The sequence below is a fragment of the Varanus komodoensis genome, unplaced genomic scaffold (genome assembly GCF_004798865.1).
Source record: "Varanus komodoensis strain SLA01 unplaced genomic scaffold, ASM479886v1 scaffold10, whole genome shotgun sequence".
Lineage (NCBI taxonomy): Eukaryota > Metazoa > Chordata > Lepidosauria > Squamata > Varanidae > Varanus > Varanus komodoensis.
In genome coordinates this window covers 16,152,690-16,224,424 of record NW_025335269.1, presented here as the reverse complement: position 1 = coordinate 16,224,424, position 71,735 = coordinate 16,152,690, and the positions used below count along the sequence as shown (strand labels likewise).

The 71,735-nt window shown below is 41.0% G+C and overlaps 3 protein-coding genes across 6 annotated transcripts in view; 1 reads left to right on the top strand and 2 right to left on the bottom strand.

Moving 5' to 3' along the window:
* Positions 1–14,011: 14,011 nt before the first annotated feature.
* Positions 14,012–23,556, bottom strand: LSM5 (LSM5 homolog, U6 small nuclear RNA and mRNA degradation associated). 2 transcript variants are annotated; one of them, XM_044454813.1, is made up of 5 exons: positions 23,531–23,556; positions 19,416–19,511; positions 18,917–18,944; positions 17,717–17,789; positions 14,012–16,708 (listed from the first exon to the last, which is right to left on the bottom strand). In XM_044454813.1, the coding sequence occupies exons 2-5, from the start codon at positions 19,468–19,470 to the stop codon at positions 16,676–16,678; spliced, it is 189 nt and encodes a 62-aa protein (XP_044310748.1). In that variant the 5' UTR covers positions 19,471–19,511; positions 23,531–23,556; the 3' UTR covers positions 14,012–16,675. The 2 variants fall into 2 exon arrangements, with proteins under 2 accessions (XP_044310748.1, XP_044310737.1); XM_044454802.1 differs by lacking the exon at positions 23,531–23,556 and adding an exon at positions 21,197–21,282.
* Positions 23,557–23,709: 153 nt separating this feature from the next.
* AVL9 (AVL9 cell migration associated) lies at positions 23,710–58,299 on the top strand. Its single transcript, XM_044454757.1, has 16 exons — positions 23,710–23,914; positions 32,593–32,713; positions 34,952–35,037; positions 36,068–36,139; positions 38,262–38,351; positions 39,405–39,471; positions 40,011–40,051; positions 42,661–42,699; positions 44,436–44,505; positions 45,951–46,498; positions 48,199–48,333; positions 49,054–49,273; positions 51,771–51,888; positions 53,332–53,385; positions 53,683–53,771; positions 54,635–58,299. Exons 1-16 carry the CDS (start codon positions 23,801–23,803, stop codon positions 54,727–54,729), a joined length of 1,959 nt encoding a protein of 652 aa, XP_044310692.1. The 5' UTR covers positions 23,710–23,800; the 3' UTR covers positions 54,730–58,299.
* Positions 58,300–62,513: 4,214 nt separating this feature from the next.
* The window catches only part of KBTBD2 (kelch repeat and BTB domain containing 2), a 12,989-nt gene continuing 3,767 nt past the window's right edge, over positions 62,514–71,735 (bottom strand). For all 3 annotated transcript variants that reach the window (XM_044454779.1, XM_044454771.1, XM_044454787.1), the window contains exons 2-4: positions 68,328–68,866; positions 66,047–66,212; positions 62,514–65,211 (exon numbers count right to left, since the gene is read on the bottom strand). In XM_044454779.1, coding sequence (XP_044310714.1) covers positions 63,676–65,211; positions 66,047–66,212; positions 68,328–68,497 — 1,872 coding nt within the window. In that variant the 5' untranslated portion in view covers positions 68,498–68,866 and the 3' untranslated portion in view covers positions 62,514–63,675. The remainder of the gene's footprint in view (positions 65,212–66,046; positions 66,213–68,327; positions 68,867–71,735) is intronic.

Below are 71,735 nucleotides of genomic sequence, written 5' to 3'. Positions count from 1 at the left end.
AATGTAGAGGAAAAGGGAATAAGGAGAGTAGTAAAACCCTGCAAAGGGAGACTTAGCCCAATGTCAGTATTAAAATGGTCCACTGCAAGAGTCTGAAGAATCCAACTGGTCTGAACTGGCTCTTTGGAATATTCCTGGTTATACAGCAGGTGATTATGTCACAACTCTGGACTAGGTGGCTCAGGTGGTTAATTCAATCACACCTAAACATTCTCCGTGGTCCTGCAAAACCAGTCATGCCACTTGGATTTCCTCAGAGCTCAGGCTAATGCACCTGGAAGGACAGGTAGAGCAACAATGGTGGGCAAGTCTGGCATAGAACAAGTAACTTGCCTGGGTACAAGACAAAGGTGAAGTATGACCCCAACTGTATTCAGCAGCACTTGACCTCTGCTTCATAGCAAACCTGGCTTCCTGGAAGAAAATGCATGAGAGGGGTTGGGCATTTGGCAGGCCCCAAGAAATGGAACAATGGACCCATCGATAGGTATGGGAATTACCAGCTGAGTAACATCAGACATTCCTGCTGATTGGCCTACGAACTGCATGAACCAGTATGAAGGTGGAGCCAACTCCTGTTGGTTGGGAAGGGAGGTGATGAATCCAGTTTAGAATCAACTTCTTATCGTTAAGCCCCATTTCCCTAACACCTAGGGGGATTTCACTGGTGTATTTTGTTAGTGACTACAGCAACTCTTCTTTTGTAACACAAAACCGGCATAGCTGGCCAATTTTAACATAATAAAGACTTTCCTCAAAACATGTTGCCCTCATCTGCTTGGAAGGAGAAGGGTGGGGATACCAGACCTGGAACTGAGATGTTCCATACCGGCCCTTCTCACTGCCATTCCTGACATTCAATGGACAATAGGACCTATTCAATGGTGGTCTTCCTTCCTTGGAACTCTCTGCCTCAGTAAAATTGAACAGCTCTTGAAGAGCTTGCTTTTAGAAGAGCAGTTATTTGTTTCCTTTTGAAACAGGCTTTTGAGTTCCCCTAGATAGTCTAACTGCTGTGAGCTTTGCTATTGCCTGGTGGTATTGTTTTAACATGCTCTGCTCTCCTTCACTGAAGTCATCGAGTCATGAAAAGGGGAGTATAAGCCATTCTATACTATTGGGCAATGCTCCTTTGACTAAAAGGTTCTGTTCTACCATTCTATGTTTTGCAGGCTTCTCACCTTGCTAACTACTAATGAATATATTTCATGAGCTCTGCATGTCCTCACCTATAAATAAATCCTCAAGAGCCCAATTTAGAAATATACTGCTCTTGGTGGCTTAAAATAAACTCACCCTTCTAATGTATTTCCTTTGTGATAAGCAGAATAGCCTTTGGCGTAGTACTAGTTAGTGAATCAGAAGTGTTTTTCTTTGCATTTAACATGTGCAGCTTTTGTAGTTCTCTATTCATTTACTTGTGCATATCTTTAAAAAATTATTGTTTTAAAAATGTACAAGTATCCTTCATTCAAAGGGGATCCTAGGGTAGTGTGTCAAAAGACAAATATCATATAATACAAAACATTATAAAATAAGAAGCATTAACATTTGTTTATCTATCAAACAAACCATTCACTTAAAATTAAAATACCTTGAGAAAATGGGATGCTTTAATTTGCCACTGCAAAGAACCAATTCCACCTCTCTTGGGAGGGGATTCCAAAGTTGGGCACCACCACAGAGAATACCTTTTCTTTTGTAATTATACATAATGTATTTCTCCTATTGATGGGAGGAGGACATCCTCAAAGGTCACAAATCATGAACAGGATGATATGGGAGGATCAACTATCACGAAGTTGAATTTTAATTATATTCTACAAAATAATGAAAACTGTTATTTGTCTAATAAATAGACATCATTAGCTCACTGTCATTACAGTATGCTAAGGTGATCCTCTTATGCATGAGGAAATCCTATTATTATTGTTATTGTTGTTATTATTATTATTATTGTTATTATATTAGCAAACTGAAGGGTACTAGAGGGCTTGACCTATCAATTAATATGCATCTGTTTAAACTGACAGGTATAATAGTGCTGATTCAACAGCTCTGACCATCAGAAGCCTTGGAGCATGTGTGCCTACCCCTAGCAATTGCCCGGTAGGACACAAGAGACTCATCGTCTGCTTCTGGACTACCTGTAGGCAACTGGTTGGCCACTGTGAGAACAGAATGCTGCAGTAGATAGTCCTTTGGCCCTGTCCAACAGGACTTTGGTTTTCTAACAAATGCATGTTTTTAGTGAAGCAGATTCTCAGTGCGATTCAAGTTCAAAGCCATACAAGTCCTTACAGTTTGGTTCATCAATATACAATTTGAACGCATGCTGCTCTTGCCAAAACCTTTGCTTCAAAACTGCTTAGAACAGGAATTCCCCCACTTTTTTTGACCCATACACATATTTGAGACCTTGAGAAATTGCTGTGGGCATCAGCATAAAATGGTTCTCCTGAAAGGTCTGCTAGTTAAAGTTGGGCTAAAGTGATGGGGAAGGGGGAGAAATGGTGAGGCTAGTAGCTGGGAGGAAGGGAGGGAGGAAAAACAAGGGGGAAATGGGAAGAGAAAGAAGATTACTCTAATGCTTTCCAAGGTCTTACTTTTTTTAAATTGTTTTTTTAATGGGTCAGGGAGCAAAGAGCTTCATTGAAAGTCCCTATGGGTGACATGGTACCCACAGTGGCTGCATTGGGGACCCTTGCTTTAGAGATACCTGAAAAGCAGTATATTAATGGCTTATACATATAAATAAGCTAATACAACCTCTCTTCTTCTTTTAACCCTATCCTCCTATTTCCATCTCAATTCTCTTAAACTGTTGGTAGATAACCTGTGGCCCTTCAGGGCTCTTGAGGGTCTGCTCCCATCATCCTTGACTACTGATCAACATCCGGAGGGTCATAGGTTCCCCATCCATGCTGCAAGACATTAATGGGCCTATAATACAAGCGAAGATCATTTCTACAGGACTTAACACTAGCAGGGACTCCTACCATCTGGTCTTCCTTACAAGAATTTGGTAAAATGAGTGCAATATCTTTAAATAGAAGAGAATGTCAACATGCAAAGGTCAGCAAATTTTTGAATTCTTTGACTGTGTGGGTGGAGGAACACACACTTGCATGGAAGCCACCTTGGAAACAGAAGGTATCTTGCTATATTTTACAAACTTTCTTTGTGCCAACCTTATCCTCCTTCAGATACCATGAAGTGTCTGATGGTCAGCATCAGTCTTCTCCAACTGGGCACTTTTCAGATGGCTTTGGTCTACAAGTCCCATCCCCACCCAACATCATGCCAGCCATATCAGCAGCAGCTCAGACATCATCCCTAGATATTCTCTCCCTCCCTATTCCTGCCTCACCTCCTTTTCCCTGTGTTAAATAAGGCTGTAGATTCGCTGGGCTGGGAGCAGCAAATGGTGAACAGATGCAGTCAAAAGGTGCTGGCCAAAAGTGCAGGAAAAGAAACTGCGGTACCAATCTCCACTAGGCAGTGAATAGGTCTCGAAAGCAGCTGTCCTTAGGCTCACTTAGTTCACAGGGAAGCAGCAAGTCTATAATGCCACTCTGAGCTCCTCAGGAACAGCACTAAGATAATAACATCTTAACAAACAGAGAAAGACTCCTCAACTTTGATACTCTGGGGATTTTGGCTGGTACAGCTTGCCATGTCAGAGCACTGAAAAGTGCAGATAAGCAGCTGCCTGAATGCTCTCTTTCCTCTTTTCCAACATAGTTAAAACAGGAATGGGCAACTTCCAGATGTCAGGGATCCACATGCCCAGGGACCTTCAAAAGTCACACAATGCTCCCCATCACTGTCACCGTATCGCAATAGCACCACTCCCAACACACATCCCCACTCTTGTTTTGAAACAAACTACTCAGAGAGGATCCCGTGAAAGATTCCCGTGGCAAATCCCAGGGAAAAGTCCATGGGCCACACGTCACTCTCCTATGCCTAAAAAGCACCAGCCCTGTCCTGTGCCCCTCTGGTCGCCACTCAGGTAAACTTCAAAGAAAGTTTTGCCTGTCTAAGGTTGGGTAGATCGCAAAGCCAGAACGGGGCGGGCAGGGGGTGGTCGCGAACTGACCTCAGAGGGAAGCACACCAGCAACGAGAGACGCTAAAACCCCCGCCCGCCCCATCACACTCACGGGCGCTGCGGCGGGCGGCCAGCGGCAAGGGCAGCCCCGGCTCGGCTTCCGGGAGCTTCAGCACCGCGGACAGTTCGTGGCGCGCCTCTCGCTCGGCGGGCTCCCGCCGGCCGCTCCCTTCCCAGGCGCCCGGGGCTGCGGGCGGCGGCTGGGCGGGAGCGGCGGCGCTTCCCGCAGCTTCTCTCGGCCCTTTGCTCCGGCTCGAGAGGGCGCGCGCCTTCCCGGCAACCGCCCGCGGGGCCGCAGCCGGCTCCGAGCCCAGCTGGACCACGGTGTTGCGCGAGCGGGCCAGCGCGGAGCTGACGGAGCCCATGGCCGCCGCGGCTGCAGGACTCGGCTCCGCCGGAGAAGTTCGCCCAAGGCAGGTGAGGCGCCGCGGCCCCGCCTCCCGCCCCGCGCCGCGCCGCGCCGCGCGCGGGAAAGGCAACTTTGCCGGCGACTTCGCGCTGCTCCGCCGGGCGCCGACACTCCCCCGTGCCGCCCGCGCCCGCGCCCGCGCGCCCGCCCGGAAGCCCGCAGCGACCGCGGGGCCCCTGCGGAAGGGCCCGCCCTCTCCTCGCCCGCAGCCAGCCCCGTGCTGGGCGGCCAGCAAGGCTCCGGGCTTGGGCTTTCTCAGCAGGAGCCGTTGCAGTTCCTCAGTAGCAAATGCCTCAGCAGCTGCAAATAAAATAAAACGAGTTCTACCCACAGGGGAGGCTGGTGATTCCTGTGTCCGTGGGACCCCTAATCCATTGTAGCGTTGATTTTGTTTTGTTTTGTCCTTGCTGCTGAACACCTCCCCACAAAGAGGTTCATCATCGTAGAGCGTCATGGATGGCTGCCAGCAAGATCAAACTAAAAGCTGGAATGGATAAAGCGCCCCACTGACATAGTCATCACCACCCGCCTGGCTATTCCAGTCCTAGCCTGGCTCTCTGACTGTAATTCAGGAATGTGGAAGGAGTAGCCCAACAAATTTTGTTTGACTGCAACACCCATCATCCCTCACTATTGGCTATGCTGGCTGATGAACGTTGTAGTCCAACAACATCTGGAAGACTTCTTGTTTCTCATCTCTTAGTCCAATCTGATGCGTTGATGAGACAGGAGGAGACTCGTTGGAGTGATTTGCTGATGAGGGGGAGGGAAAACACTCTGCATATGCGCAGAGGTTCTTGCTTGTTGCTGAGCCTCAGCCCTGAAAAATAGGTATTAGGACAGAGATGCAGATTTATGCCTCTTATGCTTACATGTTCCAAATTAATTTGAATGGCTATACAGCTCTGATTTATTCTTGCTTGCAATCATCATTAATTAACTGTTCATTTGAGAAAGCAGCAGCATTCCAAAAATATATATTCATTGACCTATAATCAGCTTCATCACTGTTCCATCTTATCCCTTCTGATTCACACATTCATGAAGTAAGAGCACCTGTTTATGCAAGCAGCCAATTTAGGATAACAACACCTTGAGTCATTTTAAACATCTGATTTGTTTGCACGCTTGAGGGAATGAATTGGAGTTTGAAGTAAACTGAAGGTAAACAAACTAAGAAAACTTAGAAGCTGTTGCCAGCCCAGAAAAACTGTGTGTAAACAGTAGCAAAGTTACTGTATCTTGATGTGGGCTAGATAATTGTGTCATATAGTGACACACAGGGTTGGATTTGTATGTCACAAGAAACCATGGTGATTTTTTACCTGTGTTGGTCTGTAACATAATCCAGCCCCAGTCGTAGCATTTCTGCATCGTACCTTTAGTTTCCTGAAATGGTGGTGAGGAAAAATAGTGGACAGTATACCTTTAGCTGATCTACATCTCACCTGGTGATACTTCATCTCTTTGTTGAGTTCACACATGCATGCACACCACTGATATGAACACATACAAAACAAAAACCCTTTTGGGAATCATGCACACTACCTCTTAACATAACCTCAGTACTCCTTGCTCATCCATTCAGCTGAAGACTGGAGTGCAGAATCTTTTTTCAGTCACAAATTGCATTTTCCTCAGTGTAATTTGTTGGGGACTGCATGTCAGTGGTGGTCTGGGCAAGAGCCAAAAATAGATGGGGGTCACCCCGTTTCTCTCTGCCATCCTTTCCCTCTCTGCCTTCTTGCACACCCATTGGGTTCCTGGGAGAGGGACAATTAGGTCCTACAAGATGTCTGCACTGATTGGTTGCAGAGAACATTCAGAATTAAGCAGGGGGCACATGGAATGAGGCTGGGAGCCATATGTGACCAAATAGGCCACAGGTTGCCCACTCAAGATCAAGTTGGGTGACTCAATTCTTTACTACTCCTTGGTTATATTGCCTAATGCAGTTTCAAGCTGAGATGGCATTCCTTTCCTTTTTCCATCTGCTTCTTCAGAATTTGGCCCTTTATAGCTTGTCCTCTTTCCTAATTGCTCTTCTGCAGTTATCATTATTCTTATCAAAGCATAGAGCTGGGAAGAGTCTAGGTTCTGCTATGGAGTTGGACTTTGATCTACCAGTCCTCCGCAAATCAACCATAAGCAAAGAAGCACTCATGTAACAGATAGCTCAGGATAATGCCCACAGATGAAATGTGTACTGTGCTAAAAAGGAAGGCAACACCATCAGTGGCTGATCTGGCCCTATTTGGGATCACCTGATAAGTTTATTAGTCAGATCTTGAATATGATCAAAGCCTGTCCATCAAATCAGCCCAACACACACTTTATTAGGTTGGTATTCCAGATCACCTCCCATCAGCTACCTAATTACAGCAGTTTCATCCTTGCGACTGAACCAAATTATTTATTACAGGTTCACATTATGGTCAACAGACCCAAATCAGAACACTAAGGAAGCTGTTACAGATGCTACACTGATAAAAGACATACTGTATGATATAAAATAATGTGACACCAGCAATTCACAAGAACCTCTGCAGGATCTTCTGTTATTACAGATACTATATTAAATGCAGAGTTGCTGTTGAAAACAGCAACTTTATATCTCCCCCAACTTTACTTCATAGCACGAGGTGGAAATTATTCATCACAGGGGTGCAAAACCTCTTTCAATCAAATACTTTTCCAGGGAAGCTCTGGCAGGCCACATTCCACTGGTGAGCAGAGCTGAAGAGAAAATGGCCGGAGCCAAAATACCAGCAAATTGTACATTAAAGTTCTTGCGTCCAGGAACTAAACCTTGGTAGATGCATACCAAAGTTTTAGAATGGGGTGGGAAACTGCACAAAATAGGGAAAAAGAGGTACGGCCAGAAGTGGCATGCCCATATGCAGAACTCCAGATTTGTCCCTGGGCCTGAGGTTCTCTATTGCTGGTGGATCAGATCATGTTTCCCACCCTGCTTCACATCAGCAGCTGCTAACAGTGGGGGGAAATGCAAAATGTTCTGATATCATGACATAAAGCAAAGGAGCAAAAGACACAGTTGCCATTTTCAAGGGCAGATAGCTGCATATTCAGTACAATATCTGGCTTGGACCCAGTTCTGAAAAAGAAGCATGAAAAATGAAGTGAATGACTCCATAATTTCTCTGCTGCATTCCACTTATTGTTCTTCCGTCACAAAGCTTTGGATAGGCAAAGGTAATATCAAAAGAAGATGTTGGTTAGGTGTTACTAAGAGAATACACCCACTCTCCTTTGGGTGGAGTGAGGTGCTGGACAAGCTGTTCATTTCCTCCTGAGCAGTAAGAGAATGTTCTCCCATTTCTCCAATTTCAGTCCTTCTGCATCTCTGCTCTCCCTTTAAAGCGGAACATTCAGGAGAATTTCAGTTGAGGGTGGCTGGGAACAGCCTTCCAAGCATTTCTGAGAACATTGAAAGATTTTTAGACATAATTACCTAGTTATAATTACAGTAATACACCACTCATCACTTCTAAGGAGCTGATCATAGACAAAGGGAAAATTGCTTGTACTAGTGATGTGCTTACACTTATCACCACACCTCTGTAATTTCCAAGAAGGGAAATATATGATTATGTAGTCTTGCTACAATAACCTACCAGCCTGTGGAAATGTACGAGGTTGGCTGCTTGATATGCAACATCTAGTTCTCCATTTTTTGCCATGACCCCAGTGCAATCCTAAAATAAGAGGGCAATCCTATGCAAGTTTAGACAGAAAAATGTCCTAAATCTTCCAGCATTTCCCAACCAGGATGTTTTCTCTATCTAATGATGTATAGTGTTGCACCTGTAGGCTGCTATTCTTCAGGCACTCCAACTGAATTTTGATGGCCTTTAATTTGTGTAAACATGTATAAAATCTAGCTGTAATAATCCTTCTAAGATGAATTCTTTTCCTGACTGCCCTTGCAAAGGGAAGGCAGCTTTATCCCTCTGTCATGTTATGAATATACTCAGATGGAGTCCCAAGCCAGCTCAGCAGCATTGATGTCATAGGGAGTTTCTACTGCTAACGGAGTTGTCCCTTATATGAACATGAACAATGAGACTACACTCAGGCTAAAATCTAAAGCACAAACAGAACTCAGACCTCCTGAGTTTCAGTTGTTGTTCTTTGTCTCCAGTGCCTGTCTTTGGAGCTGGTCTCTGTGGGAAGAAACACAGAGTAGCAGCAACACCAGCAACGCAAGAGGTGGCAAAAGCATCTCTCTATCCCAGGGGGCCTTCCTTTGCTGCACGACTACAGAATGCTGCATTATTATAAGCACATGGCAAAAGGGACAAAAACCAGCCACTGCGCAGTTTTGATGTATTTAGCTTTAGAGCTCTCTCCATCCAGAATGCTAGGCAGGTAGCAAGTCCCTTCCTGCATGAACATGCAAAACTACCTATACGAAGAAACCCATCTTATTCCCATTTTGCTAGGGCTGCCTTTTAGCCTTTGGATTGATCCTGAGTTTATCTGGAAGGCAGTCAGTGACCTGAGAATAGAGGAACAGCAGCTGCAGCCACAGTGGGGAGATTATCTGCTTCTTGGTTAGAGGCATTGCTAGGATGTAAACACTGATGGAGGGAAGCAAGAGCAAAGGGGCAGAGAGGGAGCAGGAGCAGCTTGGAGCAGCAAAGCCTGGAGGAGCAGCCCTTCTCAGACAGGGTTTAAACACGTCCTGCAGTGCCACAAAGTACTGGTTCTGAAGTAGGGGGCTTATTTAGAAGGTTACCACCAAACAACACAATATTGTTTGGGCATTGCTATTTTGAGGGGTGGGTAAGGGAAAGAACCAGAGGGAACTGTAGGACAGTAATACCTGAAAATCCAATGTGCAGGGTAAGTAGATTTTAGAGGGCTGAGTGAGAATCAAGAGTAAAAGAGGCAATCTTATTTTTTTTTATTTTTTATTTTTATTTTTATTTATATCCTGCCTTTTTCCTACAAAGGGTTCAAGGCAGCTTACATCATCCATCTTATCCCCACAACAACCCTGTGAGGTAGGTTGGGCTGAGAGTCTGTGACTGGCCCAAAGTCACCCAGTTGGCTCCATAGCTGAATTCAGGGTTTTTAAAATTAATGTTTTGTTTGGAAACTTTTACAACAGTGTAGACCTCAAGGGCACCTCATTAACCAGTGAGCAGACAATGGCGTCCATTCACTTACAAAGAAGGAAACAGTGACTTGTTTCTCTCCCCTCTGCCCTGCAGGATGCCCCCCCCCCCCCCCAGTGCCTATTCCAAGGACAGTTTTCCATCTTTGGGGCTGCAGCCAGTGAAGAAAATGCAGCAGTAGCTGCAAGGGCAGGGGAAGGGTCTTTCGAAAACAAAATCCCTGCGAGAACTTTGGAGGGCTTTGCCAAGGTCGCATTGGGGGCTCCTGCCTTTTTCTATGGCTGGTCAGATAGCATCTACTGGTAATAGGATTGCACCTTTCTTTATACATAGAATCACTAAAATCAAGTCTTGATTTTAATGGGTTTACTCTAAATCTGGAACCAGTACAATGGGCAAATACAATCCGTCACGTGGTTTAGTACGTATATTTATGCAATTATTTATTCCAAATATATGAAGATCATAAGAGAAGATCTAGATTTCTTTTTTAAAAGACACTATCTTGGTATCTTCTTCATGTTCTTAAAATGATCCATCTGTTGGGGCACCATTCAATGTGGTTGCCCGTAACACTCCCAACTCAAGAGGATTACAGGCATTCAATGGATGGTGGGAGGAACACAGGTTAGGGTCTACATTCCTCCTACCTTCCAAAATGTTTAGATGGCCAATGTTGGTCTCTTCTCATAAGGAGAGGCTGAGGCACCACTGGAATCAAACAATCAGCCCATTGGCCATGTACCAGTCAATTGCAAGGACATTTAAACTAGATAATAGTTTCTAGATTACTAGTACAGAATACCATGCTGCTGTTTATTTATTATTTATTTATTTAGAAAATTTCTAGGCCGCCCCATTCGCCAAAGCCTCGGGGCGGCTTACAAATAAATAAATAAATTAAAATACATAAATAACAATATAAAATACACATACTGTTGCATTTTATAAGAATCCTCTCCAGAGAAATGTCACCTCATTCTGTTAACATCAACTTTGTCATAGCAACATCGACCATATTTGTAAGCTATTTAGAATGAGAGGAAGAAATGGAAATGCAGTGAACTGGGAATGGAACTGAGAATGCAGTGAAATGTCACACAATACGTTAAACAGTATCCTACCAGAAAATGGAGCTTATAGGATTCACCATTAGTCAGTTAAGGCACAATCTTGTGCATATCTAGACAGAGGAAAGGGTCTTCTTAACATGCCCCAGCCATGGCTGGTTGGGGTGTGCTGGAAACTTTTATCTGTCTAAACATAGATAGGATTGCATCTTTAACTGATCTTTTGTTATCTTGTCACAAAAAGCATTGCTTCTCCCTCAAGCTATTTTTTTTGTAGGACTAATTCTTTCTGAATATTTTCTTTGCACCAGAGAAAAGAAAAAAGGAGGGAAACTCAATACAGTCATGTGAAGAATATATTTTCATCTAGCACCTTTGTAACTTTTATTAACTTCTGACTAGACAGTGTAAATGCCAAGGTGTCCTTTTATTTGCACTGATGGTAAACACCTGATTTTAAACAAGGTATTAAACACTGTCAATTACTCCTCCCATCAAACAATCTACGCTTAGGAAACCCAGACAGGGCACTTACTACCCTAATAAATGCTAAATAAATGCAAGAGAATAGTAAATTCTGCAGATTGTAAAGTACCATTGTGAGGCCATCTTGTTTTGTCAGCGCATAATTAAAAGCTTAATGTAGGACCATAGTTTTCAACTCTATTTTCATATAACCATTTCCCCCCATACAGCAGTTGCAGCTTAAATACCCAAGACAAGACATAAATAAATCTCACATTAGCATGATATGACCATTAGTTCCCTATCAGGAATGATGTCACCAAGTTCTGATTAACATTGCAGAGCCTTGGGCTGTAGGAATCTTTCACATGCTTTTTCTCTTAGGGGGTTAGTTTTTCCTTGTTCAAGCAGCTCAGATTTTAGAATCAATCTATTGTTTCTCCTAACCAGGTTACCATAGCTGTGTTCCTCAGTTCTAATTAATCTTATTGCCCAATAGCTTGTCATGAGGTTAGAACAGAAATACGTAACAGACTAGTATAGCAACCATTTCTCCTGCAGTGTCTTTGCATCATTCACACATGCATGCACAACCACCTGAGGATAGCCATCAACCAGACTCAGGAATAGTGTTTCTTCCTCTAAACTATATATAAATTGGGTACAATCTGCTGTCTTTTAGCCTAATATATAAGCTTGGCTTTCCAAAAATGTATTATTTCAATGAAATTTGGCATGACTGGTCAAACCATAAGCCAATAGTATATAGCTCAGTTGTCATGCGCTGTATCTGCTGCTTCCTTTCAGGTTACAATTGCATACACACTTACCTTGGCATAAATGCTCTACTGAATCAAATGAGTATTTTTGACCAGCCCAACAAACATTGGCTAAACCAACAAGCAGTAACAGCCAGCTCTGTCCTAATGCTACCATGCAAAACTGAATAGAAACACACCTTAATCTTAAAATATGCAGGTTTTCAAGCCCTAATAAAATGAAATGCTATTGCATTGTTACTGTACACAGAATCATTGAAGGGCAGGTGGTGGTATCAGCCACATAAGAATCAAGATCAGAAGCGAATCTGTACTTTTCCACTAGTTGAAAGCAAAGTGACCAGCTGCTTTGTAATTCCCTGGGCATCTGGTGTGTGTGGTTGCCTGGTAACTTGTCATGTGCTACTGCACATATATTACATATACGTGCAGCACTGTTCTGGCCAGATAATCTTCAGATACTAAGATAATTTGTCAAGTATTGTAATCAAAAGGTCTTGGGTTTTATGTGGAGATAAAGGATTATGGATTTGTATTTTTATAGATCATGACCCTCCCTTTAAGATGGAAGGGCCAGGAATAAAAACTTAAAATGATATAGTCTGAATCATTTAGACATGCTTAAATATTGCAGTGAAATGAATTCTTTATTTGAACATACCCCACACCCTCCAACCCAGAAGACATTTGGTAGAAATTAAATGCATATTGATGATCTGTAGTCAACAATTCTTTACATCTTGTAGTAGTATTCCTAACCATGATTAGTCAGAAGTAAATACAACTGAAATCAGTAGAATTTACTCCCACGTAAGTATAGGATTGCAGCCAGTGAAATTAATTCCATCATATCTACTCTTAGCTCTTATGTCATATCTTTTGACAAAAGATGTGGTACTACTGGTTACTCAATTGCCAGTTTTCATTCATTCTTTGTGTGCGTGCATATAAATTGCCTTGTTGGAAGGAAGGGGGGAGCACAAAAAGACAAAAGCAGGGAAAGGAAGCATCACGGGACATTCCTGTTGGACTGCCAAACACACTAGGACAGAATGGCGAACCTTTTAGAGACCGTGCGCCCAAACTGCAACCCAAAACCCACTTATTTATCACAAAGTGCCAACACTGCAATAAAACCTGTTATCCAATGCTCGGCCGCTGGGGCAGTGCTGGGGTGACTTGGCTCGCGTGCCGACAGAGAGGGCTCTGTGTGCCAGTTGCGGCACATGTGCCATAGGTTTGCCACCACTGCACTAGGAGATGAAAGGGCAAACACATTAAGCCCTGCTAAGTCTTACTTTCCTCTCCCTGCTCTCATTCCTTTTTCTATGTATGGTTCATCTTATTTAGATTGTAAGCCTGAGAAAGGGGATGAGTTGCTTAAGCCACTGTGGAATCCATTTTTCATTGAGGAGCATGATAAAAATATATTAGAAGTCCACAGTAGGACCCCCATATCCACCGGGGATAGCAAATACCTGCAAGTGCAGATAGCAGCAAACACCACAGGCCTATTCCATATTCACAAGGGCTGGAGCACAGAATTCCTGTGAAAATAGAAAAGTTGCATGTATCTCTAGCCCCCCTCCAAAAATTTTAACTCTTAGTACTGGGTCCCATCAGCTCCCACAGTGATTTCACCTACTAAACGACTGCTTCCTCACTCATATTCCATGTGTACATGGTTTCCTCCTTGTCTTAGCACTCTCAAAAAGCCAATTGCTCCCTTTCTCAGCCACTGCTGACCTCCCTCTATTGTATCCCTAATGGTTTGGCCCTGGAACTTTCTATTTAATTTTTTCAGACAACCACACTTAGTGGATATGGAAGTTTTACTGTATTGATAAGTTATCACCACTCCAGTACAATGTTTGAAATAGAGTACTACATTTCAGTGGTTTCAAGATAAGTGATGAAATACTATGTATCTGATATTCAGGTCAAACAGTGTCTTGTAATGAACTGTATATAGGAATTACTTTATGAAAAGATTTCATGAGCATCAAGAAACAGCAGATACATTTAGTAAAGAACTGATGTTGAGCAAGTGTTTAATAAAAGGTTGAACATTCAAAGCAAATACTTTACAGAAGAGATTATGTTAATATACATGGGAGATTACAGAAACACAAATAAATTAACAGAATATTCAAACTAGAATTGAGAGAAATTATTAGCATTTTCTTCCTTTTTTCTGCTAAACACTAGGTGGTTTACATATCTGCTTACAAGCCACAGTCAGTCAGTTAAAATTGTGTGAATTGAAAAACCACATAACTATTTTTTGTCATGAAAGGTTATTATGTAAACAAACTTGTATGTACAATAATTAAATTTAGAAAGCATGAAGTAAAAATTGGAATTGCTGACATTGCTTTCATGTTTTTGTGGTATTTCAATTTTTTTGATATTACTTTAATTTTACCACAAAAAGCACTAACTGCTAGTTCTCGCCGCATGCATTTTATACTCAAAATATAAACATTAGTCTGGATTCTGGCCTTACACTTATAGCTTTAATTTGGATGGTCGCCCTCTAGTGGACACACAGTGCCAATATTTTAGAAAGTGAGTAAAGTCCCCAGTGTGTGAAAGAGCAAGCATCCAGCAGTGCAGCTAAGCAATTTTAGAAGTAGGACCTAGTGCCCCTTCTGGTGCCCCCTTTAGGTAGCCATGAGAAGCAAACAATGTACACTTCTCTTCATCCCACCACCACATGCCATTCAATTCTTTAAAACTGCATCAACACTCCATGCCTGGTAGGCTAGTAGAATATGATTCACATTATGGGACAGAGAGCACATGTGAACAGGAGGGTTGTCTTAAAAAAAAAGAAGAAGAGGAGAGTGGGGTATTAGAGGTTGCAGGGATGCTAGCCCTGATCATGCCAGCTTTTAAGTGCCTACCCTTACTGTAAAAATATGTTCAAATATACTGAACAATGCTAAAGAATTAACCAGGGGAAAATACTTGTACTACTTCTGTGAATTATTTAAAAAGTCGTGTGTTATGAGCTTTCCCAAGATCTACTGGCAAGTTTATTTGGTTATCTTAAAGCAGGGATCTCAAACTCAACTTACCTGGGGGCCACTGAAAGTAGAGTCTGGGTAAGGCTGGGCCGCATCAAGTATTCCACCACCGCGGCGGTGGTGGGCCACTCATCCCGCGGCCGGCCCGGGCGCCGCCAGCACTTTGAAGGCTGCAGGGACCCTCCCCCGTGCCCTGCCCGTCCCAGCAATTGGCCCGCGAGTTTGAGACCCCTGTCTTAAAGGCACAACTGCATTAGAAGACCCCAAAAGAACCTCACATCAGATTGTGAGTTCTTTGTTATGACAGCAGCATGTTCTGCAACCTCTTATAGATGAAAGGAAGTTAGTCCACCAACAATTAATAAGTCCTCTGGGAGGATTTCCACATTTCACACCAAAGTTAGAGAATAAAGGTTAATGATAAATGGGACCTCTTTATTCAGTGTTGAAACAGTTTAAGATAGAGTTCACCACGCTTTTGTGGTGAACTCATTGCAGTTTAGTTATAATGCAACTTTTTCATCTCAGAGTTTATTGTATTGCACTTTTGTGTTGCTATTCGGTTCAGATATGTTATATTTTAAAAATTACACATAAGCAAAGGAGGCAAGACTCATTTGTACTCAAGAAGAGGGGTTTTTGGGGTGGGGGATGTGACACTCCATTTTCTGGGTAGTGGACTGGATGGAAGAATGGTTTCCTATCCCCTCTCCTACAGACACTGTCAGAGGGCTGAAAAACTCTCCTGAACAAAACAGAATAGAGCATGAAGGCACAGCTGGGTAGATGAAAAAGAAAACTTTATTTCAATGAGCTTAAGTTAGCACTCTCTTGGCTCCTGAAATAGCTTTACACTACAAAAACAATTTTGAATAGTTTTAAATTTTTAAGTTTTTGCAATGGTTTTCTGGAAAGGACATAATTCCTTCCAATGATTTCCATTATTCTCAAGTTCAACTTATCAACTTTGTTATTCAGGGATACACTACTTAAACTGCTCATGGAGGTGTTAAAGGCTACTTGGAATACTGTTTTAATTAAGTGAACAATATCAAGCATAAAGTATAATATTATAGTAGGGACTTGGTGAGAAACATACTCTCATAAACAGAAAACTATCTCCTTGTACATAACAGCAGGAACTTTGGGTTAATTAATTTACCATTATATGAGAATGAGCCCAGTGTTACTTTTCTCAAACAAATCACAAGGTATTTCAGCATATAATAATAGCCTAGATCTTGAACACAATAGAGGAGAAGGAGGAAATGTGTTCCTATACTCTTTGGGAAGCACAGATTAAATAGTCCGGATAGTTTTTTTTAACATGTAAAATTTATACCCACTCTAAGAAGGCTGAAAAAGAACCACAGAAGATTCATCATTCTATCTGACATCAAAATTTGCAGTAAGCACATTTCAGAGTTACAAAAACTGTATTCATCACTTAATTTTTCCCATTGCTCTTACCAGCAACTCAATTTTGCTTTTACAACAATCATTTAAACTTACAAAGTCATCTAAACAATGCATTTTCCCTGAAATGGAAATTGCATTTTGTATTCAAATATCAACTTGAAATGTACAAATAAAAAGCTCATTACATTTCACAAAGGTATTCATACAAAATATTTAACAGAAAGTCTTCAGTGATAGCAATTCAGATTATTTACACTTCCGGTCCTTCTCCTCCAGGAACCAGCTGTATGGGGTGTGGTGGGGGGAGGCAGTTATGATGTGAGAAGAAAAAGAACATAAGCATTACAATCTAGAAATGCTGTGCACCAACCCAATTCCATCCTGTCTATAGAAACATGCCCACTGAGGTTACTTGTATTGATTTATCTAAAATATCAGCTACCTGGTTTCTTCCTAGAGGAACTAATTTGAAGAATCATCAGTGAGATCCCTTCCATTACCTTGCCTACTTTGTATAAGCCACCCTGGATTATTTTGGTAGAAATACGTAGATCAACACAAAACCTAGAAATGTCAACGAATAAAATCCATCAGAAAAACCAACTAACCCTTGTATCACATTTGTGCAGAGGCTTACTGTTTTTGCTGAATGTTCATTAACTAAATCGGAAGCAATTTGTTTCAAAGAGTAATGCTCAAAACAAGCGCCTCTTTTCAAAATATGCTATCAAAGAAGAAATTCCACAGTGCAATTCTGTCACTCTAGAAAAAGATTTGTTTTCAGAATGAAGAAAAGTAGGTTCAACCTTGATCAAAATAAGAGTGTCACTACATTTACTAATTTACTTCACACAGCATGTAGTTAAATTATGGAATTTGCCACCACAGGTGCTAACCTTGATGGCTTTAAAAGGGAACTGGATAGACTCATGAGGGAGGAGGCTCTCAGTGGCAACTAGCCTTGCTGGTTATGTGCCACATCCTTTACCAGAGGTGGCATGCCTGCATATCCCAGTTGCTGAGAAGCTTGGCCAGAAGGGCTTGTACCCATCCTGTTTGAGGGATCCTTTGAGCAGCTGGTTTGCCACTGTGTATACAGAATGCTGCACCAGGTCGACCTTGGTCTGATTTGGCATAGTTTTTCTTAGGTTCTTATGTTCCCATTCTAATCCTAAATCAACCTAATGTCTATTCAAACATTGATTATCAATTAATTATTTTCCAGGTAATTGAATTTTACCATAATTTGTAGGCATTTAAGAGGAAATGATTCGTATTAAAAAATACTTACCATTGTTATGTTATTTCCATTCAGCAAAATCTGATCAAGCTTTGTGATTCTTCGTCCTTCAGGTGTGATTTCACTGTTGGACATTTAAAAAGACAACATTTACACAGCTAGAATTTTTTGGTGAAAAAAAATTCATTCAAGGCATAACCATCAGAGAGAAGCTGAAATCTCAAACACAATTCCATGAAAGTAAATCACAGTGAAGTTAATGGAAATTACTAATTAAAATGGGCTGAAAAACCCACATTGGTGCAATCCAAGCCTTTTGAACCAGTGCATCAGACCCCTTTCTTGTGCAAGGGGGGCAATGAAGTGTGGCTGCTTCCCAAAGTAGTCCATAAATTTAAGAACAAGTTCACATGGGAAGAGTTAATAATGTGTCTGCTTCCCATGCCAGGGTAAACCAACTTTCCAGGAAGGACAACATTGGTGTGGGAAATAACTGCTTACCTTGACTGTACAGAAACAATTGCACTGGGGTTGCTTCCCACACTGCTCTGGGGAAGTAATAATTGTAAGACTATGTGGGATTTAAAGGGGAATAAGTATAAGATCATTAGCATGGATTTAAGGGTGAACAATTGGTATACAAGAGCAATTTCTTATGTGAATTGTCTTGCCTCATAAAATATCAAAACACTGTTGAGTGTTATAACTATTAGTAGTCTTAAAGGGAAATAATTTGTACACAAGAAAATACTTTAAAAATACTGTTGGAAGCAACCATGCTGGAATTGTTTCCATATAGTTCAGATAATGCAAAAAGAATGGCCTCAAAAAAATTAGGCATACAGATTTCTCTTCTACAAATATTACCATATTAATCTGGGCAACTTTTATAGAGTACCACCCACTGTTCAATCCGGAAAGCATGGCTATTAGCTCTACAGGAAGCTGAACAAAGAACTACTTTGGGGTGGCAGCACTAAATGGAATTAAGATAATTTTTTTGCAGAGAGAAAGGAGTATTACATCCTACTTTTCTGGAAAACAAGTCAGCACTACAGAATTACAATATACTGCTCTAAAGAATCCCCCCCCCGAAGCACCTAGTATGTTAGCTTATGTACACATATGTGAAAACTTAAAAAGGCACATTTAGCAGAACAGGTACTAGAAAAGGTATGGACAACCATGGGTACATGAAACAATGAAGCACAGAATGTGCTTAGCTTGAAAGTCAGAAGCAGCCATACTTACAATTCTGTAACATCTTCTAATACCATGTCTGGAGACCATTGTCAAGGGAAATCAATTACTATGAATGCACAAATATTGTTCTTTCAGTCACAGCAGTGGTTAAAGTTGGCTAACATTCTTCATGCATTCTATGGCTTTACACAATTATTTCAGTGTGTACAATGGCCACCAGGCTAAAAGCCTGGAAGGGAAGACAAACATCTCCATTTGTATTCTGTCAGCATGTAAGGAACTGGGGCACAGAGTGAGATGTCTTAGTCTTGAGGAGGTACCAGGTCACATAAATGGGAGTTTCCACATCAGTGGAAAGTTCAGTGGCCACATCCACTTTCATACAGCCAGTTACAAGCACTGGGTGCACCAACTAATTGTAGACTTTCTTTTACTCCGACAAAACCTCAGGAAAAATCCTTTAAAAAGAATAGTATTTCTAAAGGGTTATTTATAAATATAAAAAACAAACAGGCAAAAGCGTCCACATATTTGTTTTAAAGGATACTGACAAAGTCATCAAATCCTAGCAGTGTACCAACAATTTCTTTATCACTTTTCATCACAATGTGAATGCGAGAGCCTATGCATTTATCCACCAGCTCTGTTAAACAGAAAAAACAATTTTTAAGCAGCAGATGTTAATGATTTTTAAACCTATCTCCAAAATAGTCTATTTTCAAAACATTTAGAGATTTGCTAAATCAAATTTTAATGTTACTGCATTCCAAGCCCCTGAACCACTGTTTAAATCAGCAGTAAGAAATCTGCAGCTCTCCAGCAGTAGCCAGACTACAATTCCTATCTTTCCTGACCACTGGCAATACTGTTTGGGGCTGATGAGTGCTGGAGTCCAACCATATCTAAAGAGCTACAGGTACCCTCAAAAAAGGGTACACAACATGGTGCATAGGCACGAATGTCACCTGGGACCAAGATGCTCAACCCTTTTAAAAATTAAAAATGCTATATCTGGCCACTGGGACCACTTCAAAGCGAAATGGAGGCATTCACCTGCTAACACCTTCATTTCCTATGAATGCCTCTGGGCCACAACTGGTCTCAGAGACATTAGGAAATGATTATGGCATATAGCTGCTGACCAGTGCTTTCTTCTGCAGTGTATTCAGACACCAAAAAAATAGGGAGGAGAAAAGGAAGTGACTCCTGTCACTTGTGTTTGGTAAGCCATGTCTCCCATGGCAGCTGTTTTCTGATGGTACCCAGGAAAGTTTGTCAACTTGCCAGATCTGTGAACAAACCCTAAAAGGTTGCATATCTCTGCTCTAGAGAATAAAGTGCTCTCTTTCAGATGCACTTCCATACCATCTCACATGATCTCAGACATTTCTCAACTGTGACACACTCCAGTTGAGCCTAAGTATGAAGGAGAATGAGGCTGTAGAACAGAATTCATTGCTTCAGCCATACAGTGGGGAATCACACTTTAAAGGAACTCTCAAGCACTAACTTCTTATTTGCAATTATATATTTCATGTGGGAGAAAGCTGGTATATGGCAACTTCTAACTTTAGTACTCTACCACATCATGCTGCTGCAGGCATTACTGTCTACATTAATTGCTAAAAAAAAAAAGTATGAGGTGCTGCACGTCCATATATATGACCATATTTAATTCCAATTTGTGTTCATAATACTGTAAACTGCAAACCAGCTTTAAGGCACCCTAAAGCATAGATTTAAAATCCCTTCGGGACATAATTCATGTTTAGATAATAGTCCTACAACTCCCAAAATTCTCAGATTAGCCATGCTGACTGAGAAGTGATGGGAGCTGCAGGATTGCCCCCCCCCCCCCAACTATCACGTTTAAGGCTGCACCCTAAATAAATAATTGTGTAAGCCGGGCTTCAAGTCTGTGAGAGTGGAAAAGTAGTGTAACTGGAAGAGGGCTAGATTTGAACCGCTCTCCTTAACGTACCAGACTTGAATCCTCTCCTACAATAAAAACCAAAGAGGGGACGGAAGAGGAAGAACAGTCTGATGGAGGCCAGCCTGCTGCATGCGCAGATACAAGCTCAGCTCCAGGCCATCCCGCGACTGAAGCGTGTATGAGCCCGTATGAATTCCCGCCCTTCCATTTCTCATTCAGCCCATATCACGCTCACGCTCACGCTCCTCGTTGTGTCTCAACAGCACACAAATCCCACAGTCGGAAAACCCAGCAAGGCTAAGCAGCTCCACTGCCGCTGGCTCCGCTTCTCGACCTAAGGGCCGAGACCCCCAACCCACTCAGTCTACTCCCAGGCGAGAGCCGGCGTTCGTTACCGAGCGGTAAAAGCTGAGACGGGTTAGTAGTCGCGGTGGCCGCCATTTTGCAGTAAGGCCTGACCAATCGATCCCCTCTCTTTAATTGGAGCCTCCTGCAGGGCTCCTAGTTGAAAGGCGACGCGTTCGTACCCCCGACAGGAGTAACCGCTCCAGTCCGAACAGACTCAAGAAATCGATAAGAGAGCAATCGAACCTAACTAATGGGGCGGAGGAAGACAGCGCGCGAGATCAAGCAGCACTTTGCAGGTGTATTGCTCTCTGTTTGTAACAGCACTACTCTAAAGTCCCACTGAATTCAGTGGAGTTTATTCTCCAGGTAGGAAATTTTAAAGCTGAATAGAATATACATCCCTGGAACTTCTTATTGCAGATACTGGAAGCTTGGCGGGGGATAAAAAAGAATTTGCTCTGCATACACGCACAACACCCTCCTATCCACTGGACTGAATGCTGAGATAAAAAAATGAATTCAGGGTCGATTCGAAGGGCTGATCTGCATGGTCTGAAGAAGAAAAAAAAAGCGTGTGATACCGTTCTCTAATAGCTGTACCACTTTAACATGCAAGTTGACTGGTCCGCCCCAGCAAAAGCACCATTTTAGGACAGCTACCATTGCAAAAAGATGAATTCTATCCATCCTGTTATCTGATATCTGAGTGCTACTTGAGGATATCTGCCAGATAGAACCATCTGGTTTGCAAAATTTCTTCTTTTGTTCTTTAACACCAAAGCTGTCCATATTGTGAGCAATATAAGGATTGTATCTTAAGTTACAGAAAATGTATAGTGTGAGTGAGAGAGGCTGTTTCTTACGAAAACTAGTTACTGCTCAGAGACTTTTTGACTGAAAAATTAGGAACTGGAGTAAAATGCTTTAAAATTAAAGTGCCACAAAACATAATTTGTGGTATTTCAGAAAAATGCATTGCTTTCTAAGCAATACAAAGTAGCCATTCTAAGCAAAAGCAATATGATCAGACTTGTTCATGGCTCTCTCTCTCTGCTCCACTTGTGAAATGCTGTTTTCCAGATGTCATTATAGTTGCAGTCTAGCTCATCTGGAGAGCACCAGGTTGGGGAAGGCTGGGAAGCCCATTCATAAAATGAGACAAGTCTGCTTATTCCCATCTGACAACTGCAGCATGTTTCAGACATCTGTCTTGATCCACAGAGCCATAAATTCAGTGTTTATTCCATTTTTCTAAGACAGAGGCAAGAACTAGCAGCTGGACCAAAGAAGGCTGACTGATGGACCTCTTCAGGAAAGTACCTATACTTAAGATCAACCCCTTCTCCCATCACAGCAACTTCTTGCCCATGAGATTTGCACATGAGGCATAAAACCACCTATACAAAGGATCCTAATTGATAGAAACCCATAGATTTAAGCAAAATTTGCATCTTTCAAAGGTCCTAATCTTAGTGCACTTTCCCAGGGAAGGAGTGGATAGGGCTCTCTCTGCAGTCCTGCTCTTTTGCAAGTCATGTGAGCTACTCTTGCCCGTCTTAACAATGCAAAAGGGTGAGTTCACAACAATTTGCTAATTGTCAAAACTGGATATAGAAAACTGTACTGGGAGAGAACAAGCACGAGCTGATGTTAGGAGCAGTGACAAATTTAAATTAGACTCTAAAACAACCTTTGGTAAGGTAAGAGGATGGAGAAGGGGCACTAACCCTTTATAAAAGGACAATGCTTCAACCCCTATCATATATTTCCTTATTTATTTAAAGCTTTTCTATACTGTCCTCTTAGCAAGAGTCTCAGGATGGTCTTATTATGGATGGGTTTTCTTTAAACAAAGCTTCAGATAAATTACATCAAGAATTATGCTTTTCATTGTAGCAGCCATGTACGATTGTTATCTTATGGCCGGCGGAATGTCTTTTTGCTTGCTTGTGTGTGTGTACTGACAGAGCAATCTCCCAGGAAAGTCAACCGCAAACCTGGCAATCGCTGTAAGGGCTACAGACAGGCGATCTCTTTCTTGAACAGTGCAGCATGCGCTCGCCTCTGAGCTGCACAGGAAGTCGCCAAAGCAGGGATCGCCACAAGGGGGAAGCCCTTGCTTCGCGGTGCGGCGTACTGCCCCTTTAAGAACCGAGCATTGGCACCTGGTTGCCAGGAGGAACCAGCCTGAGGTAATAGGGTGAGGAAGCTCCATCTGTACTCTGGTTTTGCTAATACCGCCAGTAGCTTGGCTGAACTGACCGCACACCGGCCCCGCTGGCTTTCCTCGGCCCCTAAAAAGCCTGCCAAGAGTTCCGCGCTCTCATTTTGCTCCCGTCTTCGCTCGTCATCCTCAGGACCGTTAAGGTTTTCCAACATACCGCTTGCCGCCACTGTCTTCCGGTCCTCTACCGACAAGCCGAGCCGCAGAGAGCAGGGCTTGGAGTGAGGGCCGGCGCGGCTTCAGCGGGCGCTACTGAGCGTGCGCGGTACCTGGAGCATGCGCAGTGACGGCCAATCAGCACATTCTGACGGGCGTCAGGCTTTCGTCTCGGCTGCGGAAGGAAGCGCTCGTGGCCGGTCTGTAAACAACCGCCTGCTGTCGGGGCGGGCGGCGCTGGTGGTGCCGCCGCCGAAGCCGCGGCTCCTTCATGGAGCGAAGGGGCAGAGCGCAAGGCGACCCCCACCCTCGGACCGCGGGCGGCTGCAGGGGGCCAGTGCTGCACATCGTGGTGGTCGGCTTCCACCATAAGAAGGGCTGCCAGGTGAGGAGCTGCCGGCTCTGCTTCGTTGGCGTCCCACTGCCACCCTAGCAGTATCGCCTGCTGATCTTCCTTTCTTCTGCCCCTCTTGCCTCTCGTCCTCTTTCCCAGCTCCCACATCGGATTCCTTCCTCTTCCCATCACCCTTCTCCTAAGTGCGTTGCCTTTCCATTTGGTTCTTCTTTCCTATGATGGCTTTAATCTCGCTCCCTCCTTTCTTTTTCCGTGCTTCTATGTGCACATCATCGTGATTTCCTAAAATATCTTGCGTGTGTGTGTGTGTGTGTGTGTGTGAGGAGGGTCATCCATCCATCCATCCATGCCGATATAGTTCCCCGCCCCAACACGGCCTAACATGAATCATGCCAAAAATCCATATTTATTAGATCGATTAAACGATCCTAAAATTTTGCAAGTTTTTGAAATTTCCAGGTTTTTTCATCAGGCAAGATGTTAGAACGCAGAGATTGGGAGGAGGGGGTGGGAAAAATCTGGTTTGATGATGAAAATTAGTATGCATGCATATTCAGAGTCCCAAGTCTGGAGTGGTGAGGGTACTCTGTAATGTTAACGTTGTTTTGCTCTGGTTGTCAACTTTTGTGTGTAACCCTATGTTTTGTTTTGAACATGGATAACATGCAGCTTGCTTATCCATGCTTATTTGTATGCAAGTTCCATAGTTCCTAGTGAAGTGTACATAAGGCTATTATCTTAATTAATTTAAACTGTGATCATTCTTTTATACTTCATAACAGTTGGTGGAATGACTAAGGTAGTAGATTACTTCCAGCTTTTTAATTTTTACTTATACTTGAGGATTATGGTTTCTAGTCTACATGATCAATTGTGAGTATGGAACTGGAGTGTGATACTTGTTCCAGCATTAAGGTTGCATTCCTAAACACACTTAATGGGGGTAAACCCCACTCAACACAGTAGGACTTTCTTCCATCCATAAGACTGTGCTGTAAGCAACTCAGCATACAAAGGCATAGCCTTGTGGGCAATGCTTATCTATTGTCAAATACACATGTATGTCAGAGGTTAAATTTGCATAGCTATTCTTATGCTTGCTCATGGTGTTTCTCTTAGGCCATAGCTAAAACAGTTTTAATGAGGAAGGGATTTAAATAAGGGAGAGAGACTGCAGTGACAGGAACTTCAAAGGGTTGCCATTTGACTTTAATCACCAAGAGCACGATTCTGCCCTGGAGTATTCCCTGCTAACAAGACCAGTTCTACTGGGTCCATCTAATCCAGCACCAGCATAACAGCAGCCAGTGTTATGTTTCCTGGAAGCCTGCAAGCAAGGCAAGGTCTGTTAAGTGCCTGTGTGAAGTACATAAATTATTATTATTACACTTTTATATGACCCCATAGCCTACTGGGCTCTCTGGTTGGCTTACAGATTAAAAAATATGCACAGGAACAGCAAAACAATCATATTTAGAAAGCAATAAACAAGAAATACAGCAACAAATCAGCAACCCGTGGCCAAGAGACCCAGCCCTGAACAGTGCCGAAAGGGCACCAAGCAAACACCAGACAGGCAGTGCCCTTTGGCATTGTCCTTCAGTGCCAGCCCAAGGGTGCCACCCACTGCACCAAGCCCCTCAAATCATGCTCTGTAGGTCAGGATGGCAGTAGGACGGACTATCATATCAAGGCATACGATGCCTCTTCAAGGCATATGATGCTCAAAACAATAAGCTTTAGCTAGCTTATTGTTTTGAGCTACAGAATATTTGCCTGCTGTTGAAGTAGATTTCATAATCTGCAACGAGCTCAGTATGTAAGACAGTACTTGAAGGTGTCCTTTATAAAGAAAATCTGTGCTTCTGATGTTGGACTACTATTTCCATTATCCCTGACCTCTAGCCGTACTGGCTGGGTTTGATAGGATTGGAAATCAGCTACATATGCAAGGGTATGCATTTCCCACCCCTATTTTATGTTTAAAATGATATTGTTTAAGCTTGTAGATTTGTACCCAATGGTCTACATATTACCCCCAGTGTGTGTGTTTGGGGAGGTGGGGAATATGCATCTGCACATCACTTGCCAGGGAAGGAACATGAGCTGCAAGGTGCTATTGCACTTGTGTTGTTTTTGTGCACCTCCCATGGCTGCTGTGTGACCAGCATGCTGGATTAGAGGGAACCTTGGTTTCATCCAGCATAGCTTTTCTGTTGATATGACTTGCTTCTGAGAAGACACATGAAAAATTGCACTGTAAATCTCTGCTGTGCATAAAGCACAATGTTTTACAAGCTTTGTATATAGGCAGTGTCATTTTGGAGGCTGACTTTCTGTTTAAACAATACAAATATTGACAATCCTTCCTTGTTTCTGTGGGTAAGTCTTCAATTATTCCATCTGGCAGTAGCAGCACTTAGACCCTGGAGAAGGAATGACTCAATTTGTCATATTGCACTTATACATGGAGATATTTATCTTGTTAAAACAATTTTCTCAGCTTTCAGACTCAAAAGCTGGAACTTGGCAAAATGTGCACATTTTCAGCTAAGCTTAAAGAGAGTTGGCAGAACAAGTTGCAAGTATTCACTGATAAACAGCACCTGTTAGTTTAAAGGTAGAATACAGATTATGAATGAACAAAGAGAGAAGAACTGAGTTTTGTAAAGAAATGTCACAAACAAATATAAGGCTGCAGCTCTGAGTGCAGTTATTTTAGAATGAAACCCACAGAACAAAGTGGGGCTTATGCCTGGGGTCAAGCTGAAAAGTTACTTTTTACATATTTGGTCACAGGCTAGCCTTTTCTTCACATAAGCAGACACATTGTATTGTTACACCTCTCCTCTGCCCCATAATTCGTATGTTAAGCTCAGTCTGACAGTATAATTTCTGGTGAACCATTAATGCGCTTATGTAAGTTATCAACTGTCATATGTTAAGAATGGTAATTTCTTCCTTGAGCTTTGGCTGTGGGGAAAAATGGCAAGGAAGTCAAAGTGGATAGCAATTTCCATTTTAGAGTTGTTTCCAGGATGGCAATTCAGTAATTGTCATAACTGACCATAATATGTTACTATTTGACATAGGAAGTCCAAGTAAAGTTGCCTTTCAGCTTAACAATTTGTAACTTAGACTTGGTGATTACATTTTATCATCTCCTATCTAACACACAGATGGTTACTTTTTTGTTGGTTTCCTCTTTCTGAAGGTTTCTTTGTAGGTAAACTCACTTGAATCCTGAGAACTACAGAGCTATATCTGTGGTACAAAAGATGCTTTAGAGTTGTATTTCTTGGATATCAGCCCCTCTGACAGAAGGCTACCTTGTTGTGAAACCAAAAGCAGTTTGTGATATAGTATAAATTGTTTCAGAACAAAAATCCCACTGGGTGTTCCCAATTGCTTAGGCCTAGCTAAAGTAACTCTTTGGATTCCAGCTAATTTTACAATAGTTAATTACCTTTGATTCCTCAGAAATGTAAGACTAATTATATTGTTTTTCTATAACTGGTTTATAGAAAAGCAGTTGTGCTAGGAACGTTGAAGCTCACTTTGCTTAATGTTCTCTGTGTTTTCCCCTTTCAGGTTAACCACATAACCTCTCTACCTCCCAGAATATACACATTAAAAGTTATATTTAGCATCTTTTGAGATAATAAAATATAAAGTGCACTTTTTGTTAAAGTCCACTGTGAACGCAAGTGTAACTTCAAGGCTGATTCTGTAATTGGCTGAGCAGCTTTTTGGCTTCTGGGTGCAATTTGTCATATGTGATGTTAATGTCAGCTGGAGCTAAGTGGGCATTGCAAATACCTTCCTGAAAGAGTGAGGATGATTCCCAACTGTCCTATAGTGTTCATAAGTACAGTAGGTGAAATTACATGATTTTGTTATTCTTATTACTATCCCATGATAATCCCATGATAATTATAAGCACGATTTGCAAGAAAGTAAATAACTTAACATATTATTTATGCCTTAGTGCATATGTGTGTGTGTGTGTGTTTTCTGTCTGGGTGGTTTAAGTAAGATAAATATAAGTCAGACTAAAAATAAACTCATGACCAAAAGCAATGGCACTTACAAGACCAACTTTAAACAGCAGCAGTATACACAACAAAATCAAGATTATAAAAAGACCACTTAAATAAAGCCTTCTTTAGATTGGTGGTAGGGGAATGGAATCCAGAGGTACCTCTCCTGGTAGGTTAGAGCTGCCAGGCTGCTGACGGGGACGGGGCGTTATGCTCACATGACTCCAGTCCTCCGTGAGCTTCACTGGCTTCCCATTGAAGTCCGGGCCCAATTCAAGGTGTTGGTGATCACTTATAAAGCCCTAAACAGCTTGGGTCCTGGCTACCTGAGGGAGCGCTTACGTCCATATATGCCCGCCCGCCCCCTGAAATCAGCGGGAGAGGCCCTTCTCCGGGAACCTTCCGTGAAGGAAATTAGGAGGATAGGTACTCGGAGGAGGGCTTTCTCTGCGGTGGCGCCCAATCTATGGAATGTGCTCCCCAGAGAGGTCCGCCTGGTGCCGTCGTTATTTGTTTTTCGGCACCAGGCAAAGACCTTTTTATTCAAGCATCATGTTAATTGTTAATGTTATTTTTATTTTTAAGTTTTTTGGCCAGGGCAACGTATTTTATACAGTTACGTGTATTTTATATTGCTATTTATGTATTTTAATTTATTTATTTGTAAGCCGCCCTGAGGCTTTGGCAAATGGGGAAGCCTAGAAATTTTCTAAATAAATAAATAGGTTACTGTACATCCTAGGTGTTACAACCAAGAAGCCTTTCTTCTGGGTACCTGTTTACCTAATGTTGGCAAGTGGTGGGATTTGAAAGAGAGCTTCCAAAATGAGATGAAGGTCTTACAATGAGGGGAAGGAAATACAGCTCTTAAGAGATTCTAATACCAAACACTTTAGGGCTTTAAAGGTAAATGTGAGCTTTTTGAATAGAGCTGGGCAGCATAGTGGACACCATTGTAGTTGAGTAATTGTATCACTAGAAAATAGGTGTTACAGGGGAGAGTTGATCTGTGTGACTCAGATTTGTGTGAATAAATCTGACACACTTCTAATTGCTGTCTTCCTGACATAGTGCATTTTTATGCTTGTGGAAAATATTTTTTTGAATAACAGTTTTCAAAATCAGTTCCTTTTCTGTCTCAGTAATTTGATTGTGTTTTCAATTTTGAAATGTTATCAGACCCAATATGCTAGCTGTGAAAGATGGGTTTTAAGTAGGTCCCAGTGAGAAAGCTAGTCCACCTTGCTTCTAAATTATTCTGAGATAATATAATTTAGACATGGCTAAGCTGTAGTTCTCTGTCATCTTTGGGTTGTTCGTTTTTCTTTCCTATGTACTATCTCTCTGTAATAATCTCACTATGTTGAAAATGTCACGTCTAAGTTCCACTTTGATTCTGTCTTCACAGGGAAACCACTATAATAGCAATGTATGGGATTTGAAATAGTATCTCAGTGGTCACTTGTGCTTTAAGATCTAGATAGAATTCAGGTGCTTCTTGCTCATGCTCCATTGTACTCAACAGACAAGGTGGGGCAAGGGGAAGTGGACGGGCTGGAAGTGGGTCGGGTTCTTCAAGTCCCATTGCTTCCAGAGAAGTTTTTAGGCAGATGAGTTCCCTGCAGACTTGCCTTTCTCATGTTTTCGCATTGTGGCCGCAGCTGCATTCTGTTTGTTGTAACACATCTCCAGGGGAAGAATGGACAGCCTCCCTCACTCCCTGCAGTGGCATTCCTTAGTTAGAATTGCCTTGGATGCAGACAGACTTCTTTGTGTCCACAGTTTAACCCCAAGTTGGCAACATGGCACCCATCGGACATCTTTTTTTGATGCCTGCCAAGGTGCCCTGTCCTTCCCATTTTTGGCTTTTTTATATGTAGCAAACAAAAAAAAAAAAAAAAGAGGGGAGGGGACTGCAAATTAGAGAAAAAGAAGACCAAAAGAAAGAACATATAAAACATATATCCATTTATGTTTTAGATCCAGTAAGCATACACAGCACTCTTAATATAAAAGAAAGAGAGAGGGGAATGAAAGATTTAACTCTTGTGTTTTAAATATACCCATAAATGTAAGTAGTCCATAAGATGCATAAATAAGCATCCATACAAGACTGATGGCAATATGCCAAGCTCTAACAGGAGCAGCAAAATCTTCAGTCTATCGAAGGATAGATGGTAGGCCATTTTGGGCAAGTTACTTGTCCTTTGTGACCATCTATGCCTCCGTGGAAGCCATTTTGTGGTAAAGGCTTGGTCTTACTGAACGATCTCTGCTATAGTTTATGAAGTGAAGCAGACTGTGAAGAGTCAGCCTGATTCCCTTGTCTTGGGCACAGCACAGACTTCTGCGTGTGATGAGCAGGCCTCTGCTATGCTAGACCTGGGTACCATGAAGTTGTCCAAGGGAAGGGGACATTGCCTTCTTTGCCATTTGGGCTCTCTGCAGTCCCACAAGCTATTTCTCACCTTTTCACAGTGGTAGACACCTGCCATTTGCTGATAAGTTTTAATATTTATGCATTGTGGAAGTCCATACAGGGCTTGTAGATTAGTTTTGCATGTGTATTTAGAGGCTTTGATTAAAAAGAAAGAGCATTTTTGGCAAATACTTTAGTGGCTTCTAGTATACTTTTGACAGGAATATTTTGGGTAAACAATGTAATGACAACATAGAAAATATTCTTTGTTATATGGGTGAAACTAATGCGGAGACAAATGTTTGTGTTACAAATACTCCGTCTTTATCCTGAACTATATTTATAGATAATAGATTTATGCATGCAATGCAAGCTGAAGCATGTTTATTTAGAATTGTTTATATACATCCTTCATGCTCCATGCCCCTTTTACAGACCTATTTTAAATAGTCTCTCAACGTAGGGGAGTTATTCCAGTTCCTTGATGCATCTGATTGTAGACCTGGCCATCTTGCTATTCACCCCTAATTCCAGATAGTTTATGAGCAAATTGAAAAGTACAGAGACTTGTGGGTCCCTACTATTCACCTCCCTTTGCAACAAAAAGTTATCATTTATTTGAACTCTTGACTTTTTGTTTTTTAATGAGTTACCAGTACGCTAGATGATTCTCCTCTATTCATTATTAACTTTGCTTAAGTGTCTTTGGTGAAGGAATTTGCAAAACCTTCTAAAAATCTTAGAGCCTTTATCATAAAACAGTTGATCCACAGGAAAACTGGAGGTCTTCATTTTGTAAACTTAACTGTAAAGCTCAGTTTAGTTTCCTGAATATGTACTTCTAGAGTATTGCGGGTTTATAAGTTACTCCTTCCCTACCATTTTGTTTTGTACTACACTTTTAAATAGTGTTCCATATTGCATAACAATATACAGCAAAACTAGTTGCCTCCAGCCAAGCAGCTTGATGGTTATTTCAAATGGATAGATAAAATTTAGCTCCACTCTTACCTTCTCATTGCTCTTTTCACTTCCTCAGATGTGCATTGTAACAATTCTGCAGGGACAAGTAAGAACCCTGACTGACAAATTCTTCAGTATCATCTTCTTTGCAACTCTTGAAGTTACAGTCCTGACCTTGGCAGCCCTGTTGAAATCTAGAACCCTGGCCCAGCAATCCTACAGCCCTTGACTGCACTTTGGCAATCTGTTTTGTCCCCTAAATCTTGCCTGGCCATTTCAGCATCTCTCCCTTCTCCCATCATGCCTAATTTCCTTGCCTCTTCTGTCTTTTTCATCATTCTTCTATCTGTATCACTTGCACTTGGAGTCCGGATTCTTAGCCCCTTGCTTACATGGGAGCCGCCTTTAGAAAATATTTCCTCTGCAATCCCTTTTCTACTTCCCAGGTGCTGGTGCTAGCACTTAGCCTGCCCCACAAGCCAGGTTCCAGTGAACAGGCTCTGCTATTATTTATTTATTTATTAAATTTTTAGCCTGCCCCATTAGCCACATGGCTCCCTGGGCAGGTCACAGACTTAGATAGGCCACCTCATTATTTCAGTCTAATGTTAATTTGTGTGTGTGCGTGCACATGTGTGTTCATGTGTTTTTGAATAAGAGCCTCATAGAACTTTGGTTTTGGCAAATCCTTATCTGAAATAATCTTATTTAATTATATTCAACTATTTGTTCCCCGTTTGGATGTTTTTTTAAGGTAAAGAAGAAGGGAATGGTCAATGGATTTTAATTTTAAATCCAGAAGGGAAGCATCGTAGGGATGCTTCTTCATTTGTTATTTTTATAAATTAACTGCATTCACACAGTATTTGCAAACCAATCCATTGTATTATGTGAGGACACACTCTTTTGCATGGATAGACAGGAAAATGTCCTATAACTGCCAGTATTCCCCAGTCTGCCATGCCATGCAGGGAGTAGTAGGTCGTTTTTCCTGTCTAAATGCACAAAGGAGTGCATCTTGTATTTGATCTATTCAGCAAATCCTGCTTGTCATTTGTGCTCCTACTGAAAATAATTTTGTGTGTTTTGTAGGTGTGTCTGTGTTCCCATTAGTCCATTTGCAACTACAAACACTGTTCTTTGACTTACTTGGCAGTCTCCTGAGAGGGGTATGGAAAATAAATAAGCATCATGGAGGGTGGCATACAGAGCGGTTTGTTTTACATCTCCTTACAGAAGGCACTTCTCATGGAGCAGTCCACATAACATAAGCTTGCTGTTTGCAGGTTGAGTTCTCCTACCCTCCCCTAATCCCAGGAGAAGGCCATGACAGCAACGTTCTGCCAGAGGAATGGAAATACTTGCCTTTCCTTGCCTTGCCAGATGGTGCTCACAATTATCAAGAAGGTAAGAAGTCATTTGCGATTAACTCCCCAGGGTGCACATAGTCATTGATGGTGAACAGCAAGTGTGAAATTGAGTATTGAGCGAAGAACTTAGCTTTTGCTTTAATTCTAAGACTTTTCTGTTATTGGGGAGAAGAGCAAGGTATTTTGAAAGCAATAACACCGGACCACTCATTTGAAGTAATGCTTAGTTTGGCTTTCAGTTTTCTTTAGGTTTGTTTGTTTGCTGTAAAAAAGTGAAATTTCTGGCCCTGTGGCCACAAAGATTCTGTGCAGCAGAATAAATTATACGGTATGCTGGATTTGGGCAAATTAGGTAGAAACCCATCCCTAGAACTAACGCCCTGTTAACATGTACCTGATTAAGTTGCAGAGTGTGAAATGTTCCCAGATATCACAGTCAAATGCACCAGTCAAAGCAGGGCTGCTGGCCATTCTGTTACTATGGCGACCAGCATTCATGCCTAGCATTGGTAAAAGCAAGGGCACTTGTTCCAAAGCGATCTTAGTAACAACAAAGCGATCAGACATATTCCACTGAAAGCATTCCCCTGAGTATTGCTGCCTTTTTTTTGTTGGTTGGAGGTTCACAGGTGCTTTGAAGATGTGTAAGATGCTCTTTATGGGGAGCAAGTACTTTTTCCTATAAGGGTGCCTTTCAAGCATTCAGTAATACTAGAAATTTTGTTAACATTTCAGTTTCATTTCCTTTATTACATTTCTATACAGTCCAAAAGCCAAAGGTTTCTGGGTGATTGACAGAGTTCAAAATCTTTTGAGTTCAGAGCTCAAAAACTTCTGTACTGTACATATAAACAGACCATATGCATGCCCAGAGACATCTAAACAATTTTAACAGTTGATCATAAGATTCTCATTAAAAGATCTATAGGTTTTATACCTGATAAACTTCGGTGAGCAACTTGTTTCTTAAGAACCAGTATGAGTTGGGAACAGGGAATGCTGGGTGAGAACCATATCCCAGGCAGCAGTCAAAGTGGCAGACAGCAAGTTTTGTACAGTTACCATTTTTCTCCGCATTCTGTTTGTCTCAGTTCAGGTCCAGGCAGTGCGTCTTAAGGTGTGAGGCTTGGCTTGGTGATTTCTTTTCTGTTGCACTTACTAGCTGAGCTAGTATCATGGGCTAGAGTATTCAGCTACTCAAGAAACTAAATCAACTAAATAGCTTGCTGCTGAGCATCTCTGAGGGAAGCAAACCATGTCGGTTTGGCTAGGATGAGGACCTCACATAGGCCTCATGAGGTGCATCCTAAGAACTGGCTGAGCAAAGCTTTAGGGCAGCCTTTCCCAGCCAGGTGCCCTCCAGATGTGGTGGGCTGGAACTCCCATCATCCCCAGCCAGCATTGCCAGGTAGTGGAAAGCTGCACCGGGGAGCCTAGAGGCAAAGCAGCTGCAGGAAGGTGCAGAGCAGGCAATAGACAGAGAAATGGAAATAGGCAAAGGTGGCAGGGAGTGAGGCAGGAAACCAAGAAGAGACTCTGAACAAACACGGCAGTATTTGTGATGAAAGTCTCCTGTATAGGTTGGGAGGCTGGACAACAGACAGAGCAGCTAAAGGAGCAGAATGAAAAGCAGGCTACAGTGAATGGTGGAGATAGGATGAGAAGGAAGCAGGGTGAGGCCAAAGTACAGTTCGAATCCAGAGGAGCCATACATTACTGGCAAGAAGGAAGTGAGGGAGCCAAAGGTGCACAGGATAATCATGTCTAAAATGTAGTCTGCAGGCTGATGTATAGGTGTGGGGGAAGTGTTCTTCCAGTCAGGGCTTCCGCTGTCACCATAGCATAGCGAAATGATAAGCATAAAGGGTTCAAGGGTCAAGAAGCAGTGGTGGTGCTGAATTTCCGATACTGAGTCAAACTAACCAGCCAGTTCTCTGGCAGCAGACATGTAGTTCTCTTGAATGAAACAGAACCAAATGGCTGCAAGTGGGGAAACTCTTAAGGGGAAGAACAAGATTCCTTGCCTCTGTTGTCTGAGGGGCTTCACCACCACCCCATAAGGTCTATTGGTAGGTGAATGAAATTTTTCCCCTAGGGCAGCCAAACAGATTGAGTACTCCCTGCATGCTGCAGCAAAATATCCATGTATGCCCATCTCGCTTGGTATCTCATACCATGAGATGGCCATTTTTCCTGGATAACTTAACATTCATTTGCATGTTGGCCCTGTGGGGGATACGGAGAAGGGTGATAAGCATCTCCTCTTCTATTTCAGACACTGTGTTTTTCCACCTGCCGCCAAGGAATGGAGAACGAAACACAGTATATGGTGTCTCATGCTATAGGCAGATTGAAGCTAAGGTAATTATATTGTGGTTGTGTGAAATTCAACATTTAACATCCATGGCTTAAAATGCTCTTTTTTATTGAAAGGCATGAAAATCTGAAAACAATGTATACACATATGTATGTAACAAGGTGGATCAGGAGGAAAAAAACCATATCTGGCTGCTATCCTATGTCTGTTCAGGGAATAATCCTATGGCCCCAGGAGATGTTGGAGTCCTACCACCAACCCCAGAAATGTGTTCCAAAGTCAGAGCTGAGACCTTGGAGCACCCTCTTTCCATCCTCTCAGCAAGCATGGTTCTTTCTGCACCAGCTGCGGCTTTTAGGTTCTGTGACCCTGTGCTGAACTGGTGCTGGGTGGGCATTCTAGTGAGCCAGGGAGGGGAAGAGTGAGCCTCTGCTGAAATGGAAAGTATTCCAGTAGTGCCTTAGTCTGTCCTTCTTGGAGTAGGTGCAAAAGACTTCATCAACGTCTTATACAGGGCAGAAGAAGCACAGGGTGAACTTTATTTGCCTGTTCTTCCATTCCTGATAGGATGTCTGTAACCCACTATGTCTGGAGAGAGATAGGCAGCTGCCCTGGATGTGGTCCTATATAACCGAAAGACGTACTACAGCTGTCAGCATCGTTCAGCCAGCATGGCCATGTCATGAATGAGAGCATGCAGGCTGATCCTTGTCATTACTATAAAGTTGATAGAATTTCCAAGCATTTGGCTTTGGAAATTCATTTTTCAAAATACTACAGATTTTTCCTGTATCCCAATAATAATTAAATCAAAGGAACCTGTCCATTGACCTTGGATTTTTTTTCTGACTGTACCCCCCCTTTACTTTCTTTTTCCTTCCCATATAATATGTCTTGTGTTTGTTAAGACATAAGCCTGTGGGCAGAGCCTGTTCTATATTTAATTTCTGTACAGTGTCAAGTTTATAAACAAAGGAGCCCTTTTAGTGGAAGATCCCTACATTAAAATGTTGTTGTTAACTGCAGATAAATAAATGTATAGTAAAAGCTTGCTTTTTTTTTCCTTTTTCCAAGGCACTGAAAGTAAGGCAAGCAGATGTTACTCGAGAAACAGTCCAGAAAAGTGTCTGTGTACTAAGCCAGCTGGTAAGAGATAGAGACATGCCTAGAAACAGCTTGTTTGGGGGATATTTTCATATTTAAAAAAGCTGTTTGAGTATTGAACTCTGAGCCAGCCATCTTTCAAAATGCTATGTTTGATGATTTTTAAAACTGTTATTTGTAAACTCTTAAAAAGAGAGCAATTGTAATTTAATACCTCACATATTATGATTGCATTTTAACCTTTGTGTAGTCTGAGAAATAGGACATGTAATTTCTGTTGTTCAAAGCATTTTTCAGTCTATATTATCCTTAAAATCTATCATTGGATACAAATGAAACAGAGTCTAGAGCAGTGGCAAGAAACATGGTCCCCAATGGGTATTTGTACTTCTGTATGTGCTTTTTTTGGCAGACCCCACTGCTCTGACACCACAAAAGCTGCAGCAACAGCAAAGAGGCAGCTTTTGTCTTTAAAACAAAGCATGTAAACAGTGTGATTTTGCTTTAAAGCAAGGTGTGCATGCTCCTTGCATGCTTTGTTTCAAAGCAAAATAACTGCTTCTCCCCACCACACTACTGCCCACCAACTACATTTCATTGGCAGGTGTCAGGAATGTAGGCTACAGTGGGATCTGAGAAGCACCGTGGCCCTCAAGTTGCCCTTCCCTGGCCTAGAGAGTAATATACCCAGTTCTCAGTCCCCTTATAGTTCTAGTCTGTTGAGCCATATTAATTCACAGAAAAGGCCCTTTCCCAACATATTTCTTCAAATCACATCTGACTTAACATCCAGATGATGTGAAATCCCAATTATCATCACTTATATGATCTTTGAAGTTAGATTCTAAAGTTAAATTCTATAACGTTAGATATTTTTCGTGAAGAAATTGATGTAAAACATGGAACCCAGGGCAGTGTCCATGGATCTCCCTGCCTCTAGTCCCCGTTTGATCACCCTGTGAGATGGAGAGTCAGTTACCCTCCCAAAGTCACCCAGTGAGCATCATGGCTGAGTGGGGATCTGAAGCTGGGGCTACCTAGTCAAAACATTGCAACTATACCATTCTCAAAAGGAGCAGGTATTTATCTATCTATCTATCTATCTATCTATCTATCTATCTATCTACCTATTTATTTATTTATTTATTTATTTATTTATTTATTTATTTAGGAAGCTTCTATGCCGCCCCATTCGCCGAAGCCTCGGGGCGGCTCACAACAATAAATAAATCACAATATAAAAACAATATAATTTGAGTCAACCTGGCCAAAGAATAAAATAAATAAATAAAATTAACAATTAAAATAACACTTAAATAAAAAGGTCTTCACCTGGCACCAAAAAACAAATAACGACGGCACCAGGCGGACCTCTCTGGGGAGCGCATTCCATAGATTGGGCGCCACCACAGAGAAAGCCCTCCTCTGAGTACTTACCCTCCTAATATCCTTCACGAAGGGTTCCCGGGGAAGGGCCTCTCCCGCTGATCTCAAGGGGCAGGCGGGCATATATGGACGTAAGCGCTCCTTCAGGTAACCAGGACCCAAGCCATTAAGGGCTTTATAGGTCATCGCCAACACCCTGAATTGGGCCCAGACTTCAATGGGAAGCCAGTGAAGCTGACGGAGAACTGGAGTCATGTGAACATAACGCCCAGTCCCCGTCAGCAGCCTGGCAGCTCTATTTTGAACCAATTGAAGTATCCGGACCGTCTTCAAGGGCAGCCCCATGTAGAGCGCATTACAGATGTCAAGTCGTGAAGTCACCAATGCGTGTGTCACTGTTGCCAGGCAGTCGTTCTCCAGGTAGGGACGCAGCTGATGGATCAGCCGAAGCTGAAAGAAAGCGCTCCTCGCCTTTATCCCTGTTTTGTCTGTATTTGAGCATCCTGTTTGAGCATCCTGTTACCTAAGACTTTGATCTACACTAAGGAAGCACAAGACTGTGATGAGATAGGAACTGGTGCTTTCTTCAGTGCTGCTGGACTGAATGACTGACACAAAATCTTTACAAATTAACTCTTGCCTAATGTGGTTATATGTTTGAGAGAATGTGCTTGACAATAATCTGAGATAATCACATTCATCCTTACTGAAAGGATGTGTGTTGCTGTTCTTTGCTGCCTGGCTGTTTTGATGTAACATCATGTGTTTCTCTTGCAAGCCTCTGTATGGACTACTCCAAGCTAAGCTGCAGCTAATTACACATGCCTATTTTGAAGAAAAAGACTTTTCCCAAATATCAATTCTTAAGGTAAGTTTTCCGTATAAAATTCTAAGACTTCATAAAAAATATAAATGTTTGGACTATAGTTAAATGTAAAAGTAGTACAATTGAAATTTGACTTTCAGGGGCTTAACTTTTACAGATTTGATTTCTGCTTTCATAGCCAGGATACAGAGGAAGGGCTGTAGTTCAGTGGTAGATCATATGGAGGCAAAAGTTCCCACATTTACTCCTGGATGTCTCCAAGTCAGATTGTCTGGAACCCTGGAAAGGTGCTGCTGATCAGTGAATTGTGTCCAGAGTTAAGCACGTTGGAACCCTGTGAGCTAGCAGCTGCTGCTGGAGGAAGGATAGGGAGTGATGGCTTTGCTGATTCCCCAAAAAGTCAGCTCTGGAGGGTTGGAGAGCCTTCCAAAACTTTGTGTGAGGTAGCACTGAGAGTGCAGAGGGAAGAAGGAATAGGCTTAAAAATCAGAGCACATTCCCCTTCCTGCAGCATCTGCCAGATCTCGTTTCCTCCGTTGGAACCCAGTTCCCACAGCCAACAGAAGGAGCCTTTCAGTTCACAGGGGCAACTCTGGATCCAACCTAGTGTGAACAGTATTGAGCTAGATGGACAAATGGTCAGAGCTGTAATAAAGCAGCTTTGTCTCTTCCTAGAAAGAACCCTGTGGCAAGTGCTGCTTCCCTAAGGGAGTTTTGTGCTTTAATCTCCCAAGCAGTGCTCTTCACAGGGCTCCCTTGCTAGGTGCTCTTTGATGTGCAACGATATTCCAGAGTTTGTGGCATGGCACAAATACACATATGCATGTACATATACATGAACTGAAAAATCCCTTTGGAAACGTGAAAACCCTGCATTACACCTAAAGAAGTCCTTTGTATCCTAGCCCAGGCCTATAAGAGTCCACTGGACTGATGCTCATGTATTTAGGAATGCTTTAAAAGTAACATCAAAGCTCTTAGTAGTAGCCTTTTGGCAGGTCCTTATTGCATGAAGTAGACTAGCCTTTTCATTTACTTTCTGGTAGCCGACTTTAAAAAAGTAATGTTAATGCTTTGATTTTTTTTTTTTTTAAGGAGCTTTATGAGCATATGAATAGCTCACTTGGAGGAAGCTCACTGGAAGGGTCACAAGTTTATCTTGGTAAGCAGTGTTTCTTAAATGACACATAATTGCCCAATTTTCACTTAATAAAGTACTTCACTACATATAAAGTCTAATGCCAAACCTGTGTGCCTGAATAATCACCTAATTATTATGATTACTGTTCCCTTCAGTCATGGGCCTGTATAATTGCAATGCTTCATAAATGCTGAGATTTTCTCCTTTTACATAGATTTTTTGGCATGCCAATTGTTCAGTGGAGTAAATTGCTTAGCTGTCTCCTCCAAATGGTGTTTGTTCAGAAACAATGGATTGGATTAAAGGTGTATTAGTAGGAGCAGGGCATGCAACTTTCCTTCCTCCTATTCCTTCTCTGCTAGATTTGATGGGAAAAGGCAGTTATTCTTGCTAGTTAAAATCCAATTCACATTTGTGGTCAGTGAACCAAGCCGTTTGCCAGTTCCTGGTATACATATAATAAACGGGCACATATCTGACATTATGAGTTCTACGAACAGGGATGTAAGTCATTTGCTCTTACTGAGGTGTGACAACTGTCTTGCTCATTTTATTTTTAGGTCTGTCTCCACGAGATCTTGTCCTTCACTTTAGACATAAGGTATGTTTCTTCATTACATGAATGTGGTGCATAATGTATGCAGCTTCTAAGCTTCTTTTGCATTTTATCATAATTTTTAAATAGCTTAAAACTTCTGTATGTTGTTATAATATGCACATTCCTTCCTGGGGTTAACTGTTAGCCCAGCCTTCCCATACCTGATGCCCACCAGGAATGTTTGGACAACAACACACATAATTCCCAGCCAGCAAGGCAACCAGCCCTGCTAAACAGGGGTTGATGGGAGTCCTATTCAACCTATTTAGAAGGCCCCAGGTTGATGGAGGCTGGGCTAGATCCTGCGCTGTGTCAAAGCCAGAGTTACCCTGCAAATTTTAATGAATAAACTGGATGATAGAAAATGAAACAAAAATAGAGGAAATAAGACGGAGACACTTGTTAAAGAGGAATGGGATGAAACAAATACAGTGGGTTGACAAAAAATAGATAGGATGTGATGGTGTGTTAAGTGGTTAAAATGGGGAGGGATGGCACAAAATGAGGAGCATAAACTAAAAATATGTATTGTAGAATAGATGGGATAGTTTGGTTATTAAACGATAGTTGTGTTTCACTGCCAGATTTATTAGCCGCAGGGATGGAAGTTAAAAACCCCCTTTCTTGCACAACCTTTGACCCAATAAAGACTGTACATATGTGACATAAAGAGAAATGAACTTATACATATTCATGCTATGGATTCCTAATATTTGAAAGACCTGTTATCCATTTAGGATGAACAAGAATTTTAGATATCCCTGATAAATTTTGTGATAGCAAAAGTTCAAATTAATAACTGTACAATCCTAATTATGTTTCCCATGTGTGCAGTGGAAAAATGGTCTTAAAAAGTATGCACAATTTTAATTTATACAAATGCCAAACCATGAAGCTCATACTGCTTTTACCAGCTTCAGTTAGTGTATCACCACTGATCTTTCCTGTACCTGGCCACTGTCATTCATGGCCTTTTCACATCTGCTTTAATATGTTCCACATAATTCAGGAATTCTAGCTGGCTAAAAATGTTGCTGTAAAACATACAGGTCTGAAGATGTTATTCGGATATTATGCCATCTTTGCTGGTTGTCAGTGTCTTTCCAAGCTCAGCTCAAAGTGCTAGTAGCATTTCTTATGTATACCTTAATTTTTTAATGCAAGTGATCATTATGAATTTGCTAGCAAAGTAGCTGGGAAAAATGTTGGGAGAATATGCTAGTAAACTCTCTCCCAAGATCAATGGTGTTCATACTGTTGGTGCTGCCTTACTGTGGACTGAGCTGAATCCAGGGGAAATACCTGGATTTCAGGGACTGAATTTTAAAGCTTTAAAGGGCCTTGGAGTGAGATAAGCTCCTGTGGGCTGCTGTTCTTCAGCTATCTGAATGCAAGATCAGCATCAGACATCTTGCTCCATTTTTTTCAGCCTCCAGAAATGTGTCAGAAAGGACACAGCCTTTCTCTAGAGTGATGCCAAATTGTGAAACACTTTTGCTCTCCTTCTGATGACCAGTGAAAATGCAACTTTTCCAATGAGGTTTTGGCGATACATTTTAAGTTCAGTAAAAGTGATTGCTCTAAGGGTGATTGGTTGCTTAGACTGGATATGAGTTTAATTCCAGCAATACAGAGGTGCCCATGGTTGGTAGGATGGGTGATCCAAGGATAGAGATCCAGCCTGCTTTTGATGGGTTTCCTTAAAAACAAACAAACAAAAAAACGGGTTTGCTGTTTGAGAGGCTCCTGGACCTGGATTTATTCCTGAATATGCAGGTGATTGATAGGACCAGGAATGTTTTTGATTAATTTATGGCCATGCATCAGCTGTGCCCATTTTTTGGAGAAAGTGGACCAGGCTGATGTCACACAGCCTTAGCTATCTTGAGATAGACTACCGCAATATTGCTGTATGTGGGCACTGCCTTTGAATAGCTTTGGCAGCAAAACTTTGGTTTTTTAAATTTCAGCATCACTGGTCTGTTGCCAGGTTCAACTCTAAATGCTGGTTATTGTCTTTAAAGCACTCAATGACTTGAGGCTAAGATGCTTAAAGAAGCGTCTTCTATATGTTCCTGTTCCACTGACCTTCCACTGACTGGAAGGTTCTCAGTTACAATTGAGCTGTGGTTTTTCTCTGTTGCAGTGCCTAGATTATGGAAAGCCCCGCCCTGGTCTTTCCTTTGATATTCTGCTAAACTTTTAAACTTTTCCGAATTTGATTATGCTTGCCTTGCTCATGTCTGGTGCTAGTTTACCTGTTTAGCTTGTTTTTGTCAGTTTTTTAATGTACGTAAAATTGTTGTTGGTTTGCATCAAGAATGTTTGCTCTGTTTGATGTTTTTGTTAAAACAGAAAGGCCGCATGTAAGTGTTAATGTTTTTAGGGGAGATTGCTGTTACTATGAGCTCTTTTATTCCATCTGTATTTTTAGCTGCTTTGAGCATTTTAGCAGAAAAGTCAGTTACACATATAAGTAAACATGATCATGTTTATAATTGCTAGGACTTTTATTATACATTTATGAAGTATCAAATGGAAATCTGAATAAAAGTACAATGAATTTATTAATTGCTGGTGTTTTTTAAGCTCTGTGTCCTTTTGTTTTGAAGGTCTTAATTCTTTTTAAGCTGATTCTTCTAGAGAAAAAGGTAAGTTCTTTCCTCTGTCTCTTTAAAGTGACAGGAAAAAATTGAAATGGACTTGTTAAGCCATGTACCTAATATGGATGAACACACATCATACCGTTGACTGCAAAGTGTATCCATGACCTCTATGGATCAATGAGGTGCACAATCCCACACATACCTAGTATGGTGAGGCTTCTATTGCTTTTCTGTTGCTGTTTTTAAATGTTTTCAGCAGCAGTAGCTGCCAGAGCAAAGGTAAGCAGACTTTGCTAAAAGTGTGGTGTGGCTGTATCTCTACCGATATGTAACTATTCAGAGATGGCTGTTGAGCTTCTGTATAAGTTGCTTGGCCAGAAAATAGTAATATCTCTAGAATAAAGAGGGAGGGCTTGGAGCAGAAAATGTGAATATAGGAAGGAGAGAGAGGGACATCCAAAATAAGATATCTGAATCTGAGTAAAGCAGAAGTTTATATTTCATAAAAGTGTACTGCAGCAGTTTAAGCTCTGTAAAGTCTTCTAATTTATGTTCCTGCAATTATTGCACTTACTAAGAAACTAATGATAGATGGTTCAAGCGCTGCATGCTATTATTGCTACAGAAATATGGAGAAGATGATTCATCTGAACTTTTGATGAGTCCCAATATGCAAATTGAGAGCATTCCAAGAAAGTAATACTCCCACTGCTCCATTGTTGCTTATCCAGTTCTAAAGCTCTGGAAATCTAGGGAGTGTTTCCTTGATCCTTGCAGAGGAAGATATCAAATGAGGAGCACTGCTTTACTTCTATTTCAGCAGCCTGTGGAAGGGGTGGTTATATCCTTGGCTCATAGCTTCAGCCCTTGCTGGGGGCAGAGAGGTTACTTAGGGGGGAATCCTATTGCAATGGTCGTAAGCCCCTGAATTCAGAGGCTGTGCAAGGTAGAAGGAGCAGTGGAGGTGAGCTTTCCCTTTCTCTCTTCCTGCCCCAAATTTTCACTAGATGGGATTTTTTTGCACAGCTAATGACAGCGTTTCAGGTTGAGAGGGAAGAAAGCTGGGGAGGTCTCAGGATAACACAAATCCTAGTCGCCTGCGCTCCTAGCCCATCTCCCCCCCCCCTTTCAAACCTTGAACTTGGAGAGCAGCGAGTATGGTTCTTTCCACATTGGTGGGGAGCAGAAAGAGGGCCTGTGCTCCAATTCACAGTTCTGAGTTTAGCATGCTATCTCCAGACGCAGATATAGGAATCTGAAGCCTCTTCTCGCCCATCAGATGCTGCATAGGATCATGGGACTGCAGTTTTATAACCAGTACTTGTTTAGTTTTCAGATATTGCAGAAGAGGAGAGAGTAAATATCTCTCATGAGGCAAAGGAGGGCTTGCACTTCAGAGAAGATGACGGTTTCTCTATTAATGGTCATGCTGGCTCAGACCTAGACCAAGCGTGGACAACCTTTCTCCCTTCAGCTGTTTTGGCTTGCAACTCTTATCAGTCCTAGCTAGCAGAGCCAGTGGTGAGGACCCATGGGAGTTGTAGGCCAAAAGCTCTGGAGGACCACATTTTGCAAGGCTGTGTGACCTGGGACCAAACTCTTTCAGGAAGTATTACCTGCACAGACTATAAAAAAAGCCCCAGAGGCTTATGTCATAGTAGTGTTTTCCATGAGCCATTGTCATTTTGAGCCTTAGAGATCAGTACTGGGAACAAGGTTTCTTTTCTTCCTCTTGCTTCTCCTCCTCCAGGAGTTATTGTTGTCATTTTTTTCTCATTCAGGTTCTATTCTACATCTCTCCAGTGAATAGGTTGGTGGGAGCCCTCATGACTGTCTTATCCCTCTTTCCTGGTGAGAGTGTTTTTAATGTTCAAGTTTTTATGGACATATTCAAAAGTGTTAAAGATAGCATATTACAACACATAATGACCAACACTAAACAAATTAAGATGAATTGCATACATGAATAAATGCAAATAGCAAAAATAGGAGGTTCTTATACTGAATATGAGCACCAGTTTCGATCACTTTTAAAGGGCATTAGACCAGTACATGAGAACTCACAGTACTGAGGCTTGCCCTGAGCAGCAGCTGTTGGGGAAGTACAGCAGAGGGTGTTCTTCATGTCCTGCCTATAGACTTAGGCACATAGAAAGCTGCCTTATCTGGCAGATATTGTTTCATCTCGCCAAATATTGTCCACACTGACTAGCAGAGGCCTTTCAGACATTTTTTTCATGGAGATTGCTGGAATGGTACCTGGGACCTCTTGCATGCAAAGCTTGTGTTCTTCTGCTGAGACACAGCCGCTCCCCACATCCAAGTAGCATTTGGGCTGGTCACAGTGATGAAATTAGACAAAATGCTAGACAAGATAGACCTTGGCTCTCTTCCGTAACATTTGTTAAGCCAGACAAAAGATCTTCAAATACAAAAGATCTTCAAATACAGTTGTATGGTTGTTTCCTTTATTAAACACATGTGCATGCCTTTACAACAACAACCCAGTGGTTATAGCTGTTGACAATGCACAGAGAAATAAATTGCAGAACAAGTGGAATATAGTATGGATTGGCTTTTTATAGCAATTAATATTGTGCTCTAGGAAGCAATTTTATAGCAATTAATATTGTATGTAGGAAGCAACTTACACAGCAGGATTTCTTGTGTGTCATCATCTGACCCAACCCATCCCTTATGCAATGGAAGAGGTGGAGGTACACTTTTTATGAGGATCAGAACTTTAGGTGGAGAGCTAAGAGAGTGCAAGTCCATAACTTCTTGGGGAAAATAAGAAAAGCGGGTGGCTCTTTCCATCCTTGGTGTTCAAAATAGTGACGCTAGCCTCTACAGGCACTAGCTTAAATCCCTCAGAATGATAAATCACACAAACCAATGCAGATATAGGTTCTTCATGCAACTGGCATACAGATGAGTTGTAAGAGTTTTGCTTCCTAGCCTCATAATAGCAATTTCTGGGGTACTTAAAACAGCTGTCACTGCTGGGAATAATTGATTTAGAAGCAATGGTCATACTTGCAGAGATATGCAAACTGAGGGTGTTGCAAAAGCCACTCAGTTGTTTCTCTCCATTGAGGAATAACGTGGTGTCTGAAAAAGTCCAAAGATATTACTAGTATGATATATTTAGGTATGTGTGGAAAACTATAGTGTGAAGCTTTAAATATATTTAGAGAGAAGGGACCCTTCCAATATGGAGTTGAAGTGTACACAACACAGTATGCAATGTACTAAACTTGCTTTCCATGGTGCTATTGACATTCTATAATTTCTAGGTATGATCGAGCATGGTCTTACTGACTGTTCACAGTACAGGCCAAGAAAGAGCCTATCGGAGGGTGTTGACCAGAAGGAAGTCCCACCTCCTTCGGATTATGTTTCTCTATCTGCTGTGACATTTTCAAACCCAAACCTGGGAATGGTTGAGGAAGGCCAAACGTTATCAAGAGAGCAAGAAGGGGATTCTCAGAAGGTGGATGTGCCTGTGTTGCAGACCAAGGACAATTTCAGTGAAAGGCAGGCCGCCAGGGACACTGGGCAGCACTTGAAGCCTCCTTCACGTACTTCTCCAGAGTCCTCTGAAAGTGACTGGGAAACCTTAGATCCTAGTGTTCTAGAGGATGCTAATTTGAAAGAAAGAGAACACGAAATTACTGCAGTAGCAGGAGAGAATGAAGTCCTTCTAAAGGAAGCTGCAGTCTCTGAAAGCATTCCCATTACTGTGCAGCCGCAGCCTAACTCAGGGCACACGGTGCTTGTTCCTGGACTTATATCTGGCTTGGAAGAGGACCAGTATGGCATGCCATTAGCTGTCTTCACCAAGGTAATTCCTCTCTTAAATAGTAAATAAATCCTCAAAAAAATTAAGCCCTTTCAAAAGGTGAGGAGCCATTTCCTAGTCAGTCTCATTTTTGGATAGTGACTGCCAAAATCTAAATCATGAAAAGCTTGGAATGAATTAAAATACTTACCACAGTTATAGAGGGATGAATTAGGCAGAGTCCAAGCACCAGAGTTTGAAGGAGAATGGGAGTTGTTTCTTGTGGTCTAAATGCACCACCCATATGTGCTCTGAACCTACTAAGGCAAGCAAACAACCACTGTCTGAGAAAACAACCCATGGTTTATTTGGTTGCCTACCAGCTAAACCCTTGGTAAATAAAGAAACTATAGGTAAAAAACATGTAGTGTTGTTATGTGGGAACCAGGCCAATCAGGGTTATGTACCGAGAAATAAAGAGGCCTGTGGAACATCTGGGTAAAATCATTAACTGCTATGTCTTATAGCCCCAATAAGTCTTATCATGAATAACTTTAATCCCTTTAACATCTTCTATGTTAGTGGCTTTTGCAAATCAGGCAGGAAGTTGATACTGTGATAGTGAATAGACTGGAGGACTAATGAATACTACAAGCACTTCTCTGTAGTCCTCAAATGTTATGTTTTAGGAATTCTTGTATCTTTCTCCAGATTAAATGACACAATGCCCAAATGCTGGTTTTTTGGGGGTTTTTTTGTTTTGTTTTTGGCCTTATGTGCCTGTACTGTTCCAAGTAAACAGCATAGCTTTTATAACAACAGCTGGAAGTGGGGTAGAGTTACTGATTCCATTTATAATTGTAAACTATTATGTGTTCAATAGCATCCTTTAAAATTAGGGTGTAATCTACATAAAAGCATTTAGTTCAAAGACTTCTTAAAATAGTAAACTTTCCTGGAAATAACTGGTATAATTGATGGCATAAGAACACAAACTCTGTAAAGTACAGGAAGCATAGCTGATTGCTCTGTAATCTGAATTTTGTGCAACTCTCTAACTGGAAAACCCGATAGCAGCTTCTCTTAAAAATCCACTCAATTTTTATAGGGTAACACTGTATCATAAGGATTGTTCCCTGTAATTCTTCTATGGTTACTCACTTTTATAAACATTTCCCTTCCATTACCACCATGATGACTTCCAGGGAGATCTGCAGAGAAGAATGTTTCATGTTTAAATCTGTGTTGTCATGTGCTTGGGAGTATTTTACATCCACTCTTTGCTTTCATTGCTAAGGCTCTAAAGGTCACAGTAACTGGGCTTGCAGGCAGAGCAATCTGTTCTCACGGTCACATTTTGTCCTCTTCCGTTATAACTAAGCTCTGTTGTTAAATAGGGAGGGAGAAATGGGGCAGATCGGCACATGGCTGGAAAAACGGAAGGAGTGTGCAAGCACAGGTTCCATCCATGTAGTGCCAGGCCATGGTTTGGCATTAAATCTGCACCAACACCATGATTCTATAGCCTGCTTAGGTTTCATGCTGTTCTGCTGAGAGTAAAACTGTTGGAGCATTATTCCACTGTCACTATTGTACATATGAACCCATAGCATGGAAGTGGCAGTTAATGTAGCAGTTAAAGCCCCTATACATTTTGCTGCTCACTAGAACTTCTAAGTTCATTAAAATAACACCCTTCACCCCACCAGCCTTCGCCTTCTGTGTTTGTGATCACAATTCGTGTCTTCCCTTCTCTGCTTCAGGGATACCTTTGTTTGCCATACATGGCACTGCAACAGCACCATCTTCTCTCTGATGTGACTATTCGTGGTTTTGTTGCGGGAGCCACCAACGTCCTCTTCCGCCAGCAGAAGCATTTAAGCGATGCCATTGTAGAGGTATGGATCCTTCCCCATTACAGCTTCTTAAAATAGCAACAACTGCACTGTAAATGCACTTGGAACAAAGAAACAAGGTACGTACTAAGTGCAGTAGAAGCTAACCTAAGAAGGCTTGTTTTCTAATATAATTTCAGCTTTTTAAAAAAAGATTGAGATTTTTGTAAAATATGCCTTTTGTGGTTATAAAGATGGCAACAGCCTCCTAACACATGCAATTGCTTAACTATCTAATATATCTGACCCAACTGGAAGATTCTTTGTGTAACCACATCCTACTTTGTCCCTTAATGGCTGGCAGCAAACAGCTTTTTTGAATTATTTGCAAGGCTTTCTTAGGCATTGCTCCAATACCAGAGTAAAACTAATGAAACGTTGCACTCAAACACATGTCCCAGAAAAGACTGTTTTGAATGCCATCTGCATGTTACAGCTTCTACTTTGTGATGTTTCCTTTATAGTTGATCACAAGGAGAAAGAACTCGAAATAGTTGATCAGTGTTGGTGAGTTGCAGTGCACACGTGGTTAATAGATAGGCCATCTTAGCCACTTGAATCAAAATCATTGTGCAGACATCTCTAGAATACATGGAACAGCCCTGGACATTACTTCTGGCTCATGATACAATGGCAATGAATAACCCCTCTTAAGAATGTAGCTCATGCTGCTTGTCTTATTTTCCTCTGGCATGCTTTTTCACTTGGGATTGTTCTCTACAGATCGAGGAAGCTCTTGTCCAGGTCCATGACCCAGAGCTCAGGAAGGTTTTGAATCCTACTACTGCTGACCTGAGATTTGCAGACTTCTTAGTGAAGCATGTAACTGACAACAGGGATGATGTATTCCTGGATGGCACTGGCTGGGAAGGAGGAGATGAGTGGATTCGGGCCCAGTTTGGCTCATATCTCCATGCACTGCTTGCTGCTACTCTACAGCCGGGTAAGTTCTGAGGTTACTGTTTCATTTATGATTTTATTGTAAACTATTATTTTCCTTTCCCCCTTTCCTTTAATCTTTCAAAATACTCAAACAGCTAACTAGAAGAGATCACAGGGAACAAGAACGAATCAATCCAGGGAATGGTCTCTGGCCTAGTTGGTCCTAGAATGGGAAGTTTTGCTGTTGTTCAGGGTTTGCCAGTCCATGGGTGCTATTAAGAATGGTTGTGCTGTGCCTGTGTGTGCCATTTACTGGGGACGTGACCGGGAAGGTGCTATTGCACTTGCGTCCTACTTGTGGGCTTCTCATGATCCGTCATCCCAACACGAGCATATATATCTGTCAGTTTACCATTCAGGAAGCAAAGTATCTGCTGGAGAGCCTGTTCATCTTCCAAACTGACCCTCCGCCACTTCTTTTCTGAAGTGTTTTTTTGTGATATCACATGAAGGTGGGAGAGCCCGGCAAAACTGCCATTGGCTGTGGACATGCAGGGCAAGTTGCTTCCATGTCCTTCACAAGCTGTATCCCAGTTGCTCCCACATGCCATTCCTTTACCTCCTTGTCAAACTATTTCATACATTATTCGATCAGTTTAATACCTTACGATTGTTTAAAGTGATTCCTATACAGCAGGATGGATGCAGTTAATAGTAGTTGCATTGACTTTAATAGGTCTATTGTAACTCAAGTTGGAAGTAAAGTCTCATTATTTTACTGACTCTATGTCTGTGTGTGGATCCGACTTACTGTCTTGTTGAATTCATGCCCAGAAAGGGGTTGCAGCTAAGAGCACAATCCTAGGGAATTGCAGGGACTCTGAGATTGGAGTCCTCTGCCTATCCTGTATGCTGCTGGCAGAATCAAAGCAGGACAGGAGGAAGATGGATGCAAAACCTCCCGCTCCTCCTTTATTTCCCATTTATACACTTACTTTCTGGCGGGCAGGATGGGTAATGGAGAGTTCTTTGGACCCTGTAGATTCTGTCTTCTCTTTCTCTTGCCTCTCCCCACCCACCTGCATACTCCCCTTTCTCCTTCTCTAACTTCTCTTACAGGGTTGTGCTCTTGTAGGAGCAGTATTCCACAGAGACAGGAAGGAGGTGTGTGGAGGGGCGAAGATCCTCAATCACATCTCCTCTTCTGCAGCCATAGCACTGTTGATTAGGAATCCACAGGGTTGCTCTAACAGGAAGAAGGACTTGCCAAGGCTGCCTACCAAGTTTATGGCAGAGGCAAGACTTGAACCTGACAGTGTTGCAGAACTGGGATTCTCGTGATGCACGACATCAGGCTTTATGACTCCTTGTGGCACTTGGCCCAGTTGGTTTGTTTATCTTTATTTAGATACTGCCTGCAGCAGACACCTAGAAAGAGTTTAAATTAAACCCTCACAGGACAAGAATTTAAATTACAGCCACATATTTTTTTTTTCTGCCAAGGTTAGGGAGGAGGTGTACACCTTATATTATTTTTTCAGCCACACCAAGTTCACCAAGTGGGGGGAACTTCCAGTGTGGACGCTCCTGGTATGATGGCCAACAACTGGGAAAGTTACTACCTTGTGGTTGGCATCACCCCATCAACCTGGGGAGAGGGGAGTTGATATTCCCTGAGTCCAAGTGGGATTTTTGTGTTATGTGGCAGTTATGTATTGAGACATGTGCATGGCAAGAAGCAGTTGAGCCACATCTCCAACGCCATTTCAGCCTCTGATTAGTTCTCATCTGAACTCTGTGAACCTTGTTAGCCACTGTGTGAGCAGAATGCTGGACCAGCTGGCTCTTCGATATGATCCAGCATGGTGGCTATTATGATTATTGCTGTCAACTGCCTAGAGAGCTTTGGCTATGGGCAGTATAAAAATGTAATAATAATAATAATAATAATAATAATAATAATAATAATAATAAAGTACACTGCCACTTCCTGCTGGTTTCACAAATTAAACTGCCTTCCATTTCCCAGGAAGAGTTGATCTTTTGAATATAAAAGTTCTTGCCTCCTGCGTTGTACTGGAAAACAAAACATGGCAAAACTATTTTGTTCTGCTTGCTGTTGCTTGAGTTTGAGGTTATTTTTGTAGACTTGCTTTATTAAATCCAGCCATGTGCTCTTATCCTGTTAGTCCAGGCCAAGGATGGGGTGACCTGTAAGGGTGGTGTTTTTGTTCACGTCTGGTGATGCACACAGCCATCATGTCATGTCATTGGAATAATAACTGTGGAGGAGCTTCTTCCAGTAGCTTGGCATATATATAACTGGGGAGGACCTAGCTCTGTGCTAGGCGGTGGAGAACCCGGTTCTGAAAATGGCAACAAAGGCTAGAGACATGGTCAGAGACAGGGTACCCCAGCACTGTCCCTGACTATTTGTTACTATCCTGCATCGCATTTACAGTGCACACGTTCTTTTTTGTTTAAAAAGATAGCATATGCATTCTTATACACATATGCAGACTTTGCAGACTCACTTCTCCACCTGTTTTATTCATCAGACAGTGAAAAAATATTGTCTGACTTTGGAACAACCTTTGTAGCAGCTTGGAAGAATACACATAATTACAGAGTGTGGAACAGCAACAAACACCCAGCTCTTGCAGAGGTGAATCCTAGGTAAGAAAAAATGTATATCGTTTGTAGGGAAGAAGCGGGGGAGCTTATTAAGAAGATAGCAAGCACCAGTATAGCTCAGCCATAATGTGGGGCTCCTTCTAATTAAAATTTTTATCAGTGCTGAAAGCCCCTCCCTCTGTTTTGACCATGAGGGGAGTCCTGGCGAGGAACATTCCTGATGGGATAGAATCCCCTCTGCAACGCACACAGCAAGTGCTGCCCGCCTGGTCTTCATTTGTCCTTAGTGCTGTTAGTATGCATCCAAATGTGATTGGCTTTGTAGCTTTAAAATGTACAGGAAGAAATCCTTGTTTTGCTGACAGTCCAGGGCACCAGTCTAGGATTAGGGGGAGAAAGCACCTGTAGAGATGACAAGTAATTCCTGAAAGAAGTACTATTTGAGGGTCATTTGTCATGTTGGTGCCGTTATTCCAGAAGGAGCCTCTCCTTTCTTGTTGAGAGCCACAAGGGATGGATTCTTGAGTATCTGTGGCTGTTTATGGCTGCTGTTTGATTTCTAGGAACTGCAGACTAGAATGCTAAGCTTTTCTATTAATACCAGGCCTCCAAATTTCACCTTTCTGCTGTTAGTTGTTCCTTCTCCTTGAAGCTTTTCTTCTCAGTATTATGTTCAGATGTTTTGCTCAGTCTGCAGAATGGTTTTCAGAGAAAGCAGAGAGCACTACTCTGTTTGATTCATGCTAGAAGAGAGGTTCCAGACTTCGCTTTCTTGTGTAGTCTTGGAAGTGCTATTTTCATCTAAACACAACACAATCCAGGCAGTTGGAGCCTCCAAAATTAGCTTGGCCAAGGCCAAAATGCATATATGGACTCTTGGCATTATGTTGCATCAAGCAAATAATGTTTACGCTTCTGGGGTGTATTTGGGGCTTTTAGTTTCAGAGGCTCTCTACCTAAAAATTTGGTTCTTTCTTCATTGCAGCACAATCTTGCCTAAAAGTATTTAAGCTGCTGTTAGAAGAGGCAGAAGCACTTGGCTACTAGTTTAAGCCACTGTATACAGCGGCTTCATGAAGGCAGAAGTACTGGGGGAAAAGCTGAGACCCTGGAGATATGATCCTGCATGGGTTGCTGCCACCTGCAGTGTCTTAGTGGTCAACCAGTGCAAGGATAGTGGAGACAAGGGGGACAGGAGAGAGGAGGGGAAGAGACAGCATGGAGGAGAAGGAGCTCCAAGAAGCTGGGTGTATCCAAAGGAAGAAATCCGGAGATGAAGCAATGCCAGATATTTTGAAATCTGCCTCTCCCCCAAATGCAAGCTTACCAAAATAGGAGTGAAAGTATTTTAATGTTTCTGGTCGGGTAAAAGGATAATTACTTCTAGTTCCTGTTTTTATTGTTACAGCTGAGAAATTAAAAGTGACCCTTTCCCCCCCTTTTCTCCTTTCTTCTGTCTTCCCTCCCTCCTCCTAAATGTTTTAGTCATCCTTTCCAGGGCCAGTACTCTGTTTCGGATGTGAAATTAAGATTATCACAGTAAGTATTGTATATGAATGTACTTTTAAATGTTTTGTTCAATCTGTAAGTTTTCATTTCATTTGAGCTTTGTACTCTGAGAGGTGATTATTACCATTTAAATGTATTGTGATTCAGTCCAGTCCTCAATATTGTGTAACTATCCAGGACTTTTAAAGATAGTGACTAGATCAGTGCTAAATAGTTGCTACGTATAGCCAGGCTGTGCATTTGACCATGATTAATTGATATGATCAGCACCACATGCTTAGAAATTGTAAGTCAGTTGGATAATGCCATCATTTTCCTCTTGTTTAGTTCTGTTCAGAATAGCGAACGAGGTAAGAAGATTGGAAATGCCATGGTTACTACCAGTCGAAATGTTGTACAGACAGGAAGAGCTGTAGGTAAGAAACCAACTGACAATTTCATGCTACAAGCACATACAGAGTAACAGCTGAATTTCCATGGTCCTGTGCTTATCTCTGCTAAGAAAACACCAACATAGCTACCTCTGGTGACTAAAGGTTTAACTAGAAGGTAACTGAGCCATTCCATGTCGAACAGAACTGTAATGGAGCCTCTGCTAGTGCAATCAGCTGCAACCATCTCCCGACTCATTCTCTTTCTCCTCCTTGTCCATAGAGTCAACCAAGGATGTTGTATTACACCTATCTGGGCCCAAGGTGCCAGTTTTTAAAGCTGTGGCCTCTTCCCTATAGCTTCTAATAGACCTGTTTTCCCCCATTTACCCTGTTCCATTGTCCAGGCTAATTGATGGGGGTTATAATCCAAGGCATTGGATGACTCCAGATTTGACAAAGCTATTGTAACTTACTTTCTACTTACTTTCTGAGTAGTCTTGATGATTTCTGCTCAACTACAGAATCTCCATCCCCAAAAGGATTGCATAGTTTGAGGCATTAGAAGCAGTAGTTACTGCTTGAGAAAACAGTGTTTTATTACATATATTCTGTTTTAGACAGGAAATGAACCAACTTGTATCCAAAAGAGTGTAACACAGATAGCCAGATTAAATGTTGTCTCAGACCTCTTGCCTGTTAAAGAGAATTAAAAGCACAGGAATGTTCTCTTGTACTGCAATCATATATATACTTTCCTGGAAGGAAGTCCCACAGAAATTGCTGGAAATTACTTCTGAGCAACATATATAGGATCATCCTGTCGATATCTCTTCTCTAACTTGTTTTTGCCCAATGTTCCTTCCTCCTTCCATCCCCATCCTCCAATCCTACACCTTAAAATACAGGCCAGTCGGTTGGAGGAGCCTTTACAAGCGCAAAGTCAGCCATGTCCTCTTGGCTTTCCACTTTCACCCAGTCAACACAAGGCCTTGGAGAGTAATTGTTCTGCAGTGGACCAAACCCCAGCCTTTTTTTTTTGCTTGAGAAAGACATCGAGAAGTTTGCCAGAACCATGCACAGGAATTCAACCGGTGTGAGGATGAAGAATGGCCTTTTCAAGCTCTATTGCAGGATGTCATTTACAATCTGCATTAATGCCTCTTTGTGTTTTAAATCTGAGCCTTGTTGGACAAGCTTTATTTTCCAGTGTATGCTGTTTTTGAATAGTAGTGATGATTTATGTACATTTTGCTGTATTTTAAGTCAAATTATCTAGATTTTTTAAAACTGAGAAACATAATTCAGCTTGGATGAACTGGCTTATGAAGTGAACATTTCAAGAACTTCATGTTCAGGTACACACACTGTTTCCAACTCTATGTGCAGAAGTGAGTTCCTTTCATTTTATTGGAACATATTGCCATAAATTTGTGCAGAGGTTTGCAGCCCAATACTACAACTTTAAGTTGTTGTGGGTGAAATTAAATGAAAAAAATGGGCCCAAGTTTATGCTTAAAAATTCTTAATGAAAACAATTATATCTTGCTGCTAGCATTTTTCATTTTTAAAGAAGTTACATTACATATTCAAAGGTTATTCCAATGTTAGAGCAGTTTAAAGACTAAAATACAGAGTTCCATCATAATTTCCTCAGGTAACTTTGTGTAGAACAGTTGTCCGGGAAGTTCCTTAGAAAAGGATCAGCTCCTTACTTGGTCATTACATATTTCCCTGTTTGTGGTGCATATGTGAGCTTAATTTTTCTTTCCGCTTTGTTAATTAGGGATACAGTTTGATTTCATGTTCTCCTTTGCTTGTACTATATTCCCACAATAGATATTAGGAACGTTCACCAATGAATACATGTAACCAAATACCTACCTCTCTGCTAGTTAGGCTCCAAATGCAGAAATTGGCAGTTCAACTTTATTTTTTCACTTCTTGCTGCTATGAAATTTTCTAGTTCAATATGTGAGTTTGCAGAGCTTTGGGAAAAAATTGTAAGTATATGTAAACATAACTCAGTTTACTACCATTGGTGTATTTGTGAATTGCAGTGTCTGCAACTGATGCCTTCTGTCCCAGAGGCATCTATGAGATTGCTGGGCTGGGTCACATGCACTGCTTCATAATGGCCAGTTTGAAATAACCCCTCCTCTACTATCCTTACCGATTTTCCTTTTCCAGTCCGAAATGATCTAAGTGTAGGAGGGATATACAGGTTGTGTTGCCTGTAGCTAGACCAGTTACTAGGTCTTTTTCCAGAAGCGACAGATTACTGTTAACATTTTGTTTTTAAAACAGTTGGCACAGCTTAATCCAACCAGAAGTGCTTATATTCTGTCAAAGTCTCAAAGGCCTAGGTTTCAGAGAAGCCTTATTATTGCTACTTCACACAATATTCCTATACAAGACAGAAAAAAGCATGTACAGCACTGTGTAGGGGTATGCGATATCTACTTTACTCTGATTATACAAAATGAAAATTACTGGCTGTGGCACACTAGAGGAACTGATTACAATCTCCACGTAGGACATACACATTTTTATGCACATGACACAGAATATTTTTCTGAAATATACACACTGCTGAATGTATGGTGAAGTGAAGGATACTTTGCTGTACACCTGTTAGAAAGTGATCTGTTTACAAGAAGTTAACTACTGTTTCCAATCATATTCTAAGACACTACATAGCCCACATCTTGTATCCTTGCAGTGCTTTTCCTAAGTTAATAGTGCGTTATTCTTGAACCCCTAGATTATGGTTCAGTTTTCAAACTCTAGATGGTGGCTGCTGCCAAACAATCATGAGGTCATGCCTTGGAACTGCAGCCCTTTCATTGAAATGACAGAGTTGTGCCATGCTGTGGAAGTCATTGTAATGGTGACAAGTTGAATGGAGCTTGCAAATGTCCTCTTCAGAACTTCTGCCTAAGTAGAACAATGCCCAGCTGTTCATCCTCCCTTAAGTAGAGCAGTTTTAAAAGGATACCTTGATATGCACCTTCTGTGGATTAATCTACAAGTTCTGTGATGTAAAAGTGGCAGAATTATAGTAGTACCATGGGGCAATGATTGTAACTGACAAAATGTCAGCAAAGCAGTTTATAGTAGCTATTACCTTGGAGTCGGAATTTCATGCCTAATTTAAATATTATTATAATCTTCAGAAAAAAATCTGGCAGTATTCATTAATGAAGTTAATACAAGTATTTCAAGGCCAAATTTATTTTTTCAGACTCATCAGCTAATCCACTATATACAAAGCAAGCTGTCATAGACAGTGCAATAGTGTCCATGATACCCCAAAAGAATTTTCTAAAATAGTTGCTACTCCAAGACTAATTTGTTTTAGAGCTATATAAAGGAGGACCATTCACATTTAATATGAACAGTATTTCTTTGTGTTCTAGCCATTAATAACTTCCCTTTTGGAGTTTGGGCCATGGGCACAAACATTTGAGGTTTTTTTTTCTGTAAATACATGTTAAAAGTAGATGCTCTGCTTGAAGCACTTACAATGAAGAAAGCACTAGTTAATGTACTACATGATACTGTGGTGTTGGCATTTGTTGATGTATGAACAGGACACATGCAGCATGAAATGCTACCTTTAAAATTCCAGTCTTGATTAATTTTTGTATTTTGCTGCTTTCATGATTGTAGGGTTATTTCTAAAAACTAACAGACTTTTAGAGTTATACAAGAAGGGTTGATCTGTAAGCATGGAGACACTGCATACAGGTTGTGGAATACAAGAAGAAGCTGCTTGAGGCTCAAATGTAAACTCACACATTCCTTTATATACCACTGTGTGTTTGTGTGCATGCACATCTGAGTTTGTATAAAAGAGAGAACTCAAAGACTTGATTAAGAATGTGCATTGAAAATGACATGTGTCCTGTTCCACAGATAATTGTGGGGAGGGGGGATATGAAAATAAAAGTGCGCCCTCTCAGCAAAGTCAGCAGAACCATGAACACTCCCCACCCCAATATCTGAATGAGCTACATGCCTTTGGTCATGCTGTATGGGCAAGTAAATGTTCAGGATGCAACATACTGAAGGTTGGGCCAACATATATTATGTAATGGTTTGTCATTATTGCAACAATATTATATGACATTCATCCTACATGCAAGTGTTTAGGATCATGTTGCTAGTATGGTATTTCAATTTGGAAATACTTGGAAATGTGCACTAAATAAACTAGAAATACCTCTACCCCTCTTACAAAATTTAAGGAGACATCACCAGACTAACAAGGCTCATTTTCTTTTGTGTAATTGGAATTAGCTGCCCAATCATGGATTATTTTAAGTGAAATGCATTATACTAGAATACTTCCATCAGATCTTTGCTGCTACCAGGTTATTGGGGAAGGACAATTGATAAATTTGTGTATTTCATCTATTGTCAATGTGCAAAGACTTAGTTACTGTGTTGAAAAGACTATTGCTGCTTCTGTATATTTTGTTGTAAAGAAATTTTTTAAAGTTCTTGTTTAGCTTGAATGTATCTTGATGGACATAAGCCTTTATTGGAAGAGATACAATTTCTATCTGAGTAAGGCGTATCAATTTATTCATTGCTTTAGGATTATTCTGCAGTATAAAGAAATCAAGACTGGACCTCAAACTATCAAAAATTGGCAGGCTGCTAGCCGGAAGACACTTTGCCCTAGTGTTGCTTGATAACTGGCTGATGTGCCTTTAGAATTCCAGTCCTGCCACATCTGGAGCAACAAGAATGGAGGGCTTGCTGCAATTGCCAAACGTTCTAGTATGTTTTAAACCCAATTCATGTTTAAGAGCAAGGCAAGTAAGTTGCTGCCACTTTGCATAATTTCCTCCTAATCAAAGGAGCTAGTGTGACCTGTGAACCCAGACATTATGGGTTATCTGTGAGTTAAACAACCCAACATTAGCCTGTAATTATATCTTAGTTCACTTTGGGTTGGTTAACCCACAAATAACCTATAGCGCTCACATCTGCAGTTTGCTTGACACCCTCCAATCAAAAGTTACTTATGCGAAGGGGCAGCACCTCATACATAGCACAGAACCCTGCAAACTGAGTTCATTAACCCATAATTTGCTGCAATTCCATGGAAATGGACTCATTGTTTCATAAGGTTGTGAACCTGTGGTCACATATGCAGGGCAAGATTCTTTAACACAAAAATGAAGGCCTCATAATGGCATGTTAAAGCATATTAATCGGGCATACTCAAAGAGTCAGCTACACTAAAGATGTATACATGCTGTTAATTATAATAAGCAGGTGGAGAGATTTACCCTTTTGCAAAAAATTGGCAGAAAAATCTTCCCTGTAAGGATGTATTTAACCATGCCAGTGTACTTCCTTTTTGTTTTTTTTAAAAAGATGGTACAAACTCAAAATTCAATTGTCCAGTATTTCCCACCAATTTTCAGATCCTTGCTGAAATCATTTTTCAAATCACAGGACGCAGGATTTTGTCAGAATTTTGCCACCCTGTTTCCTTAAACGCCTGCTTCCACTGAAATGGAGGCTCAGAATGCAGCAGCTGAGACCCTTGCCCAAAGTCCCTTTTCCTCTACACACTAGCTTCACTTTCAGTACAATCCACTGAGGTCCCTGGAAAATTTAAAATGGTCATCTGGGAGTCTTTTTATTGCAAACTGTAGCGCCCACCTCTTTATCTGCTTTCTTATTGTGTGACAACCTGGGGAAACATGTTCTATCTTCCGATCCAACTTTTGGTCAGAAGTCTGACCAGTTCCTAAGAACAGTAAACCTTAATTTAGACCATGAATTGACCTTTCAGATAACTTCTCCATCCATGAGTCTTGTGTATGGAGTGGTACAGTCCCTATATTTAGCTTTTTTCTGAGAGAGAATCCCATACTGAAATTCATACAGTACTTACAAATATCAATTCTCACATACATAACCAATGTACAGGTTTTGTATTCTTGTATGACCAACAAACCCACTTCTTGACTAACAGAACTTCTGCATGTTAGTGGAACAAGGCTAATAAGATTTGCCTGGCTTGCTAAGGAAAAATTCTTTTACTTTCAGATCTCAGTTCATGCATAAAGTTAACCATTTACTCAGAAAGATTATACATTAAGTTGGAGATGAGTTCTGCACTGGTAGATGACAACTAGTAAAGGAACTCCATGGGCCGTACTGGGAAGGATGATGGGAATGAGAACTAAGCAGAACAGTCAAATCTAAACATGTCCCCGTGAGATCTTAATTGGGCTGGTTTCCGGCAATTTGAAAAGAAATTCTACATTGGCCTTTTACGGTGTAGAAATCTCCCATGGTTCTGTTCTTTTAAACCTTCATTCAAAATAATTTTAGTCATGATTTGTAAATATTGCATTGCATTCAGGATCTGTCTTCTATAAGAAAGTCCCATCATCCAGCAATTTCAGTTGGCTGGAGGCCACTGTGGGAAAGAAGGGGCATAGAAGCCTACTTCAGTGCAGCTTAAATTTAGATTTGACCAAATGACTATTACTATGTTCTTATTTTGTCTGTAGAATATTAAACATTTATATACTAACTAAAGGTTAACCCCTTATTGGTAGCCTGCAAAATGCCTGATGCAGGCTATATTACAGACCATGTTCTATTGTTAGGTTTTAACCACATATATCCAAAGTTTTGTTTCTTGTAGTTTTTAATGCTGCTTAAGCAATTCTGTTTGTACTGACCAAAATTGAGAAAATGATTTTGTTCTGCTTTGTAATAGTAAATTAAGCACACTATGATCATAGAGAAGAATCTTCATAAACATACAAGCTGAGTGTATGTGGATTGTCAACATGATTACAAATTTATGAACACACTTTATTCTAAATATCCACTTGCTCTGTTATGTTCAAGACAGTTACAACTTCTGTAATGAGATAACCACACCAGTTTTGTTAGAGGAAGTGGTATATTCATCAAGAAAAATGGATTATAAATTAAGTTTGTACAGTTGAACTGCACGTGAAAAAATTATTAGACTAGTAGACATTCTAGGGACCATCAGAACTCACTCAACTTCACTTTTGAGGGCTGAGCAAGATCTGTCCTTAGAGGGATCCAATCATAAATGCCATCCCCACAACAGGAACCTCCATTTCTAGTTCTACTCCAATGTTTCTGGGTAGGAGAAAAGGGTATTAGACATGCCAGAACAGCCAACTCTAGAGAAGCTAGAATAGACATGCTAGAACAGACAACTCATTATATGCTTTTTGGCACCAGGTCAAGACCTTTTTATTTGACCAATATATAGTGATTTTAATTGTGTTAAATTTATGTAAGTTTTTAAATGGATTAGTTTTATGCTCAGTGTGGAACAGTTAACTTATTTTATTTAGGATTGAAATACTGTTATAAGCCATCCAGAGACAACAGTAATGGATGGCCTACAAATTTTCTAAATAAATAAAATACATAAAAAACTCTTGAGAAGCTGGAATAGTCCTCCCATTTGTTTCTTCTACAAATTCCATCCAATTGAAACAAAAAACCAGCCTAGGGAGAGGGAAAACGCAAGTTCAATGCTAGGGTTGCAACAATCCTCCCAGGAATCCAGCCCTATTCTATTTGTCAGACTTCTTGTGCTTGGCCTTTGCTTAGGAAGTGAACTGAGCCTAGATTGCCTTTGTTTTAAATACTGCACTTAAGTTTACCTATGATTAAAAAGGGATGTGTGCAAGTAAGTTTGGATTACTCTGACAAACAACATCTCTTTACTCTTCCTCTTCCTGTCTCTCATGCCTACAGGGGATTAAAATGTGCATACTTAACAACTGCTGTAGAGACCAAAAATGTTAACAAAAGGCACTTCAGCAAAACAGTATCTAGGGAGAGCTATTGAACATACTGTATGGAATCAAGGTTTAGTCCTAGTAAGGCATGCTCAACTTTTATCAGTTTCCTGTGACCACGGATTGTCACTGCTGCCATTCCTCTCCTCCCAAACATTCTTCAGTTTCTACTTTGTGTTTCTCAGTTTTAGACATTGAAAGGCTGATGAAGTGGGCTCTACCTCAGGATTGCTTGTGCCACAAATGTTGCATCTGTTAAGACAGCACAAGACACTATTGCATTTGCTACTATAAATTAATATTAACATCTCATTTGAAGGTTTCAGAAATACATTTTCTAACTTCAGTAAGATTTGCCAAATCAGGTACATTCAGTTGTTCAAAGAAAGAGCAGCAAGAGGAAACACAAGTTGTTACTTCCCATTCTGTCCTAAATATAGCTTTAGGAAGCTGGAGGCTCCCAATTTGGAGAGATACTTTTTGAAAAATAGAGATCTCTCCATAGGGAAATACTAAGCTGTTTCACCCAATGCTGAAAAGAACAGGGAAGAAGCAGTATGAAGCACTTGGACTTTTTGTTGTCTCTGCTATTCTGAATGGGTGAAGCCAATTAAGTAATTATTCTGAAAGATCAGTGTGCACTTAAGTGGATAGATAGATCATAACGCTATTGACTTCAAGATAACAGCATTGGATTAATTCATACATCATGGCATGCTTACTGTCAGTGAGCACATATGTTGATGCATCCTGTTCAATCACTCTATCTTGGTTATTCCTATCAGCAGAAGCGGTAAGCTTGCCAGGCAACCTGTGTTTGGTGTGACAAATTGGCTTGTTGTCCTGATAAGTCAGAGCCATATACCAGTACACTTGCTCATTCACGATAATACAAACATCTCAACAGCCTTAGCTTACAATGACATATCATCTGTCTTGCAAAAAAATAAGAGTATACAAATTTTGATTCACTTTTTTTAATAAATTAATACCATTCAAAATACAGTGCCAGAACATGATGCAGCTGAACATGCTAGTATGATCCATCATGAAGCACCTGTGCTCATGTAAGATTGGTGGCGCCCCTCTACTGCTAGTGGTTCCTGGGATTAATGCCAGAGCAGCACTAGTCAACTGCTCTCCTGCACAGAGTATTCCTGAATGAAGTTTGTTCCCCCCGTCAAAAAAAAAAAAAAAAAAAAAAAGACAGCTAAGGGATATCTATACACAGTCACACTACAGTAATGCTTGTTATTAAATTAACAAAAATAAAGACCTGGTTAATCCACACTATGTTTACATTGGGGCATGGGGAACATAAGCAGCAGGAAGTAATATGCATGAGCCAATGTTTCTGAAACACAGAATGTGGAGCAATTTACTGATCAAAAGCTCCACACAGACCCGCACTAGGAAGGGCTGGCAATTCATATTGCAAACCCAGCAACCTAAGTTCACACCCGGTAAACTACCAGCTGCTCGGAAGACCTGTATTCTAAATAGACAGGTATAAGTTAGTGAAAATACATGCACCTAATAATAATAATATTAATACAGCTTGACTGAGCCTGCAGTCATTTTGCCCTGCATGTCACCGTAAAATGGAAGATCTACCCTTCCTACCACAGGTAGATCCATGGGATTTGATTCTTCTTTTACATGGCATTATTATACCAACACGGCTGTTGTGTATTAAGTGTAGCACATTTCATTAGGCTACACAATCTACATAACTAGCACATACAGAGATCTCCAGAACTCACTCAAATATAACTGGAAGATACTTCGAGCAATTACATACCATCCTAGAAATAGAAGCTGCTTTTGTGAAATTTTCCTGAACTAAAAGTCTTCACAGGACTAAAATTTAGACAATAAGCAGATGCTTTAAGCTTGCAATATACATATATATCCCATCAACTATCAGAGGGATTTTTTCAGATTATGGAAGCATATCTGCTCATACATTTCACCAATTTACAGTCAAATGGCGACAAAATGTTATATAGGGCATACATACAAGTCAGTTTAATGTTTCAGTTTCTGCCCTATTCGCTCTCAAACAAAAACAAAAAAAAATCATGACAAGCTGTTACAAGCATGCAGTCTCTGAATTCTGGAAGCTATACAGGTGGTAGTGTAACCACCTCTCCATCCAGCTCAAATTCATCAGCCCCATCTGGTGGAAAGAGATATGGAGGAGGCTTCCATGGGGACTCTTCAAGGCAAGAGGGATACAGCTTTCCCACAGTGCATTGAAAGCCTTTCCCCAAATCCCAGAGCACCCGCTCAGATATATGCTGACGTAAGAACCACTGGTCAAGGTCCATATCATATTGATAGGTAGCATACTTGGCTCTCTCATTCATATGGGTTTCTCGCATGAAGACACACAGAGAGTTGGAGATCACAACAGCTCTGACACAGGGGTCAGAATACCGCTTGGCAGGAATATTGGCTGCCATTCGCCATTCATTTTTATTCACATCATAAACTTCCACTGTTACGGAAGACCCATTTACAGGGGTAGTAGGAAGTCTTATGGCAGGATTGGTGCCAACATGCAAACCTCCAATATAAAATATTTTATCCCCAAAAGCAGCAGCTGAAGCAAAACATCTACTGGTTTGTCTCATAGCCATTTCAACCCAAGCATCTGACCTGGGAAAGTAACAGTACATCAAGTTGTGTGCCATTACATAAATGCAGTTATGAACAGCAACTGCTGTACTCCATTGCCATGCACAGGGCAGTGGGCTTACCATGGTCCATTCATCTTTCTCAGTATCATACCTTTCCACAGTTCTTCTGTTGAGCTCTCCGCCTACACTATCTCCTCCAATTGCATAGATGTGGCCTTCACAGCAAACCAGGGATGGCTTTATACGGACAAACAGCATTGGACTCTTTGGAAACCAAGTGTTTTGCTGGGCATCAAACCAGTAAAAGCAATTCACAGTTCGGAAGGGAGCCTGAAATTTGCTAGTTTTACTGTGGTTGGTTTTTGTGTTTTTCAGTGGGATTTGCCCACCAGCTATATAAATATCGTTATCAGGAGTTACAAGTGTCCCCACCTTATGCAAATCAGCAGGAGGGCTGCAGAGCTTGTAAACTTTTTCAGCTTGTGGGCTGTAGCATACTGAAGAGTAACGACTACCGGGATTTTCAGCAGCAGCTTCAATGAAAATCATCATTTCCTCTTTAGTCATTCCAAGTCTTGGCTTAAAAAATTTCGGCATAGATTTATATAATCCTTGAACCACGACTGACTTATCATTTGGTGGTAAGCCTTGAAACCAAGCTCTTTGTGTAACTTCAGATAGGGCATCAATTCTTATTTGGCTAAGAACAGATGACAAATACTGTGATCGAGATTCTGTGTTGTACTCCAGCCATAACATAGCAGCTTCACGAACTGTCTCTTCCTTTTCCACATTTAAATTGTCACTGCTCAAAACATCTATCAACAGATCATGTGAGAGTTGCATGAAAGCCTCCTGGTGGTATACAGCTGTGAACTTGTGTTCTACCATCCTTTTAGCACTTTGTTTTAACTCATCACAGCTGAAGAGATCAGCAAAACTGAGCAGCCGCACACAGTTCTCTGCATTTATTTTTTTAATTAAGTATTCTCTACATCGTTGTAACACATCTTCTACCTGCAATGGAAAAGGCAATGCTATTAGAAGCTTACATTAAAGCCATACTTCTGGTTAGTAACCAAGGAAAAGCAGGAAAGGATCCAGCTCCTAGGTTTCTATACAAGCAATCTTTCAGCTTATTAAGCTTCTACTGGATAAGGCTAAAGGGATCAGTCACGGGATATGGACTTTCTTCATGTTCAAACATAATAACTATAACATACTAAGGAGCATTTGTAGCCTGGAAAGCATAAAAAGCACACAGAGAAAGCATCCCTATTTGTTTGCTACCACCAAAATTGCTTGAGTACTGACGGGCTGTCTTGCAATGGTTAATGTGTTCTGCATTATTTCTGTGTGAATAAAGAGAGACAGATCTATGAAGAGCCACAAGCATCAGAGTGTAAAGAACTCTGGCTAGTGATTTTGAGCAAAGTTTTGTGCCTGGGAGGGTAACAAATCAACCTTTGGGATTTTCTGTTTTTTTTACTGGAATAGTTTCTCTAATCCTAGTGACTATTTTCTATTCATGATTATCTTTAGTGAGATTCTCTATGGAGAATCATTGCATGTATCAATTTCACATCATAATCCTAGACGTATTTCCTTAAAATCCTTTCAAACCAACAGGATGTATCTCCCTCCCTCCCTCTATATATATATAACAATAGCACCCTTAATGAAAAACATGAACATGCTTCCATAGTAATTTTTATTCAAATTATCTCTATTCTGTTTTTACACAGCACAAGTTACTTTGAGAACCACTTGTTCTACTTACACATTTTAATTAAGAATGCTATTAAAGAGGTGATTTGAGAAAAACTTAGAAAATTCGGTATAGAATACTTACTTGTAAAAAGCAAGCTGTTTCATAAAGCTGTTCGACAGTTGTGTCATTTATTGCCAAATTACCCGTGTAAGCATAAGTTATTATTATTTGTAAAGTGGCTGCATCCACATTCCTCAGATGGACGTGTGTTTGTTTGCTCTCACTCAACCCACTCATAAACATAGCCCTGATAGAAAAACATGAAATACATTAACTGTGGCTATCTTCTAGCTTTAGTTTCTTCCAATTCTTTGGAGACCAAGGATGAATAAAAGTCAATAAATTACAAAGCTTTCAAAACTATACATTGATTCACAACAGCTACATTCCAACTTACACTCCTTCATAATCCCTTTGAAGTTGATCATACTTCACTCAAGTTTTGTTTGCAACTGGGACCACTGTGTTATCCTGCATACTATCAGGAGTCTCCATTTAATTTGCAGCTCAGCACTATGAACAACTCAAATTATTTTAACAAGTTTTTTAATTTATCCAGATGTAGTATATCTCTAGCAAGGTACTAACGTCTGTTACATTTAAATTATAAACATTTATTTATATACTTGAATTAATTTGTATTCATCTTAGCAGGAATTCTGATGGCTGAATTTCTATTCTGTGACAGTAAAAACCCAACTATTATTATATCCTTAGCTCAATGATGCTGGAACAGTCCTCCAGGAATGGTCAACACTCGAAAGGTTCGAGCTCAGCCTCTGCCAGACAAAGTTGGTTCACCCCTAGCTCATAGCCAGCCTAGCAGACTGAAAGCATGAAATGCAAGTAGATAAATAGGTACCACCTTGGTGGGAAGATAACGGTGCTCTGTGACATCATGCTGACCACAGGATCGTCTTTGAACAGAGCTGGCTCACAGCCTTAGAAAGGGAGTTGAGCACCACCCCCTATTAGCCACTATAAAATCTGCAGGGACGTCTTATTATCTAACTACCTAATATCTCTCATCAACATTGGTCACACTCTGCAAAATGCAATTAGTACCACTGGACTAAGTTTGTAGTAAACTACAAAAAGTATGCAAGCATTTCAGTACTTTATACAGACCTGTAGCACCCCAGTAATTTTAACCTCCTTTCTATGCAGTCACCATATAGTCATGTCTAGACACCAGAAGAGCTTCAGGATGAGCATTGTCTGTTTTATTCCTTGTTTCAGAGTACCTGACCTAAACTACTACAGTGTTTGCAAATGGTCCAAACAGGCATCTTATAGAAATGTTGTAAGTAAATAAATAAATAACAGCTGTGGCTCCATTGTTTTGTTCAGGGACTGGTGTCTAATTTTCAAATGAAGCTTCAGTTACTAACATTTTCTACTATTCATAGCACAATGGCAAGTCAAGCTGGATTATTAATACTGTGTCTTTATTTCATTAATACTCACTGAGACTACATTCACCAGCAAGCTTCAAATGTGTAAGGAAGAATGAAAGAAAAGCTATGGGAATATAAGCTTGTTTCAACACCCTCTGCAACATCACAGAAGATACTGAGCTATATCCACTGCAGCCACTTCATAATGGAACTTGGCAGACCATTACAATATTATCATGCTTAATTCTTCCAGAACAGTTTTTGTGCAGTTCATTTTATCTAGAGGTAAAGTGTTAAACTATCATCTCTCTTATGTACTGCATAGTCTTGGAACATGCAGCATGCTCTTCATTTTAAGTTTCTCTGGCGCATGCTTATATTCAGGCCCAGTGTGATCAAACAGGTCTCTTATATAAATTTTATACTTCCCCAGTGTCCTTTTCCCATGTTTGCTGATCCACTGGTATTCTGCCCCTGCCCCCAACTTAGGATCTATTTGCTGTAAACCCTACAGCAAGACGGAATATTGTCTTCATTTTGCTTGACAAATCTGAAAAAGCTGCAGAAATTATTTCTCCTAAATGGAGATGTTAAATATTGTTTCCATTAAGCAAATTTGATTCTATAACTCCTCTATTCCCAATAACATAGATGTCATTGTAATTTAATTTATATAATAAAACACTGTATAATACACTGTACTATAATATACAGTTGGCAGTAAAATGGGATCACTGGGAGCAAAACACTCTTACAATAAATGTTCTAGAGTCAGTGCAGCCCTTAAGTTGTGCACTCTAGTTTCATCCTTCTACATTAGTAATTTAAAATATATTTTAATTTTCCATTCACTTCAAATTACCTGTAGACATTGTCTCTAATCCATTACACTACACAACAAGATTTTGGACATATGAGATTAACACAACACACTTTCTTGGGGAAAATGTATTTTAAGCACATACCTGAAATAAGAACTACATGTAGCAAGAACCATCTTATGGCATGGGAATTCAGTGCCCTCAACAATTAAAACAATGTCAGTCAGTAACTGCTGTTCATAGAACAGTTTTAATTGCCCCAGTAAGGATACAGCATATTCCGTATTGATCTGCCTTTCTTCTTGGGTAGACATGGCTGCATTCCATTAATATTTCCAGGACCAAATTAGAGAAGCCACTTTGTTTCAGCAGGAAAGAGGTCAAGCAACCATTTCTTGAAAAATTCAGAAGAAACTACAGGGAATATTGTTTGAGGCCTTTGCAAACTTTACTAAGACATTTAGCAATGATGGATTGGACTGCTGAACCAAGAATACGTCAGAGCTTGACCTACTCCTAGGCCACAATACATTGACTTGGTCTCCATTTATTCTCCTGAAACTTTCAAGAGTGACAGCCAAGTTCCTGTTGAGGATTCCAGTGAAGCAGCACAGGAGCAAAAAAATGGAATCTGTGAGGTAGATTTTCTTGAACCATCTCTCATTCAATGGCTGCACTTGTGACTAGAAGAAAAAACAACAATGTCAGTCATTTTGTCTAAGCTAACCTTGCCATGAAATACGAATAAATACACTTTAAACAATTGTTTTATGAAGAAAATTTTCCAGTGCAGAAAAAATAAATCCAATGTTCTCTACCCCTTTGATGCATTCAGAATGCCCACAACTAGAAACAGAACACTGAATTAGCAGTGCAGAGTATCACAAGACCCATTCAAGATTATGACTGACCAGTCTTGTCCTGTGCTTGCACTGGGTAAGTCTTAGCTCATGCCAAAGACCTCACTGAAAAGCCAGGTCTTAACCTGGTGTCTAGAAGTGTTCTGTGTTATCAAGCCTCCCAAAAGAGAGGGCCACAATAGAGAAGGTCCTGCTCTTTATAGACAGTTATCTTACTTTACTTGGCAGAGGAACCCAAAGCAGAGTCTCAGATGTTGAACAAAATGCTCAGAAAGGAGCATAATGGAGAAGGCAGTAATAAAGGTACACAGCTTCTAACTTCTTAGCCTTTAAAAGGGAAGAACCAGCATCTGAAATCAAGTACTGATCTGATTTAGATGTTTAACCAGATGCAGGAATCTGTCCAGAAATCTGCATCTGCTGATATTTGAAGATACTTTACAGACCACCCCAAGCTGAAAGGAGCATGGATTAAAATTAAAATTTTCTTCCAAATCAATTTAGGGCTAGGTACTTCACCGAAGTGTGGAATATTCAAAACCAGATCATCCAGTTTGAAAGTTACTAATGCATGTGTGTCTGCCTAGCCCCAAGCCTAGCTTCTTCAGGATAAAGTACAGTCAGCAGTCCAGCCAAATCTGTTCAAAGGTGGCACCACTATCTGGGCATTGAAGAGCAATTTTGGATCACCTCAAGACTAAAAGCCTAAGTCTTAAGGGAGATATCATGCAAGACAGGTAGCATCTTCAATTTTGAATCTGGCAGTCTTCAACCAACAGTACTTCCATTTTATCAGGCTTAAATTTTTTGTTCACTATCATCAAGCCCTCACAGCTCCCAAGAAACAACTCAGAACTTCCACTGCCATCCTAGAAGCAGATTTAAACAAAAGAAAAAATGGTATCATTAACATACTGATGAAAACTCCATCAGTTTCTCTTGATAGTTATTACACTGTGAGCCGCCCCGAGGCTTTGTTGCGATAGAACAAGGGGCTGCATAGAAATGTTTTAAATAAATAAAATAAAATAAATAGTAATAGCCAGAAGCTCTGTGAAGATGCTGAAATGCATAAGAGAAAATGAGAAACCCTGAGACACCCTATTAAGTCAGTAGCCATTGGTAGATACCCTTCTCTTTCACAAACATGCTCAGTCACTAAGGTCATTGCTACATATTCCCCTGGTGGTATCACATGGCTGAACTGGACTCCCACAGGAGAACTTCATAAAGTGATTTCAGCAGGAGTCAAGTGCTCCTTCAACTCTGGGTGGGACAAATTTTTAGAAGGCCTTTCCCCACTTTGAAAAAATTCTAGTCAGCACTAAGCAGATGTCATCAAGATGGACAACACAACAGAATCTTAGACGAAATCCAGTGGACCATGCACTCCCAATCTCTTCCCTAGCCAAACTATTATGCACGTAAATTTTCTCTGCTGAGTAACTGGCTATGTTCTCCTTTACAATATATTCTTAAAGGGATTCTTAAGTTTTCTTTAAATGCTTAGCCATAATCTACCTGTGGCTTAAAAGGAATTGCTTCTTTGCAAAAAACATGAATTTTGGTTGGCCTTGATAGCCAAGCCAATTTCTGATTGCCAAGATTCTGATCCTCCACTTCAGTGCAATCCTATGAGTATTCAGTCAGAAGCAAGTCCCATTACATTTAATGAGGCTTGTCTTCAGTAAGCGTAGCTTTCTGCTACCTTTCCAAACCTTGTAGCTGAGGAGAAAATGGGGTGACTGAGGCAGCTACCTCAGAAAGAAAAGTTACTGCTAGTTGATACTGGGCAGCTGAGGCACCTTCCTTGCCCATTACAAAAACAGCCAGTCCTAGAACTAATTTGGATAGTGATTAATAGAAATACTCCCTCAACAGTCTGCTTCAAAAATGTTCAGTCCCTACCTTTCCCTCAGGAACCAGGACTTGTTTTCCAGTGAGCAGCTAAGGCACTCCAAACATCCCCACGGCCCTTCCCTGAAGCAGCCACTTAGAGCCAGTATCGTACAGTGATTCATATTAATCTGGAGACCTGGGAAATTCAGCTGCTAGTTCCCACTCAGCCATGAAACTCTCCGGGTAACTTTGGGCTAGTCACTTACTCTCAGCATATTCTGCCTCACAGAATTTGTTGTGAGAATAAAATGGAAGAGGACAATATAAGCAGTCTTGGGTTCCTCCAAGTGGAGAAAAAGGCAGGTTATAAATGCAATGTAATAATTTTCAATCATTCCCTGCTGGAACTGGCAAGAAAGGCTGGGTCTTGTTTCAGCAGTGGTCATCAGAAGTACAATGAACACTTCAGTAGGAGACCCCAGCCTTCTTCTCTAGCTCATGTCCAGTGAAACTATGAAGAAAATCCCTGCAGGTTTCTTGACTCCAAAATGAAGGGAAAACAAGGCTTATCATCCTTGCCTAATGTTGATGAGTCATTTCTCAATGACAAGGGCAACAAATGGAAACACAAACCACTACTTAGATTGTTGTCAGTAATGCTGATGAACATCTGTTTACTGTACTTCTAAAAATCAGCAATGTCATCAAAAGTTGCTTTGCAATCTAAAGATAATGAATTTTTTATGATTTACCTTCCATATCCCCTTCTGTCATCCTTATAACTCTGTCCAACATCATTGTTTTAATCATGATACTCAGAATGAAAGACCAAAGTCCATATGAAGCCTAACAT

What these genes read in the sequence shown, in the direction of transcription:
- LSM5 (XM_044454802.1), bottom strand. Translation starts at nt 21,242, where the DNA reads ATGGCGGCCACCGCGACTACTAACCCGTCTCAGCTTTTACCGCTCG. An exon ending in AGGATTTGATGACTTTGTCA is followed by an intron (nt 18,945 to 19,415) that starts GTATCCTTTAAA and finishes AATGGTCTCCAG; the next exon opens with ACATGGTATTAGAAGATGTT. An exon ending in ATGGAAATAACATAACAATG is followed by an intron (nt 16,709 to 17,716) that starts GTAAGTATTTTT and finishes CACCCCATACAG; the next exon opens with CTGGTTCCTGGAGGAGAAGG.
- AVL9 (XM_044454757.1), top strand. Translation starts at nt 23,801, where the DNA reads ATGGAGCGAAGGGGCAGAGCGCAAGGCGACCCCCACCCTCGGACCGCG. An exon ending in TGTCTTATCCCTCTTTCCTG is followed by an intron (nt 44,506 to 45,950) that starts GTGAGAGTGTTT and finishes TATAATTTCTAG; the next exon opens with GTATGATCGAGCATGGTCTT. An exon ending in ACAGACAGGAAGAGCTGTAG is followed by an intron (nt 53,772 to 54,634) that starts GTAAGAAACCAA and finishes CTTAAAATACAG; the next exon opens with GCCAGTCGGTTGGAGGAGCC.